This window comes from Ornithorhynchus anatinus, chromosome 1 (genome assembly GCF_004115215.2).
Source record: "Ornithorhynchus anatinus isolate Pmale09 chromosome 1, mOrnAna1.pri.v4, whole genome shotgun sequence".
Lineage (NCBI taxonomy): Eukaryota > Metazoa > Chordata > Mammalia > Monotremata > Ornithorhynchidae > Ornithorhynchus > Ornithorhynchus anatinus.
In genome coordinates this window covers 100,707,553-100,774,193 of record NC_041728.1, presented here as the reverse complement: position 1 = coordinate 100,774,193, position 66,641 = coordinate 100,707,553, and the positions used below count along the sequence as shown (strand labels likewise).

The following is a 66,641-nucleotide window of genomic DNA, read 5'->3' as shown; positions in this document are numbered from 1 at the left end:
TTTGCTTTTAGAAACCCCTAATTTATGGTCAGGTTAATACTAACATTATCTAAGTGATTCAGGCCCAAAATACATATCGTGGTTCAATTATCTAGAAATTTTAGATGAATGTGGGTATTTTTTGGCTTAAATGGTCTGGATAATTGCCTCAAACATACAATACACTTCCCCGTACAATCATGCATTGCAGCTTGTTTATCAGAATAGTGTTCTTCTACATTTCCTTTGCTTCTTGAATTTTTTTTTAAATGTAGTTTTTGTTAAGTTTAGAATGAAAGCTCCTTGAAAGCAGAATTCTATTTGTTTTGGATTCAGTCTCCCTGGCTCCTGGAATGACATTATTGACAGCCCAAGTCCACTTGACGTCGGTATGCGCTTGGCTGAAATCTGTACCCTCTCTGTCACGAGCCGTGCCCTCACTCGTTGCACTCTGGCCCCAGAGGGAACACGGCTGGCAGAGATAAGAATACACAAGTGGCCCTGAGTGGGGCTTAGAGTTCAGAGCCGGAGCCTGGGAGTCAGTAGGACCTGGGTTCTTATCCCAGCTTCTCCACATGTCTGCTTCGTGACCCTGGGCAAGTCACTGCACTTCAGTTACCACACCTGTCAAATGGGATCAAGACTGTGAGTCTCACATGGGACAAGGACTGTGTCCAACCTAATTTACCCCAACTAGCTTACTAACCAGACTAACAGACTAACTAACTGAGTACCTAGTTAGCTTACTAACCAGACTAACATACCCTGACTAGTTTAATCCAGAACTTGGAAGGACCTGCTCTATCTCCTACTTCGACTGTGAGCCCCCCATGGAACAGGGACTGCGTCTGCCCTGATGATCTTGTACCTACCCCAGCACTTAGTATCCCGGCTCCGTCACTCGTCAGCTGTGTGACTTGGGGTAAGTCACTTCATTTCTGTGGGCCTCAGTTACCTCATCTGTAAAATGGGGATTAAGACTGTGAACCCCACCTGGGACAACCTGATTTCCTTGTATCTACCCCACTGCTTAGAACAGTGCTTGGCACATAGTAGGCACTTAACAAATAACATCATCATCATCATTATTATTATTATGGTGTTTGGCATTCATTCATTCAATCATATTTATTGAGCGCTTACTGGATGCAGAGCATTGTATTAAGCTCTTGGGAAAGTATATTACAGCAATAAAGAGAGATAATCCCTGCCCGCAATGAGCTCAAAGTCTAGGAGGGCGGGAAACAGACACCAATTCAAGTAAACAGACATCAATATAAATAAAATTACAGATATATATACATAAGTGTTGTGGGCTTGGGGGGAGGGGGAGAGCAAAGGGAGCGAATCAGGTTGATGCAGAAGGAAGGGGGAGATGAGGAAAAGTGGGGCTTAGTCTGGGAAGGCCTCTTGGAGGAGTTGTGCCTTCAGTAAGGCTCTGAAGCGGGGGAGAGTAATTGCCTGGCAGACTTGAGTGGGGAGGGCGTTCCAGGCCAGAGTTAGGATGTGGGCCAGGGGTCGGGGGTGAGACAGGCGAGATCGAGGCACAGTGAGAACGTTAGCACCAGGGGAGCAAAGTTGGTGGGCTGGGTTGTAGAAGGAGAGAAGGGAGGTGAAGTTGGAGGAGGCAAGGTGATGGAGAGCTTTAAAGCCAATGCTGAGGAGTTTTTGTTGATACGGAGGTGGGTAGGTAACCACTGGAGACTTTTGAGGAGGGGGTTGACACCCTCTGAATGTTTCTGTAGAAAAATAATCTGGGCAGAGAGTGAAGTATGGACTGGAGTGGGGAAAGGCAGGAGGTTGGGAGGTCAGAAAGGAGGCTGGCACATAGTAAGTGACTAAAAATACCATTAAAACAAACAACAGTGCTTGGCACATATTAAGTGCTTAATAAGTCCCATAATTGTCATTATTATTATTATAGTCCTAGAATCAACTGTTCTGCCCAAGCTTCCAATCACCAATTCTTCACAACTTCACTGAGACTCTCCCACCAGTATTTTATTCCTTTCAAATTCCAGGATTGAGAACCCACCTCCTCAGTCTCTTCTGCTCTCTTACAGCCGACCTGGATCCATGAAGGAAGAGACTGAGAAGCTCTGACAGTTCTTACCCTGACCTCTCAGCCCCTAAGCACACCTTCTAACATATCTGAGCAAATTACTGCCCTCTCTGTCCAGTCCCTAAGAGAGCAAGGGATTATGTTATTTGGAGGAAAAAAACAAACCTGGCATCCTTCAGTAGTAAAGAAATAGTTCTTGATTTGTTCTTTAGGGGTCAAGTGGAGCAGCCTGGCCTAGAGGAAAGATGATGGGCCTGGGATTCAGAGGACCTGGATTCTAATCCAGGCTCTGCCACATGACTGCTGTGTGACCTTGGACAAGTTACTTCACTTCTCTGTTCCTCAGCTACCTCCTTTGTAAAATGGGAATTGAGACCGTGAGCGCCGTGTGGGACGGGGACTGTGTCTGACTCGATTACCTTGTATCTACCCCAGCAGTGCTTGGCACATAGTAAGCATTTTAAAAATACCACAATTATTATTATTAATAATAATAATAATAAAAGCCGAGCATGTCCTATCTAAGAGAGGCAGATTCAACAAGGCAGCTTGCCAGGCTCAGTTCTGTGATTTGTATTCTCCTAAGTGTCTTAGTACAGTACTCTGCACAGAGTAAGCACTCAATGAATAAGACTGATTGCTTGATTGTCAGGACCTCTTGGAAGCAACTGAACTTGATAACCCCCGTCTGTTTCTCCCCATTGCTTCACTCCCATTGGGAAGCAGCATGTGGAGTGGATAGAGCACGGGCCTGGGAATCAGAAGGTCATGGTTTCTAATCCCGGCTCTTCCACCTGTCTGCTGTGTGGCCTTGGGCAAGTCACTTCACTTCTCTGTGCCTCAGTTCCCTCTTCTGCAAAAAGGGGATTAAGACTGTAAGCCCCATGCAGGACAGGGGCTGTGTCCATCCGGATTCGCTTGCATCCATACCAAGGCTTAATACAGTGCTTGGCATGTAGTAAGTGCTTCCCAAACACCAAAATTATTATTATTGTTCATTTCTTCATGAACCTGCCCTTATAGGATCTCCCTTCTTCTCTTTAGGCCATTTCCCAACCCCAGACCCAATCCCTTTCCTCTATGACTACTCTTGGTCCTAGGTCTTTGGTAACCTTGCAATCAATAATAATAATAATAATGTTGGTATTTGTTAAGCGCTTACTATGTGCAGAGCACTGTTCTAAATACTGGGGTAGACGCAGGGGAATCAGCCATACGACCACCCTTTGGGGGACTTGGTTTCTCATTCTAGCTCCCCCACTTGTCTGCTGTGTGACTTTGGGCAAGTCACTTCACTTCTCTATCTCACTTAACCAGATGTAAAATGGGGATGAAGAATGTGAGCCCCATGTGGGACATGAACTGTGCCCAAACTGATTACTTTGTATCTACCCCGGTGCTTGGTAAGGTGCCTGGCATATAGTAAGGGCTTAACGAACAAAAACAATACTGAGTGAGGTTCCAGCGAGGACCTAGCTACCGGTAGTTGTTCTGTTCTCCTCCCACCTAGGAGAAGAAGCAAATAATAATAATGTTGGTATTTGTTAAGCGCTTACTATGTGCAGAGCACTGTTCTAAACGCTGGGGTAGATACAGGGTAATCAGGGTGTTCCACATGAGGCTCACGGTCTTAATCCCCATTTTACAGATGAGGTCACTGAGGCACAGAGAAGTGAAGCGACTTGCCCAAAGTCGCACAGCTGACAAGTGGCAGAGGCGGGATTCGAACCCATGACCTCCGACTCCCAAGCCCGTGCTCTCTCCACTGAGCCACGCTGCTTCTCTAATAGAAGGTGACAGTCTGGGTCTTGGATTTGCTGCCACCTGCCTTTACTTTGATGAGATTATGCCACAACCATAGGCTGATTGTTCTGTATTTCAGTAAACAGAATAGCTGTGGCCAGGAGACAAATTACCCACTGTCCCAAGCATGGGCCCAAGAGAATTGAGCACATCCACCGGAAACAGGAGTCCTTTGGAGAGCCTTTCAATTCTTTCTCTGAGAAAAAGTCAAGAATCCTAATAAGGTGAGCTCCATTGTTAGAGATGATGAAGGTCTGGATAGGGTTGGTTCAAAATGGAAAATAACGGGGGAGCTGAGGGCATAGGGCAAACAGTGAATTTCAGGATAAAGTTCTCCAGGGAAGCAAGAGGAATTTAGGGACTGTCCAACTGAGTTAATTGTGGGAAAGAGGAAAAGAGGATTGGGGAAGAATAATGGAGACCTGAATCCCAGGAAATAAAGAAAGGAAGCCAAAAACTGACCAAAATTAAACCAGAAGGACTGAGAATGGCAAGGGAAGAGACGGAATGGAAGACGTGGAGGAAGAGGTTAGCAAAGAACAATGAAAAGTTGTTTGGACTTGGTTAAGAGCTGCCTCACCCAAAAAAAGCAGAGTAGAGAGAAAAAGAGGTAGAAAAGTCATTAAATAGGAAGCCATAAGAACAAAATGTGACCCTTCAATCTGCCTACTCTAAGGAAATCACTATATTAGAATTCCTTATGGAATTGCTTCCTCAGGAAGCAACATGACTTAGTGGAAAGAACATGAACCTAGGAATCAGAGGATTTGGGTTCTAATTTCAGCTCTGCCGTTTGTCTGCTGTCTCACCTTAGGTAAATCACTTGAGCTCTCTGGGCCTCCATTTCCCTCTCTCTACATAGACCGTGAGCCCCATGTGGGACAGGGACAGGTCCAACCTCATTATCTTGAATCTACCTCAGTGTTTAATACTGAGGACTTAAATACAACTGGAAGAGACTCTGGATCCGTCCACTGTTTTTGTCAGAAAAATCACACTATTCAGTCATATTCATTGAACACTTACTGTGTACAGAGAATGTACTAAGTGCTTGGAAAGTACAATTTGGCAACACATAAAGACAATCCCTATCCAACAGCAGGCTCACAGTCTGCTCACAGACAGTGAGATTGTCTGGAATCTCTGGAGATTGTCTCAGAAGAAAAGAAGTACTTCGGTAAACTGAGGCAACTCACCGGCAATGCGTCAGAGGAATAGAATTTGTCATCTCCAAGTTTTGGCTCTGATTAATCACCTATTTCTCTGTCTACATATTGGTCTGGCCATCCATGAGACATCTGCATGTGTTTCTGACTGTATTGAATGTCAGCATGTATCACCTGATGGTTATTTTGTAATTCTTGTTTATCTCTGAGTTATTAAGTCAACCTTGATTTGAGCTAATGGAACCTGCCATGCATTGGGAAATCTATGCCCAGGAAATGGAGGGCTTGGCCCTGAATTTTAGAACACTGTAGACTACCAGCAGCATGGTGTAGTGGAAAGGGCAAGCCCAGCTCCGCCACCTGTCTGCCATGGGACCTTGGGCAAATCCCTTCACTTCTCTGGGCCTCAGTTACCTCATCTGTAAAATGGGGATTAAGACAGTGAGGCCCATGCGGGCAGGGACTGTGTCCAAACCAGTTTGCTTGGATCCACCCCGGGGCTTAGTATAGTGCTTGGCACACAGTCAGTATTTCACAAATATAACAATTATTATTATTTCAGAGTGAGCATAGGGCTGTGAGGAAAGTAGTTCTTCCAAAAACAATAGGAAATCCAAACAATCCCCACCTCCTTCTCAAACTCACATCCACTCTGAGTCATTTCCAATATTCATTCTAATTAGATATTTCCCATTTAACCCACTCCAGATCCTTATGTACTAAAAAGCACTGCCTCATTACTAAATATTCCCCTACTATATAGACTGTCTCTAGTGCTCATGGAGTCTGGTTGGTTCTTTCCCTACATGCTCTGTGCCCACCGTGCTTGGGATAATAATAATAATAATGATGGCATTTATTAAGTGCTTACTATGTGTGAAGCACTGTTCTTAGTGCTAGGATAGATACAAGGTAATCAGGTTGTCCCACATGGGGCTCACAGTCTTAATCCCCATTTTACAGATGCGGCAACCGAGGCAAAGAGATATAATCTGCTCCCGTGCCTCTCAGGCTTCTTTATCCCCACAGTTATTTTGAGCCTATTTTGTATATTTGTTTGTCTTGCGTTTTAATGTCTCATCATTCCTGATGTGTCTGTCTCCAATCCTTAAATTTTTTTTATGGTATTTGTTAAGCATTTACTATGGCCAGGCACTGTACTAAGCGCTAGGGTAGATACAAGCTAATCAGGTTGGACACAGCCCCTGTCCCACATGGGGCTCACAGTCTTAATCCCCATTTTACAGATGAGGGAAGTAAGGTCCAGAGAAATGAAGTGAGTTGTCCAAGGTCACACAGCAGACAAGTGGTGGAGTTTGGGTTAGAATCCAGGTCCTTCTGACTGCTAGGCCTGGGCTCTATCCACTAGGCAACACTGTTTCAATTCTTAGGTTTTGAGCTCCCCAGGGGACAGGGGCTGCATGGCCTAGTGGAAAGAGCATGGCCCTGGGAGTCAAAAGACCTGGGTTCTAATTCTGGCTCTACCACTTACCTAGTGAGTGACCTTGAGCAACTCACTTCACATCTCTGGACCTTACTTTCCTCATCTGCCAAATAGATATTCAATACCTATTCTTCCTCCTACTTAGACTGTGAGCCCCATGTGGGACCTGATTGTCTTATATCTACCCCAGCACTTAGTACGGTGCTTAGCGTAGAGTAAGCGCTTAACAAATACCACAGTTATTACTACTAATAATAATTATGGTATTTGTTAAGCGCTTACTATGCACCAAGCACCATTCAAAAGGCTGGGGTAGATACAAGGTAGTCAGGTGAACCCCACTTGGGGCTCATAATCTTAATCTCCATTTTACAGATGAGGTAACTGAGGCACAGAGAAGTTAAGTGGCTTGCTCACAGTCACACAGCAGAGATGTTCTCCCCTGATTAGAGCCTTCTCCCCCGATTAGACTGAAAGCCCGTCAAAGGGCAGGGACTGTCTCTGTCTCTTACCGATTTGTCCATTCCAAGCGCTTAGTACAGTACTCTGCACATAGTGAGCGCTTAATAAATACTATTGAATGAATGAAAGATGTTACAGAACCAGGATTAGAACCCATGACCTTCTGACTCCCAGGCCCGTGCTCTATCCACTACGCCAAGCTGCTTCTCTATTTAGTAATAGTATTTACTCTACTTAAGAGTGTCCCTAAATGCCATGGAAGTATGACTAAGAGTCATGGGGGAAGTTCCATCCAGCCCAGTGGAATGGGGCCCAGCTTCTGAAAGAGAGAAAAAGAGAGAGGGAGAGAGGGAGAGATTAGACAGAGCAAGGATTTTTCTGCCTCTGTGGCCTTTCCTATTCCCATAGCAGCAGAGGTCTCCTTGGTGATCCATGCAATTTGTGAAAGTGGTCAGGAGTTTCTCCAAAACTCCATCTCAGCTGCCTTCCCTCCCCACTGTGCCCACCCACCTTTTGCTGTTTGAGGAGGTAGGCAGGTGAGAAATCTGGTTATCTGGGGGAGACAGCTTCCCCATGTTGGCTTGGTTCATTCAGTCCAGTGCTGTGCACACAGTGGACCCCTCAATGAAAGAATTAAATAAATATTTATATTAATGTCTGTCTTCCCCTATAGACCTTGAGCTTGCTATCGGCAGGAACCATGGCTACCAGCTCTGTTGTATTGTACTCTCTCACGTGCTTCGTGCGGTGCTCTGATTTATATTAATGTCTTCCTCTCGCTCTAGACTACAAGCTTGCTGTGGGCAGGGAATGTATCTGTTATACTGTTATACGGTACTCTCCCGAGCACTTAGTACAGTGCTCTGAACACAGTAAACACTCGATAAATAGGACCGACCGATCGTTCACGGTGCTCAGTAAATGCCACTGATTGATTAATGGTTGAAAAGAATGAACGAATACTCCAAAACTGAATAGAGTGATTCAAAGAGGGAGAATGATCTAATCTTAGAACGGTTTCATAGATACCTTCAATTGCGGGTCTGAACAGCAGTTAAATCAGAAGAGTCAGAATGCAAAGAAAAACATTGGCATCCCAATGAATTGGGGAGTGTTATTATTTTCTCAGAATCACCAGTTTCCAACGTTTGTCATCTACAAACTGGAACACTTCCCAGTCTGAAAATGCAACTAATAGGTCCTTTTAATCACTGCTGAAATCTGCAGCATTAAGAGGACAATTTCAACCCAGTTTGCCCTTCAGGAGGTTGGCATTCCCACTGACGTGAGTGGCCTAGTGGCTACATGTAATAGAGAAAGAACAAGACCGGTGAGAAGACCCAAATGTCAGCTTGCTTGCTTAGGGAAGCTCTATTAGCTGTAACAAATTTCCTTTCCGCTCACAGAGAGTGAAACCAAATAGAAGCAGCCATCAGAGGAACTTTATATCCTACACTATTTCATCCAGAAAGTGACTAGAGAAGGGGCAGTATGGCACAGTGGATAGAGCACAGGCCTGAGAGTCAGAAGGACATGGATTCTAATCCTGCCTCGGCCACTTGTCTGCTGTGTGACTGGGCCTCAATTACCTCATCTGGAAAATGGGGATTGAGAGTGTGAGTCCCACGTGGGACAGGGACTGGGTCCAATCTAATTTGTTTGTATCCACCGCAGAGCTTAGCATAGTGCCTGGCACATACTAAGCACTTAAGAGATACCATTATTATTATTACTAAAAGGAGTGAAAGACTCAGAATAAATTCCGTAACTTCAGAGGGGGTGGAATAGATCTCACGGGGGAGCCGAATGATCTGGTCCGAGCTCATCTTGGGTTTCTCCAGACAGGTGTTCTGTTTTCAAAGGGAAAAACTGCTTGAAAATGCTCAAGGAAAGACTCCTAAAGCTTCCTGGGCACTAAATGGCTCAGCCGAGACACTGCTTCATTGAGTCAAGGGCAAATGAAGCAGGGTGGCCTAGTGGATAGAGCCTGGGCCTGGGCAACAGGAGGACCTGGGCTCTCATCCCGGCTCCGCCACGTCTCTGCTGTATTACCTTGGGAAAGCCACTTCACTTCTCTGTGCCTGAGTTCCCTCAACTGTAAAATGGGGATTAAGACTGTGAATCCCACGTCAGGCATAAACTCTGTCCATCCTGATTAGCTTGTATCCTACCCCCACTCTAAGTACAGTGTGTGGCTCATTGTAAGCCTTTAATAAATACCATTTTAAAAAAATAAGGAGGACCCTCTTACGAAATGCCAGGAGTTGAAAAAATTAGTGGAAAAAAATAATTTGAGGCAACTGGGCCTAGACATTAGCCCGAAACGTTTGCCGTTATTTTGCTCCATCAGGAGCCCCATTACAACCACATTTTCCCAGTGAGAGTAGTAGGGAAATGGGCAAGCAGAGTAGTGCTAATAATACTAATAATGCTGACACTATTCAAAATAATAATGATAATAATAATTGTAGTATTTGTTAAGCACTTATTATGTGCCAAGCACTGTACAAAGAGCTGGGGTAGGTACACGAGAAATAGGTCCCACATGGGGCTCACATTTGCAGATGAGGGAACTGAAGCCCAGAAAAGTGAAGTTCCTAAGGTCATAGAGCTGGTAAGTGGCGGACCCGGGATTAGAACACAGGTCCTCTGACTCCTAGGCCCGTGCTCTTTCCATTAGGCCAGCTGAACCTAGTAGGAGAGGCTTCATGAGTAAAGTAAGCACAAAAAGCAGAGGGAGCTGAATTCGGGCAAGCACACTAGACCATAAATCATAGCCTGTCTGTCAGATCAGTGATCCACCCAACCCAGTGTTTCCAACGGTAACGCCAAAAGATACTTGGAGGAAGTTGGCTACAGATGTGGTTTGAGTGGGGAAAATCTCACAGATCTTTGCAAAAAACTGCTTTCTACTGAGACTTAAAAGCCCAAGAGAGAAAGGCAGAAGGGAGCAGTCTTAGGATATTATTTTGACCATTCGGACTGAGTTTTGCTGAAATTTTTCCCATCTTCTACCCAAGGTGAACTGGGTATTCTAACCCCAAACTCACTTTTCAATCTGCTGTTCTAGAGTGGTTGCATGACAGATGGTTGAAAGTCAGACATCCCAAGCCAATCGTCAACAAATCTATCATCGACAATCCCATCATCAAGACACGCCATTAAACTTTGTCACTAACCATAACTCCAGTCCACTCACACTAAACTATCACCTTTATCCTAATATTAGCTCTTAGCTATTTCAACAGATGTAATTTTGGGAAATTCCAGCAATGGGATCTGGTTAACAAATGAATTTCAGGCATTTAATTTTAAGTAGGGGGCAGCTATTCCTTCTTAAATTCCCTGCTTGAGCTACTGAAATTCGTCAGTTTTGGGATAGTTTCTGTAGTAAGGACAAACTTCAAATACCAGTTTTTAATCAATCATGTAACAGTCAAAGGAGAAAAAAGGAGAGGCGAACTGATTATCACGATGAAATTCCATCATCTAGGAAACCTATTTGAGTTTAGTCTGAGAAGGAGGTTATCTATCATTCTTCAACCTGGAAAGACCCGGGGAGAGAGAGGACATGATTAAAACTTAAAATATCATGCAGCCTGTGGACTGGGCCAAACTTGTCGAGAAACAGACAAGGGATAGAGCATAGGCCTAGGAGTCAGAGGATCTGGGTTCTAATGCTGGTTCTGCCACAGTCTGCTGCGTGCCCTTGGAGCAAACAATAATAATAATAATGGTGGTATTTATTAAGCACTTACTATGTGCCAAGCACTATTCTAAGCGCTGGGGTAGATACAAGGTTATCAGGTTGTCCCATGTGGGGCTCACAGTTTTCATCCCCATTTTACAGATGAGGACACTGAGGCAAAGAGAAGTTAAATGACTTGCCCAAGGTCACACAGCAGACAAGAGTCCAAGACCGGGCTCTTTCCACTAAGCCATGCTGCTTCTTCTCTGTGTCTCAGTAATTTCATCTGTAAAATGGGGATTAAGACTGTGAGCCCCATGTGTGACATGGACTGTGTCTAACCTGATTTTCTCCACACTTAGTACAGTGCTTAGCCCATAGTGAATGTTCAATAAATACCATTAAAAAAAAAAAACTAAACAAAACAATCCAGAACTGTTCTTCATCAAATCCCACAATACCCAAGCGAGGGGGCACCCAGTACAGACTGAAAGCATCACATTCAAAACTAACAGAAGGAAAAGCTTTTACACTCTGAGGGTCACAAGTTATGGAATTTATTCACATAGGAAGTTGTGCACACTGGAAATATCAACAGATTCAAGAGGGCTTGGGACAAAATCATGGATACACATTCCTGGTTGGATCAATGAAAGGAAACATTAGAGATGGAGGGGGGAAAATCTGGGTGCTGGATGGTCCATCCCTAACCATAATAATTAATAATAATAATAGCATTTGTTAAGCACTTACTATGTGCTAGCCACTTTACTAAGCACTGGGGTGACTCCTTGAGTGAGTCTACTAAGCACAGGGGTGAGTCCTCGAGTGAGTCTTCTACACCTGCTTTCTCAAATTCCTCTCCTCCAATTCTCCCCTTGATCCCCTCCAATCTGGCTTGCGTCCACTTTGCTCCACAGAAACTGTCCGCTCTAAGGTCACCCTGACCTCCTTGCTGCCAAATCCAATGACCTCTAAGCCATCCTAATTTTTTTTTTGGTATTTGTTAAGCGCTTATAATAATAATAATAATGTTGGTATTTGTTAAGCGCTTACTATGTGCGCTTACTATGTGCAGAGCACTGTTCTAAGCACTGGGGTAGATACAGGGTAATCAGGTTGTCCCACCTGAGGCTCACAGTTAATCCTCATTTTACAGATGAGGTAACTGAGGCACCGAGAAGTTATCCTTCTGGACCACTCAGCTGCCTTCAACACTGTGGACCACCCTCTTCTCCTTGAAACATGGTATAACCTTGGCTTCTTGAGAAGCAGTGTGGCTCAGTGGAAAGAGCACAGGCTTTGGAGTCAGAGGTCAGGGGTTCGAATCCCGGCTCGGCCACTTGTCAGCTGTGTGACTTTGGGCAAGTCACTTAACTTCTCGGTGCATCAGTTACCTCATCTGTAAAATGGGGATTAAGACTGTGAGCCCCAAGTGGGTCAACCTAATTCCCCTGTGTCTACCCCAGCACTTAGAACGGTGCTGGGCACACAGTAAGCGCTTAACAAATACCAACATTATTATTATTATTATTCTCTTCTTATCTTCCTATCCCTTTGTCTGTTTCTTCTCAGTCTCTTTCGCAGGTTCCTCCTCTGCCTCCCACCCCGTGTGGAGGTTCCTCAAGGTTCGGTTCTGGATCCCTTTCTATTCTCCATCTAGACTCGGTCCTTTGGAGAACTCGTTTGCTCCCACTGTTTCAACTATATGGATGACTCCCAAATTTACAGCTTTCTACGGTCTCACATTTCCGCCGACCTTCAGGACATCTCTACTTGGTTGGCCGGCTGCCACCTCCAACTTATCATGTCCGGAACAGAACTCCTCATGTTCCCACCGAAAACCCATCCCCTCAGATATTCATTCATTCACTCAATCATATTTGTTGAGCGCTTACTGTGTGCAGAGCACTGTACCACACGCTTGGGAAAGTACAGTACAGCAATAAAGAGAGAGAACCCCTGCCCACAACAAGCTCACCATCTACAGATGGGGAGACAGACATCAGTACAAGTAAACAGGCAGCATGACATCAATACAAGTAAACAGGCATCAATATAAAAAATGAAATTAAAGATATTCATTCATTCAATTGTACTTATTGAGCGCTTACTGTGTGCAGAGCACTGTACTAAGCGCTTGGAAAGTACAAATCGGCAACAGAGACAATCCGTACCCAACAAAGGACTCACAGTCTAGAAGGGGGGAGACAGACAACAAGACAAAACAAAACAAGAAGACAGGCGTCAGTAGCATTAATATAAATAAATAGAATTATAAGATATATTCACATTATTAATAAAATGAATGAAATAATAATAAATTAACACCACTACGCTCCCTGTCTTACAGGCCTGTAACCTCAGCATTACCCTTGACTCCTCTCCCTCATTCAACCTACTTATTTAATGTCACCAAATCCTGTAAACTCTACCTTCAAAACACTGTTAAAACCTGCCCTTCCTCTCCATCTGAACTGCTACTATTCTGATCTAAGCAGGGAAGCAGCGTGGCTCAGTGGAAAGAGCACGGGCTTGGGAGTCAAAGGTCATGGGTTCGAATCCCGGCTCTGTCACTAGGCAGCTGTGTGACCTCGGGCAAGTCACTTAACTTCTCTGTGCCTCAGTTCCCTCATCTGTAAAATGGGGATGAAGACTGTGAGCCTCACGTGGGACAACCTGATGACCCTGTATCTACCCCATCACTTAGAACAGTGCTCTGCACATAGTTAGTGCTTAACAAATACCAACATTATTATCATTATTATTATTAAGCACTTAGCCTAGCCCACCTTTTTTTTTTTTTTGGTACTTAAGCGCTTACTATGTGCCGAGCACTGTTTTAAGCGCTGGGGGAGATACAAGGGAATCAGGTTACCCCACGTGGGGCTCACAGTTTTAATCCCCATTTTACAGATGAAGTAACTGAGGTACCACAAAGTTAAATGACTTGCCCAAAGTCACACAGCTGACAGGTGGCGGAGCCGGGATTCGAACCCATGACCTCTGACTCCTAAGCTCATGCTCTTTCCACTGAGCCACACTGCTTCTCTGTTGACTACTGCCTCGATCCCCTCGCTGACCTCCCTACCCTCTGTTTCTCCCTACTCCAGTCCCTACTTCACTCTGCCGCCTGGATCATTTTTCCATAAAAAGTTCAGTCCATGTCTCCCCACTCCTCAAAAAACCTCCAGTTTCTGCCCATCCCTTCCCACATCAAACAGAAACTCCTTACCCCAGGCTTTAAATGTTGGTGTTTTGTTCTAAGCGCTGGGGTAGATACAGGGTAATCAGATTGTCCCATGTGAGGCTCCCAGTCTTCATCCCCATTTTCCAGATGAGGTCACTGAGGCACAGAGAAGTGAAGTGACTTGCCCCCAGTCACACAGCTGGCAAGTGGCAGAGGTGGGATTCGAACCCATGACCCCTGACTCCCAAGCCTGGGCTCTTTCCACTGAGCCACACTTAAAGCACTCGGTCAACTTGCCCCTTCCCCTCTAACCTCTCTGATTCCCTGCTACAACCCAGGTTACACATCTGACTCCTCTAATGCCAACCTACTCACTGTACCTCAACCTTTTCTATATTCACTGCCAACCCCTTGCCCACATGTTCTTCAAGAAGCCTTGCCCAATTAAACCCTCGTTTCCTCTACTCCCTCTCCCTTGTGTGTCATCCTTGAATTTGGATTTGTACCCTTTAAGCCCTTGCTACTCTCTCCATCCTCAGCCCACAGCACTCATGTACAGATCAGTAATTTTATTGTCTGTCTTCCCCTCTAGACTGTAAGCTTCTTGTAGGCAGGGAATGTGTCTACCAACTCTGTTGAATTATACTCTCCTAAGTGCTTAGTACAGAATAAGTGCTCAATAAATACCATTGATTGATTGATTAATAGACCATGGGTCTGGCCCAGTAATGATAGAAGACAGATTGAGTGGGCGGAGGACAGAAAATCCATTAAACATCCTCAGAGCCCTGAAAGTTTCTAAAGGAAGACAACACTCAGTAGGGAACTTTTATTTTTTTTAAGTATTTGCTAAGTGGTTACTATGTGCCAGGCACTGTACTAAGTGCTGAGAGTAGATACAGGCTAATCGGGTTGGATACAGTCCCTGTCGCACAGAAGGCTCGTGGTCTTGCAACACCACGGTTCTCAAGAAGCAAGACCTCAAATACTTGGATGGCTAGTGTCGTGGTGTTAAATTCTCGGTTTAAAAGGAAAATAAATGGAGCAATAGATTGATGTTTCAAAGGGGAACAGAAGCATCACAGTACCTGTGTTGTGAGCCTTTGACATCATGCTACAGACTCAAAAATAGGGTGAAGATAGAGACATTTTTCTAAGTAATCATGGAAGCCACAAACATTTCACCATGTGGCTCCTTGGAAAAAGGACGCAGGTTTGCTCATGTGATTATCATTTCTTGTTCGAATGACCAAGTTCTCCTGTTCTTAGATAATTGAATCGATGTCAGGATGCATGAATGGGAATGTTGAGTAGAATAAAGCTGTATATGTGAGTTGGAAAATCGCCTTTGGGGAAGGGGAAGTAGAAAAAACATGGACTTGGGAGTCAGAGGACATGGATTCTAATTCTGGCTCTGCCACTTGTCTGCTGTGTGACTTTGGGCAAGCCACTTAACTTTTCTGTGCCTCAGTTACCTCGTCTGTAAAATGGGGATTAAGACTGTGAGTACCCCATGGGACACCTGATTACCTTGTATCTACCCAAGTGCTTAGAACAGTGCTCAGCCCATAGTAATGCTTAACAGATATCATAATTATTATTACATTTTGTGTTGGTTATAGGAATATCAAAATCATGATTATTCTCTTCTACAGTTAGCCCTATGAGGGACAGCAACTGTTTTTGATCTGATTATCCTGCATCTATTATTATTATGGTATTAGTTAAACGCTTACTGTGTTCTAAACACTGCTCTAAGCCCTGGGGTAGGTACGAGTTAATCAGGCTGGGCACAATCCCTCTCCCACATGAGGCTCAAAGTCGAAGCATCTACCCCAGAGCTTAGCACATACTTACTGTTTTTGTATCCACCTAATAAACACCATCACTAGTATTATTATTATTTATCAATCGATCATATTTATTGAACACTTGCTGTGTGCAGAGCACTGTACTAAGAGTTTAGTAGAGTACAAGATAACAGTTAATTGAAATAATTGAAATAAGTAATTGAAATAAGTAAATAGTATTATTATTATAATGATTATCGCTGCAAGACTGCATCTTACTCTTTCATAAGCAATTGAGTATGTTTCTCTGATTATCACCTTCATCGCTTCTGTTTTGCCTCCTCAAGAGAAAATTGCTGTGCCGGTTCAGAGGGGTGGGCCTAATGGATTTGTTAGCTGAAAATAGTATCCTATTTGCATTTGTTCCCAGGCATGCTTTGACTCGTACATTTAGGTCTTCACGTTTTGTCACATACGCAGCTAAAATCAAAGCATTTTTGTTCAGTAATTTCATATTACTGATTTCTTGGTAATCCGTTTTGGAGGGTTTTTATTAGGTGACCTTCTTTCCCCCGGCTAACTTAAATAGAGCGGGGAACATCGATATCGCGGCACCTTTGACTGACTTAAGTTGGGCCATCGACTCACTAAACCTCTGAAGATTGTTGGTACAAAAATGAGACACTCGCCTATTAATGGCCTATCTAATAAGTTTCATTAAACAAATACTTTTAACACATTCATCAAGAAGCAGTAGCACTGTTTGGATAATTCCTCGTTTGGATGACAAGCACACTGCAAAAGATAAAGATGCCAGGAAGAGTCAGATTTAATTCCATGAAGAAAATGGTTGGACTGTTAAGCACTCAAGAATATACTGAGGTCGGTTAAAAAAAGAGTGAATTGCTAGACTGTAAGCTCCTGGAGGGCAGGGATCTTGTCTACTAATTCTAATAATAACAATTGAAAATTGTGGTATTTATTAAGCGCTTACTATGTCCCAGGCACTGTACTAAGCACTGGGGTGGACACAAGCAAATCAGGTTGGACAAAGTCCCTGCCCCACATAGGACTTACAGTCTCAATCCCCATTTTATAGATGAGGTAGCTGAGGCCCAGAGAAGTGAAGTGACTTACCCAAGGTCACACAACAGACAAATGGCAGAGCTGGGATTAGAGCCCATGACCTTCTGACTCCTAGGCCCGTGCTCTCTCCACTACGCCTTGCTGCTCCTCGTTATTGAACTCTACTACGTGCTTAGTATAGTGCTCTGCACAAGCAGGGAATGTGTCTGTTTATTATTATAGCATACTTTCCCAAGCGTTTAGTACAGTGAGAAGCGCTGAGAAGCAGCGGGGCTCAGTGGAAAGAGCCCGGGCTTTGGAGTCAGAAGTCATGGGTTCGAATCCCGGCTCGGCCACTTGTCGGCTGTGCGACTTTGGGCAAGTCACTTCACTTCTCGGTGCCTCAGTTCCCTCATCTGTAAAATGGGGATTAAGACCGTGAGCCCCACGTGGGACAACCTGATTACCCTGTATTTCCCCAGCGCTTAGAACAGTGCTCGGCACATAGTAAGCGCTTAACAAATACCAACATTATTATTATTATTATTACAGTGCTTTGTACATAGTAAGCATTCAATAAATATGATTAAAGTTAAAAGCTCAATAAATGCTACGGATTGACTGAATTCTACTGCAGGGTTCACTTTTGACATAATGTGCTTTTTTTTCCCCACAGAGAGAACAGATTTGAGGATCCTCAGCTCAGTTAGAGCACTGAGTTTTCCTTTTGGCTCTAACACATTTATCTGACAAGTATCTTTTCCTCTTCCAGGAATTAACGACTAGAAAGAAAGTTTAGCCATTGAGCTGCATTCCAACTGCTATACAGTTTCCCAAAGACAAGAACTAGAGCTTTTCATCTGTCAGAGTAGGACAGAGGAACCCGGCTTTTTGAAGAGATCTCCGGCCCCCAAAATGCAGGACAGGTAAATACTCAGGTATGATTTATTGGGGCTGGGTTCCCCGACTGGGAAAGAGGCCAGCTGAATGCAGTTGGGCGGGTCAGGGTGGAAGGTAGCTGATGTGCTCCTGGTGTTCATGAAAGACAGAGGTCTCAGTAAGCAAATGGAGAAGGAGCATAGTATAATGGCTAGACCACGGGCCTGGGAGTCAGAAGGTTATGGGTTCTAATCCCAGCTCCGCCACTTGTCTGATGTGTGACCTTGGGCGAGTCGCTCCACTTCTCTGGACCTCAGTTACCTCATCGGTAAAATGGGGGTTGAGACTGTGAGCCCCATGTGGGACAGAGACCGTGTCCAACCCAATTTGCTGGTATCCACCCCAGTGCTTAGTACGGTGCCTGGCACATAGTAAGTGCTTAACAAATAGCACAATTTCACCCACGTAAGTTTCGGTTTCAGAAGAAGCCCCACACATTCATGTGGCCCTGGTGGACAGTCACCGCCCCATGTCCTTTCCTCCTACAGGACTTCACGGGAAGCCCCACCTCCCTCTTGCCTGACCCCGGCCCCTGCTTGAAAGATCTGGTGACCTAGTAATTTCAACTAATGGGTGATCAATCAGCAGCCATTATAAACCTCTCATTTGTCATATTATCTTGAAAGATTCATCTCATTAACATTTCGCAATGCAAACTGCACCAACTTGTGGAACCTGTGGGATTGGCTTAAATATCAAAGTACTTAGGGAATACATACCCAAAATGCATAGATTTTGGGTTTTTTTTTATGGTATTTGTTATGTGTTTACTACATTCCAGGCACTGTACTAAGCCCTAGGGAAGGGTCAAACTAATCAGGATGGACGGAGTCCATGTCCCATGTGGGGTTCACAGTCTTAATCCTCATTTTGCAGATGAAGTAACTGAGGCATGGAGAATAATAATAATAATAATGGCATCCGTTAAGTGCTTACTATGTGCCGGGCACAGTACTAAGCACCGGGTTGGATATAAACAAATTGGGTCGGACACAGTCCCTGACCCAAGTGGGGCTCACAGTCTCAATCACCATTTTACAGATGAGGTAACTGAGGCATACAGAAGTGAAGTCATTTGTCCAAGGTCACACAGCAGACAAGTGGCCGAGCCAGGATTAGAACCTCTGACTCCCAAGCCTAGGCTCTTTCCAATGGGTCATGGAGAAGGGAGAGAGAATAGGGTGGAGAGATGAGAGGTTAGTCAGGGAAGGCTTCCTGGAGGAGATATGATTTTAGTAGGGCTTTGAATAATAGACAGCATGATGATCTGTCGTAAAGGAAAGGAGAGGAAGTTCCGGGCAGAGGGGAGGATGTGAACAGGGGGTCCATGGTAACAGAGACAAGTTCAAGGACAAATAAGTAGGTTTGATGTTAAAGGAGCAAAGTGAGAGGAGAGGAGTGAGGTTAGGTAGGAGGGGGTGATTTGATTCAATGCCTGAAAGCCAATTTTGAGGAATTTCTTTTGATGAGGATATGAATGGGCCACTATTGGAGGTTTATAAGGAGTGGGGAGACTTGCACGGACTATTTTTTTAGAAACTGTATTCAACCAGCAGAGCAAAGTGTGGTCTGGAGAGAGGAGAGGCTGGAGGCAGGGAGGTCAGAAAGGAGGCTGATACAGTAATCAAGGAAAGATAATCATCAGTGGTATTTATTGATCACAATGTGTACCGAGCACTCTACTAAGCACTTGTCTTGTGCTGCTTAACTCCTTAACTCCCATTCTCTCCTAGACCCCCTCCAATCTGGCTTCCGTCCCCCCCACTCTACCGAGACTGCTCTCTCTAAGGTCACCCGTGACCTCCTTCTTGCCAAATCCAATGGCTCCTACTCCATTCTGATCCTCCTCGACCTCTCTGCTGCCTTTGACACTGTCGACCATCCCCTCCTCCTCCATACCTTATCTCACCTTGGCTTCACGGACTCCGTCCTCTCCTGGTTCTCCTCTCACCTCTCTGGCCGGTCATTCTTGGTCTCCTTCACTGGCGCCTCCCCCCCCCGCCCCCATCCTTTAACTGTTGGAGTTCCTCAGGGGTCAGTTCTTGGCCCTCTTCTGTTCTCCATTTACACTCACTCCCTCGGTGAACTCATTCGCTCTCACGGCTCCGACTACCATCTCTACGCAGATGACACGCAGATCTACATCTCCGCCCCTGTCCTCTCCCCCTCCCTTCAGGCTCGCATCTACTCCCGCCTCCGGGACGTCTCCACCTGGATGTCGGTCCACCGCCTAAAACTCAACGTGAGCGAGACTGAGCTCCTCATCTTCCCTCCCAAACCCGGTCCTCTCCCAGACTTCTCTATCACCGTGGATGGCACGACCATCCTTCCCGTCTCTCGGGCCCGCGATCTCGGTGTCGTCCTTGACTCGTCTCTCTCGTTCACCCCACGCATCCTATCCGTTACCGAGACCTGCCGGTTTCACCTCTACGATATCGCCAAGATCCGCCCTTTCCTCTCCACCCAAACGGCTACTTTACTGTTACGGGCTCTCGTTGTATCCCGGCTAGACTACCGTGTCGGCCTTCTCTCTGACCTCCCTTCCTCTTCTCTCGCCCCGCTCCGGTCTATTCTTCACTCCGCCGCCCGGTTCATCTTCCTGCAGAAATGCTCTGGGCGTGTCACTCCCCTTCTTAAACAACTCCAGTGGTTGCCTATCGACCTCCGCTCCAAACAAAAACTCCTCACTCTAGGCTTCGAGGCTCTCCATCCCCTTGCCCCCTCCTACCTCTCCTCCCTTCTCTCTTTCTACCGCCCACCCCGCACGCTCCGCTCCTCTGCCGCCCACCTCCTCGCCGTCCCTCGGTCTCGCCCGTCCCGCCGTTGACCCCCGGGCCGTGTCCTCCCGCGGTCCCGGAACGCCCTCCCTCCTCACCTCCGCCAAACTGATTCTCTTCCCCTCTTCGAAACCTTACTTAAAACTCACCTCCTCCGAGAGGCCTTCCCAGACTGAGCTCCTCTTCTCCCTCTACTCCCTCTGCCTCCCCCCCCTTTTACCTCTCCGCAGCTAAACCCTCTTTTTCCCCTTTTCCCTCTGCTCCTCCACCTCTCCCTTCCCATCCCCACAGCACTGTACTCGTCCGCTCAACTGTATATGTTTCCGTTACCCTATTTATTTTGTTAATGAGATGTACATCGCCTCGATTCTATTTAGTTGCCATCGGTTTTTACGAGATGTTCTTCCCCTTGACTCTATTTATTGCCATCGTTCTTGTCTGTCCGTCTCCCCCGATTAGACTGTAAGCCCATCAAACGGCAGGGACTGTCTCTATCTGTTGCCGACTTGTTCATCCCAAGCGCTTAGTACAGTGCTCTGCACAAAGTAAGCGCTCAATAAATACTATTGAATAAATACTATTGCTGAATTATTTCTGACTCCATGGCAACTCCATGGATTCATCTCTCCCAGAATGTCCCCCCCCATATTGGCAGTCATTCTGGTAGCGTATCCATAGTTTTCTTGGTAAAAATATGGAAGTGGTTTACCATTGGCTTCTTCCATGCGGTAAGCTTGAGTCTCCACCCTCGACTCTCTCCGATTCCACTCCTGCCCAGCACAGGTGAGTTTTGACTTGTCGCAGATTGCCTTCCACTCGCTAACCACTGCCCCAGCTAGGAATGGAACGGGAAGGCCTCTGCTTGACTCTTCCTCCTCCCTCCTCTAGCCAAGTCTGGTAGAGTATTGGAAACTCTCCAGGTGCAATCCTGAGAGGGGACTAAGCATTTAAGAGAGTACAAAGAGTACAATTCAACAGAGTCGATAGACACATTCCCTGCCCATGACGAGCTTCCAGCTTACAGATATGGTAAGTACTTGGACCAGAATGGTATCAGCTTGGAAGGAGAAAAAGCGGTGGATTCTAGAGACGAGGTGGATGTAAAACCGACAGGATTTGGTGACTGACTGAATATGCAGATTGAAAGGGTAATGCCAGTATCGTGGGCCTCCGAGATGGAGGGTGGTGGTATTGTCAGCAGTGATGGTACAGTTGGCGGGCGGAGAACAGTGTTTGGGTGAGAAGATGAGGAGTTCTGGTTTGAGCATGTTAAGATTGAGGTTTTGGTTGGGATATCCAGGTCAAGATTTGCCGAAGGAAAGAGGAAACGCAAAGACTATAGTGAAGTAGGAAGGGCAGGGCTGGGGAGGGAGATTTGGGAGTCCTCTATATGGAATTGGTAGTTGAAGCAGTGAGAGCGAAAGAGTTCTTCAAGGGAGAGGATGTAAATGAGAATAGAAGGGGACCCAAATCTGACCCTTGAGGATCCCCCATAATTAGAAGGTGGAAGGCAGAGGAGGAGCCTGTAAAAGAGACTGAGAGGAAGCAGTCAGAGAGATAGGAGAATGAGGAGAGGACACTGTCCGTGAAGCCCAATTTAGATGATGTTTCCAGATCGGGGTGGTTCACAGTGTCCAAGGTAGCTGAGATTCTGTGGAGGATTTTAGTGGAGTAGAGGTTTTTTATGGTTTGTTAAATGCTTACTATGTGCCAGACACTGTACTAAGCACTGGGGTAGTTACAAGGTAATCAGGTTGGACATAATCTCTGTTCCATGTGGGGCTCACAGTCTTAATCCCCATTTTCCAGATAAGGTAACTGAGGCACAGAGAAGTGAAGTGACTTCCCATGGTCACAGAGCAGACACATGAAGGAGCTGGGATTAGAACCCAGGTCCTTTGACTCCCAAGCCCATACTCTAACCACTAGACCACAGTGCTGCTCCATTGGATTTAGCAAGAAGGAGGTCCTTGGTGGCCTGAAGAAGGCATTTCTGTGGAGCAAAAGGAAAAGAAGCTAGATTGCAGGGGTGCAAGAGAGACCTGGAGCAGAGGAAGTGGAGACAGAGGGTGAAAACACCTGGCTCAGTGAGTTTGGAGAGGAAATAATTGTAGGCAGGAGGTGCAGGGAGAGCTGGAGGGTGCTCTAGAATCAAGGGAGGGGTTTTTTTTAAAGATAGGGGATTCATGGCATGTTTGAAAACTTTGGGTAAGGAGCCATCAGAAAGTGAGCGATTGAAAAATACAGTGGGGGAGGGAAGAAGGGAAGAGGAAAGTCCTTTAATAGGGTATGAAGGGATGGGGTCAGAGGCACAGGTGGAAAGGGTAGATTTCAGAAGGAGGTGGGAGTTCTCCTCTTGAGTTACTGCTGGGAATCAATCTATCAGTCAATTAGTCATTAACTCAATGGCATTTATTGAGTGCAGGAAGTAATAATAATAATAATAATGTTGGTATTTGTTAAGCGCTTACTATGTGCAGAGCACTGTTCTAAGCGCTGGGGTAGATACAGGGGAATCAGGTTGTCCCACGCGGGGCTCACAGTCTTAATCTCCATTTTACAGATGAGGGAACTGAGGCACAGAGAAGTTAAGTGACTTGCCCACAGTCACACAGCTGCCAAGTGGCAGAGCAGGATTCGAACTCATGACCTCTGACTCCCAACCCCGTGCTCTTTCCACTGAGCCAGGCTGCTTCTCGTACTGTACTAAGTACTGTACTAAGCCCCTCGGTGAGTACAACACAACAGAATTGCTAGATACATTACGAGAAGCAACCTGGCATAGCAGATAGAGCACCAGCCTGGGAGTCAGAAGGTCATGGGTTCCAATTTTGGCTCCGCCGCTTGCCTGCACTGTGACCTTGGGCGAGTCACTTCACTTCTCTGTGCCTCAGTTACCTTATCTGTAAAGTGGGGATTGATACTGTGAACCCCCAGGGGGACAGGGACTATGTCCAACACGATTTGCTTGTGTTCACTCCAGCACTTAGTAAAGTGCCTGGCACATGGCAAGTGCTTAACAAACACCACCGTTTTTATTATTATCACTAAGCCCCTCAGAGATTACAACAGAGGTGATAGATAAATTCCCTCCCCACGACACACTTACAGTCTAGAGGGGGAGACAGACAGTATAAACAAATAAATTATGACTATATCCATAAGTGCAGCGGGGCTGAGGGAGGGGTGAATATGAAGTGCCCAGCCGATCATGGTGCTGGTTAAGGTTTTTGAATGTTCCCCTCCGTCTCCCAATCCTTCCAAAGCCTCTGGCCCAGGAGATCCCCTCCCCGGAAATGAGATGAGGTAAGAGGCCCAAATAATGACGGAGGAGGTCATGGGGGCTGGCATGAGACTGGATGGTTGGGCCACGAGTTTGGCCCTCATCTGTAATGGCTGTCGACAATCCTGCTCTACCTGCCAGCTGGCAACTCTGGGAGGTTGGCAGCTGCCCAAACGCCTTGGGCCCCCAGTTATGGGAGGAGTGGATGGTAACTGGTCTGGACCTCCGCCAGTCATTAAGAAAGAAGGAAATATCTGCTCGTGCTCTTCCTTATGATGATGGCTGTGCACTCTAGATAATGAATGGTTTCCTCCCGGTTTCGTGTCACATCCAGGCTGCTTCACTGCAGTTTTTGTGAATGAAAGATCACTCGACGGTATTTCAGTCAATGGTATTTACTGAGTGCTGACAGAGCACTGTACTAAGCGCTCGGGAACGTACAGTGCAACAGAGTCGGCAGATTTCCTGCCCACAGCAAGCTTGCAGTTGAGAGGGAAAGATAAGCTGCTCCTTCCAGGAAACGGCAAGTTAAAGTCGAGGGAAGACAAAATTCTACGGAGAGGCAAACTAGACTGCTATGGGAAGTGCGGTATGTTATTGACTTTTCCTTGGGCCAAGCATTTTATGAAACGCGCACTGCTTCTATGTAGGCATAAAGGAATCTTTTTATGTTTCTGAGTAAAAATAATATATGGAGGTTAAAAGTCATCAATCTGCCTACTCCCCAGAAATCCTGTAGGTTTATGTATGGTATTTGCGTAGGGTTAAAAGTACAGTAAGTTCCGCTATCGCATGTTTTCTTTATGTATTTTGGCTAGAACGCTAGTTCAGAATTAGGGAACGTTCTTACAACACATGTTGGACGACAACGTTCTTGTGAAAACAAGCACGCGGTGTGGTGGAGAAGCAGTGTGGACTAGAGGAAAGAGCCCAGGCCTGGGAGTCAGAAGGACCTGGGTTCTGAATAGAGAAGCAGCGTGGCTCGGCGGAAAGAGTCCGGGCTTGGGAGTCAGAGGTCATGGGTTCGAATCCCCGCTCTGCCACTTGTCAGCTGGGTGACTGTGGGCAAGTCACTTCACTTCTCTGTGCCTCAGTTACCTCATCTGGAAAACGGGGATTAACTGTGAGCCCCACGTGGGACAACCTGATGACCCTGTATCTACCCCAGCGCTCAGAACAGTGCTCTGCACATAATAAGCGCTTAACAAATACCAACATTATTATTATTATTATCCCTGCTCTGCCACTTGTCTGTTGTGTGACCTGGGGCAAGTAAGTCACTTCACTTCTCTGGGCCTAGTTACCTCATCTGTAAAATGAAGATTAAGACTGTGAGCCCCACAAGGGACATGGACTGTGTTCAACCTTATTAGCTTGGATCTAGCCCAGCATTTAGTATAGTGTCTGGCATTTAGTAAACGTTTAACAAATACTGTTTAAAAAATGCCGGGTCAGAGGTCTTGGGTTGTGTTCAACATGGTATAAGCACTACAATCCAGTTTCTCCTTAACACAAAGGTTATTTAAGAAAACAGCCTCCATGGCATAGGAGAACTAATTATATTCACTGAAAGATATCCTAGCATTTTCTGTCCAGCGTGGCTCAGTGGAAAGAGCCCGGGCTTGGGAGTCAGAAGTCATAGGTTCGAATCCCGGCTCTGCCACTTGTCAGCTGTGTAACTCTGGGCAAGTCACTTCACTTCTCTGTGCCTCAGTTACCTCATCTGTAAAATGGGGATTAACTGTGAGCCTCACATGGGACAACCTGATGACCCTGGATCTACCCCAGCGCTTAGAACAGTGCTCTGCACATAGTAAGCGCTTAACAAATACCAACATTGTTATTATTATAAGATGGTAAACTCCTCCAGGGCAGGGACCATGATTTATGGTCTCTCTAGACTGTAAGTTCGTTGTAGGCAGGGAATATGTCTGTGATATTGTTATAGTGTACTCTCCCAAGAGCTTAGTAGTAATAATAATTATGGCATTTGTTAAGCGCTTACTATGTGCCAGGCACTATACTGAGCTCTGGGGTAGATACAAGCAAATGGGGTTGGGAACAGTCCCTGTCCCATGTGGGGCTCATAGTCTCAACTCCCCCTTTCCAGATGAGGTAACTGAGGCCCAGAGAAGTGAAGTGACTTGCCCAAGGTCACACAGCAGACAAGCGGTGGAGTCAGGATTAGAACCCATAGCCTTCTGACTCCCTGGCTCGAGCTCTATCCACTACTCCATGCTGCTCTGCATGCAGTAAGCGCCCGCTAACTATAAGGGATGATGATTTTGGTACTTGTTAAATGTTTACTATGTGTCAAGCACTGTTCTAAGCGCTGGGGTAGACACAGGGGAATCAGGTTGTCCCACGTGGGGCTCACAGTCTTAATCCCCATTTTACAGATGAGGTCACTGAGGCACAGAGAAGTGAAGTGACTTGCCCACAGTCACACAGCTGACAAGTGGCAGAGCTGGGATTGGAACTCATCTACTATATGCTCCCGAATGCCTAGCACAGTGCTCTGCTCACAGTAGACACTCGACAAATACGGACGACGATGATGGTAACAGACTCCTTTTGGGTAAGATCCGGCAGTTATCACTGGTCGATCAGAAGTAGTGGGGAACAATGTGAACTATTAAGGAATTGGTTTCTATACGTCATTCAGTGGAGCCTGCCCTGTCCCTCATTACTATGAATGCTCAAGAGGGAGCCTTACCCAGTGAATGAATGCTCTTCTAATCTGCAAAAATCTCAGATGGTATGGCCTCCTCCCGGCCATACCTTCCAACATAGTCATCTGCATTCCTCACCCTTTCTTTCCGGTGACATGTTGTTCACCGTTCAATTCAGGTTCTGCACATTCTCAAGTTTATTCACATGATTGGAAACTGTGCCCTGAAATACAACCCAGCAACTCCCATGGGCAGTCAAGCACTTAGTACAGGGCTTTGCACACAGTGAGTGCTCAATAAATGTGATTGAGTGAATGAATGAATGAAGTAAAGGCAGCCAGGTTGACATTGCGGAGGGAGAGATGTGGACTCAGTCTTTCTTGGAGTCAGAAAGATTTTTTTGTTTTAATTTTCTGGTGACTGTTGAATCTACACAATAATAATAATAAAATAATGGCACTTTTAAGTGCTCACTACTTACTTATAAGTGCTGGGGTAGATACAAGCTAATCAGGTTGGACACAGTCCCTGTCCCACATGATTCTCTCAGTCTTAATCCCCATTTTCCAGATGAGGTAACTGAGGCAAAGAGAAGTGAACTGACTTGCCCAAGATCGCACAGCAGACATGTAGCAGGACTAGGATTACAACCCAGGTCCTTCTGACTCCCAGAACTATGCTATTTCCACTAGGCCACAGTACTTCCCATGGTTTGTCCAAAGTCTCATATCAGATAAGTGGCAGAGCCAGGATTAGAACCCATGACCTTCTGACTCCCAAGCCTGTGCTCGAGCTACTACACCATGCTGCTTCTCATGAAGTAGTTACCTGTTATTCAGGTAAATAGATTCAGCCCAGGCGCCTCCCTACCTGATATTGAGGGTAGCGATAGCCATCTACCTAAACTATGCTGGTTGAACTGCCAGATAGAGTCCGGAATCCCGGCTGGGAACACCTAATTGTGGTATTTGTTAAGTACTTACTATGTGCCAGGCACTGTACTAGATACAAGGTGATGGGTTTGACACAGTCCTTCTCCCTCAGTCTTAATCCCCATTTTCCAGATGAGGTAACTGAGACTCAAAGAAGTGAAGCGACTTGTTCAAAGTCACCCAACAGACAAGTGGCAGAGTCAGGATTAGAACCCAGATCCTTTTGACTTCCAGGCCCGTGCTCCATCCACTATGCCAGGATGCTTCCTGTTGTGTATCCACAGCAGCCAGACAGGGCTGGAGTGGAAAATTCCAGCTTTCCCGGGATACAGGTAAGTGGTCTTCTTCACAGTGGGAGGGTAGAGGGTTTGGTCCCTGCAACACCCGGGACGCGGGCAAGAAGCATTCACAGCAAGGGTAGGGGAAGGTAGCCCTGAGTCTGGGATACTAGCGGGAGAGAGGGCCGGCTCGCTCGCTACATGGAGAGGTTGGAGTTGCCCCTGTTGATAATAACAATTGTGGCATTTGTTAAGCGTTTACTATGCACCAGACATTAATAATAATAATGTTGGTATTTGTTGAGCGCTTACTATGTGCAGAGCACTGTTCTAAGCGCTGGGGTAGACATAGGGGAATCAGGTTGTCCCACGTGGGGCTCACAGTCTTAATCCCCATTTTACAGTTGAGGGAACTGAGGCCCAGAGAAGTTAAGTGACTTGCCCACAGTCACACAGCTGACAAGTGGCAGAGCTGGGTTTCGAACTCATGAGCCCTGACTCCAAAGCCCGTGCTCTTTCCACTGCGCCACGCTGCTTCTCAAGCCCTGGGGAGGATACAAGCAAATTGGGTTGGACACAGTCCCTGTCCCGCATCTGACTCACAGTCTCAATCCCCATTTTGCAGATGAGATAACAGAGACCTAACAAAGTGATGTGCCCAAGGCCACACAGGAGACAAATGGCAGAGCCAGGATGGAAATCTATGACCTTCTGAAGCCCAGGCACATGCTCTATCCACTCTGCCATGCTGTTGCAGGGCTGGCATCCCTTGCCCGCTCTGTCTGGAGATCGGTGTCCTGGTTCCCTGCCCCATGTGACCTGGGGCGGGTGGAGAGGTGGGCAGATCCCGACTCGATCCTTCCCTCCCGGGCCCCGGGGCTCAGCCCCACGGCATTGGGGACCCGGGATCCAACCCCCTGCGCTCCGGATTCCGACGGGGGGGTCCCACCTCACCACTGCACCTCCCCCCAGCATTCAAGCGCCGGCCCCCGGCCGCGTGAAGGCAGCAGACCCAGGATGACGGGGCCCGTGTGACCCACCGGAAGAAGCAGGCCGTGATGGTGGTGAAAGTTGACTGGCTAAGGGAACCTACTGACAACCAACCAACCATTGGAAGGCCAAAGTGGATTTGATCTGGTATGACAATTTGAGGGGAGGGAATAGGTAAATGGCCAAAGCAATAACAGACCACATTTGTTGCCAACATATGCTCAGCGTCTAGATCTATGGACGTGCTGGGACCTCCCAGGAGGGAGTGGGAACAAAAACGCCTGGACTGTAATGAACTGCTGTTCAGGCATTTTTTTGCTACCCTCCTCCCGGGAGTGCTAGCATCATCTCTAGTATGTTGCGACACGGCGATTCTGGAACACTGTGTCATTCTGCCATCGTGTTTGCCTAGGGCGGACTGGCCCATAGAACCACAGGACTAAAAGAATAAAGAGCCAGAAGAAATTTCTGGAAGTGACCGGTGTCCTCCCCTGGCGTTTTCCGGCTTCACCTAAGTCTGTTTTACAAATAACTCTAACTGCGGTACTTGTTAAATGCTCACTACATGTCAGGCACAGTATTAAGCACTGGGGTTGTTACAAGATAAATAGGTTGGACACAGTCCCTGGCCCATATTAATCAATCAGTGGTATTCATTGAGTGCTTACTTTATGCAGGGCACTGTACTAAGCGCTTGGGAAAGTACAATATAATCAAGTTGGTAGACACAACCCCTAAGCACAAGGATCTTCCAGTCCAGAGTAGGAGACAGATATTAAAATAAATTACAAATAGGAGAAATCCTGTCGGTTTCCCCTTCACAACATCGCTAAAATCCGGCATTTCCTCTCCAGTGAATCTGCTCCTATGTTGATCCAAGCACTTATCAAATCTCACTTGGACTACTGTATCAGCCTCCTCTCTGACCTCCCAGTTTCCTGTCTCTCCCCACTCCAGTCCAAACTTCACTCTGCTCTCTGGATCGTTTATCGAAAAAATGTTCACCTTATGTCTTCCCACTCCTCAAGAACCTCCAGTAGTTTCCCATCCTTCTCCACATCATTTTTCAGAGCACTCATCAGCTCACCCCTTCCCATCTTACTTATCTAGCTGATTTACAACTACCTCGCAGTCAGCCCACTTGAGTTAACAGGAACTTCCTCACTGTATGTCAATCTCACCTACATCCTTACCGACCCTTTGCCCATGGCCTTCCTTTGCCCCAGAACTTCCTGCTCCTTCACGTACGACAGACCAACACCCCCTGCCCCTCCAAAATGCTATTAAAATCACATCACCAAGAAGCCTTCCCAACGTCCTCACTTCCTCTGTCAAATGATCGATCGATCAATCACATTTACTGAGCACTTAACTGTGTGCAGAGTACTGTACTGAGCACCTAGGAGAGTACACATTCCCTTCCGACAGCGAGCTAACGGTCTACGGTGTATTCCCTCTCCCATCTGTACCACCTATTCACTTGGATCTGTATCCTTTAAGCACTTGATATTCACCCCATCCTCAGCCCCAAAGCACTATTTTATGGAATTTGTTAAGTACTATGTGCTAGGGACTTTATTCAATGCTGGGGTAGATACAAGTTAATCAGGTCGGACACAGCCCTTGCTCTACATGTGGTTCACAGTCTTAACTCATTTTGCAAGTGAGGTAACTGAGGCACAGAAAAGTTAAGTGACTTGCCCAAGGTCACAAAGAAGACAGGTGGTGAAGCTGGGTTTAGGACCCAGATTATTCTTACTCCCAGACCTTGTTCTAGCTGCTAGGCAACACTGCTACTTTTGTACATATATGGACACTTGTGTACTGACTCGTAATTTCTTTTAATGTCTGTCTCCCTTCTAGAATGTAAGCTCCTTGTGGGAGGGAACATGTCTACCAACTCCACTGTATTGTACGCACTCTTCCAAGTGCTTCGTACAATTCATTGCACACAGCGAGTGTTCAATAAATATGATTGATTGATGATGGATTGGAAATGGCAGAGGGTAGGGATATGTACATAAATGCACTGGGGATGCGGATAGGGTGAATATAAAGGGCTATCTCAATCTAAATTTTTCTTAAACTCTTCTGATTATCCTGGCTTCCAGCTTCCTGAGAGCCTCAACATTGACCAGCCAGGTAAGATTCTGAGGGCACATAGTCTAAGTAGGAGGGTTCCCATTTTGCTGATGAGGAAACTGAGGCACAGAGAAATGAAATGACTTGTCCCAGATCACACAGCAGAAAAGTGGCAGAGGCAGGATTAGACCCCAGGTTCTCTGACTCCTAGGGCTGTGCTCTTTCGACCAGGCCACACTGGCCCTGTTTTCTCCAACTAGGGTTCAGCCTCTAGGTCCTCAGCAAGACATGGGGAAGATTTGGGCCGAAGTGAAAAGGGCTGTGAGAGCCTTCCCTCCCGTTCGCATCTGTCCTTCAACTGCCCTCTTGGGATTTTCCATTGCAACCAGTCACTGTGAGGTTCTTTTGCATGTCCATTTTGAATGGTTTCCATTTAAACTAAGCGGATTATTTATTTGGATCCTAAACTAGATTTTCCACAACCTATTTATCAGTCTATTTCCAGAGACTATATCCCTGATACTGAAGTGCAGATAAGGGGAAATGAGACATGCAGCAATTACTTTAACACTTTACCTGACCCTTAGAACCATTCTGAATTTAACCGAAATGCATTACTTCTCCATAGAGGGGAAATGGGAATGGGTCACGGTTCAGCCCATTTTTGAGTTCAGTAAAAACACAAAAGGGGAAAACTTGATGCTAAGAGCCTGCCATCATTCGTATCACGGGACAATATCATCTGGTTTTAATTCTGGCTCTGCCATTTTATGTTGTGGGGTTTGGGAACTAATCATAATTATGGTATTTGTTCAGTGCTTACTATGTGCCAAATACCGTTCTAAGCATTTGGGGAGATACAAGATAATCAGGTTGGACACAGTCTCGGTCTCACGTGGGGCTCACAGTCTTAATCTCCAGTTTACAGATGACATAACTGAGGCCCAGGGAAGTGAAGTGACTTGCCCAGGGTCCCTCAGCAGACAAATGGCAGTCAGGATTAGAACCCAGATTCTTCTGACTCTTAAGCCTGTGCTCTATCAACCAAGCCACACTGCTTTCTCTCTTAGGAAATGCCTAAGGGATGGAGACCTGCACGGACATTCCAGTCACAAATTATGAAAAATGTTTGGAAAACGTGGGGAAAGCCAACGCCACCAGTCTTGTTGGGGCTTCTTGAAGAAGTTGCCTAGTAAATTTCTTAAGGACAGCTATTGCGTCTACTGACTCTATCGTTCTCTCCCAAGAACTCACACAGAGTAAAAACTCCATAAATAATAATAATTATGATGGTATCTGTTAAGCGCTTACTATGTGCCAAGTACTGTTCTAAGCCCTGGGGGAGATACAAAGTAAACGGGTTGTTCTGGGGCGCACAGTCTTAATCCCCATTTTACAGTTGAGGTAACTGAGGCCAGAGAAGTTAAGTGACTCACCCAAAGTCACACAGCAGACAAGTGGAGGAGTTTCCACTGATGGACTGATCGATTGCCTCGGGGTGTGTCCAGAGGACATATGATTGCCACAAACTCGGCCATCACTCTCAACCTCTGGACCGAAAAAGTCCGAGACCCTCGTTTCTGGTTTCTCTCCGAGGGCACATACCCCTACCGATAACCTCCTCCCAACTAACTCCTGTATCTCAGGGAAACATCGACATCCTACGTCCGATCTGTAACTTATCCTTTCTCCAAGTGATCTGAAGATGAAGCCTAGATAATCTAACCCAAGTGCCTGTGAGTCACCCCAGAGCCATGAATCATTCTGGCAGATGTGACAAACCTTCCCCTGAATTACCGCTCGGAGGAACCCCTTGCGTGACAGGTAGAGCACTGAAGGCTTGCCACCTTCTGATTTAGTGATTTTTCATGCCTTGCATGCTACTAAAAATGGTCTGAGGAGCAGCCACTTCCAATTCGCTTCTACAGAGAAGAGGTGCGTTTAGCCATAAGTAAATGGCATCTGCCTCACCTTGCACTTGGATTTTTGCCTTTATGCACCACACCCTCAGGCCCACAGCACTCAAGTGCATATCTGAAATTCATTTTAATGAATTTCACCTCCTCCGAGAGGCCTTCCCAGACTGAGCTTCCCCTTTTCCCTCTGCTCCCTCTGCTGCCCCTCTACCCCTCCCTTCACCTCCCCTCAGCTAACCCTCAGCTCCCCTCAGAGAAGCAGCGTGGCTCAGTGGAAAGAGCACGGGCTTTGGAGTCAGAGGTCATGAGTTCGAATCCCAGCTCTGCCACTTGTCAGCTGTGTGACTGTGGGCAAGTCACTTAACTTCTCTGTGCCTCAGTTACCTCATCTGTAAAAGGGGGATTAAGAGTGTGAGCCCCACGTGGGACATCCTGATTCCCCTGTGTCTACCCCAGCGCTTAGAACAGTGCTCGGCACATAGTAAGCGCTTAACAAATACCAACATTAAGCCCCTTTCCCCCGCCTTTCCCTCTACTCCTCCCCCTCTCCCTAGCCCTCCCCTCAGCACTGTGCTTGCCTACTCAATTGTATATATTTTTTATTACCCTATTTATTTTGTTAATGAGATGTACATCACCTTGATTCTATTTTTTGCTATTGTTTTTTCCATCTGTCTCCCACGATTAGACTGTAAGCCCGTCAATGGGCAGGGACTGTCTCTACCTGTTGCTGATTTGTACATTCCAAGCGCTTAGTACAGTGCTCTGCACATAGTAAGTGCTCAATAAATACTATTGAATGAATTTTAATGTCTGCTTCCCCTCTAGACTGTAAGCTTGTTGAGGGCAGAGAATATAGCTACCCGCTCTGTTCTATTGTACTCCCAAGCACTAAGTAGAGTGCTCTGCACACAGTACGTGCTCCATATATGCGATTGATTGATTGATCGATTGATTGAGATTGATGCTAAGGGTAAGGCGAGGTACATCGGGGTGGACAGTTACTGTGAGAAAGTGTGGTCAGACCTGTGATATTTCCTTAGAGATGTCTGTATTTCAAGACAGCGTAGCCTCATTCACGGTGACATGGAATTAAAGCATCCTCTTAGGGTGCAAACGTGTCTGCCTTACAACAATCTAGCTCATGGTGAAGGAAGAGGCTTCTCCCACTGAATACCCCTGATTCAGGAAGCTGAATAAGGAGGTGGTCAGTGGAAGTTTAATGTATGGTGTATTTTGAAATTGGAGAGGGGGCTAGAGAGGAATGTTTTTAAATTTTTCTCGTGCTTAATAATAACTATGATACTTAAGTGCTTACTATTTGCCAAACCCTGTTTTAAATGCTGGGGTAGATACAAGTAAATCAGGTTGGACACAGTCCCTGGCCCACATGGGGCTCACAGTCTTAATCCCCATTTTACAGATGAGGTAAATGAGGCCCAGAGAAGTGAACTGACTTATCCTAGGTCACCCAGCAGACATGTGGGAGGGCCAGGATTACAACCCAGGTCCTTCTGACTCCCAGGCCCGTGCTGTAGCCACTAAGCCATACTTCTCCCTCCTCAGGATCCCCGGGCTAGGCCTCTTGGTCAGAAACAGAACAGCATTGTTCTTAGGAGTAATAACCTTTTGCATGCTTTCCAAGGTCAGAATAATTATGGCATTAAAACTGGAAACTCCTTGGTTTGGTCACAGAGTATCTGGGGCAGACTCAGCCAGCCAGTGGCTGACCAGACATGCCCAGGGAAAGAGGGAAGAATTCGGGTCCCCTCCCTAGCAAAACTCCTAGAGGGAAAGACTGCAGGTTTATAGAGAACCTACTGATTGATCTTCTTGGTCAAAAAAAAAATGTTCACTTTGGTTCTTTCATTGAGGTAGGGTATTTCACTGGTTCTTCCAGCTGTCTCCTCCCATTATGTATGTTGAAGTTACTCATCTTTTTTTTTTCTTTTAAATGATGTCTGTTAAACCCTTACTGCCCTCTCAGGGTCACACCTGGAGAGTTTCCAGTACCTTAACAGTCTCGGCTACGGGAGGGAGTGTCAAGCAGAGGCCCGTCCATTCCACTCCCAGCTCGGGCAGTGGCTAGCGAGCGGAAGACCATCTGCTACAAGTCAAAACTCACCCGTGCTGGGCAAGACGGGAGAGAGTCGAGGGCAGAGACTCGAGTTTACTGTGTGGAAGGCTACAGTGGTAAACCGTTTCCGTATTTTTACCAAGAAAACTCGCTGGATCCACTACCCGAACGATTGCAGATGCAGAGCGGAGCGTTCTGGGAAAGATGCGTCCGTGGTGACGCTATCGGTCGGAAGCGACTCGACGGCGTAAGGCAAGACAAAAAGCCCTTACTATGTGCCAGGCACTGTAGCAGATACCAGATAATCAGGTTAGACACAGTCCCGGTCCCACATAGGACTCACAGTCTTAATCCCCATTTTACAGATGAGGTAACTGAGTCAAAGAGAAGTTAAGTGACTTGCTCAAGGTCACATAGCAGACAAGTGGCAGAACCAGGATTAGAACCCAGGTCATCTGACTCCCAGATCTATGCCCTTTCCAAGAGGTCATGCTGCTTTTCTTACCATCAACATAATTAACAGTGTGAATAGGTCGAATCACGTCAGATGAATTAAAGGGGATGTCTTTTAGTTTTATTCCCTCGATCCGTATTCTGTGGTGGAGAAACCAATGTTATTTGTCTTAATAGCTGTCATGAGCCATTACCCGCGTTGGAACGAAACCTATGTGCAAATACGGTACATTTTTTCACGTTACAAATGAAATCCTGCTATTGAAAATCTAGATCAGATGACTTTGGAAAGATTGCTATTTCTAACTGAAAAGCCCGTTTCAGTAGACTCTTTCCATGCCCCCACCCTAGTAAGTGAAATCACCTTTTTAAATCTTCCCCTGGAGAGATCAAAAATGACATAACCAATTTAATGTATTTTAGTATTTTGGAGTCCACTGCAGTGAGCTTTAAAGTGAATCATGGCTCTGCTTTAGAAGGATGAGATAATGTATATTAATGTCTCTATCCTTGGTAGAACAATGCTTACCCAATAGCTGCTTCTAGAATGCTGCTGCTTATTCATTAGGCCCTGCTGTTTCCATTTGGGTAGGTAAAAAAATTTTTGAAAATAAGAACTTACTAGCATTTTAAGGTGGTAATGCACTCCTGTGCTTTCTGTCTCCGAGGTCAATGTGGCAAAGAAACCGACTGAAGAAGAGGTCGATATTACATTAGTCAAACAATCAATCAGTGGTATTTATTGAGTGCTTACCATGTTCAGGACACTATATTAAGCACTTGGGAGAGTACAATACAACAGAATTAGCAGAAATATTCCCTGCCCTAGTCCTTCCAAGAGTTCAATAGTGTGGGTGGAAATTAAGTAGAGATCAGAAATGAGTTTGATTTATAGCCCAATAGAGATTCAGCATTACAGGTTGGTTCATGACCCACTGATGTATAAAAAGATCAGGTGACAAATGGATTATATATATATCTATAGATATATAGATATCTATAGATATATAGATATATATAGATAGATCTATATAGATATATGGATCTATAGATCTATCTATATCTCTATATATAGATCTATATAGGTATAGGTATATAGGTATATAGGTATAGGTATATAGATCAAGATCTATCTATATAGATACCTATATAGATCTCTCTATATATACGTACATACATATATATATGTCTATATTCATTCAATAGTATTTATTGAGCGCTTACTATGTGCAGAGCACTGTACTAAGCGCTTGGGATGAACAAGTCGGCAACAGATAGAGACAGTCCCTGCCGTTTGACGGGCTTACGGTCTAATCGGGGGAGACGGACAGACAAGAACAATGGCACTAAACAGCGTCAAGGGAAAGAACATCTCGTGTCTATAGATTCTCTGTACCTATAATTAGACAACAGATAATGAGATATATAGATATTTGATACCAATATATTGCTACCTATAGATTACATATTATAAATTATATATATATATATATCTAATGATGTCTGTCTCCCCATCTAGAATATAGGTATGTTGTGCTCAGGGAACGTTTTTACCAACTCTGTTGGATTTTACTCCCCCAAGCGCTTAGTACAGTGCTCTACAAACAGTAAGCGCTCAATGAATGCTTTTGACTGGATGATAATGGAAGAAATTATAAATGAAATGATAAACTTGCAAGTTTTAAAAATTTAGGTAGAAAACGAATGGGTTAAGCCAAAAAAAAAGCTTTAACTGTTAGAGCAGTTTGGATCTGGTTCAATCCCTGTCGTGAAGACAGGTGTCTATGAGAGTAACCGTCACACAGCTCCTTTGAATGTCCTGATGCCACGGTTGAAGACAGAATTCTGGGCTGGGTGGAGTGTAAGCTCCTTGTGGTCAAGAAGTGTGTGACTTTTTTTGTTGTTGTTGGTATTTATTAAGCGCTTACTATGTGCAGAGCACTATTCTAAGCGCTGGGGTAGATACAGGGTAATCAGTTTGTCCCCTGTGAGGCTCACAGTTAATCCCCATTTGACAGATGAGGTAACAAGCACAGAGAAGTGAAGTGACTTGCCCACAGTCACACAGCTGCCAAGCGGCAGAGCAGGGATTCGAACCCATGACCTCTGACTCCCAAGCCCAGGCTCTTTCCAGCTGAGCCACGCTGACTTCTTTATTCTCTCCTTCCATAGCTCCATACCAAGAGGCTGCTCAGTAATCATTACTACTAACAACTACTACTAATAATAATGATGGTATTTGTTAAGCGCTTACTATGTGCCAAGCACTGTTCTAAGCGCTGGGGGAGATACAAGGTAATCAGGTCGTCCCACACAGTGCTCACAGTCTTAATCCCCCTTTGACAGATGAGGCAACTGAAACACAGAGAAGTTAAGTGACTTGCCCAAAGTCACACACCTGACAGGTGGAGCCGGGATTAGAACCCATGACCTCTGACTTCCAAGCCCAGGCTCTTTCCACTGAGCCACGCTGCTTCTCTATTATTACCACTACTTCTCCCAAGCGGACTCTGTTTAGCGTTGCTCATGATCATATGTTTTGATATTTTTCGAGAAGCAGTGTTGCCTAATGGATAGAGCATGGGCCTGGGAGTCAAAAAGACCAGGGTTTTAATTCTGGATCCGCCACATGTCTGCTGTGTGACCTTGGGAAATTCACTTCACTTCTCTGTGCCTCAGTTACCTTATCTCTAAAATAGGGATTAAGACTGTGAGCCCCATTTGAGACAGGGACTGCGTCCAACCCAATTTTCTTGTACCCACCCCAGTGCTCTAATACAGTGCCTGATCCAGAGCAAGTGTCTAAACAAATACTACAGTTATCATTATTATTATTATTATTAGACTCTTAATCCAGCTCTCCAGTGGCATGCCTCTCCCTAAGGTATTAAGTATTTACCGATTGGTTACCTGTTTGTTAATTTGTTAATTATTCTGTTACCGATTTGTACATTCCAAGCGCTTAGTACAGTGCTCCGCACATAGTAAGCGCTCAATAAATACTATTGACTGACTGAATGAATATTTACCCGCAAACCCAGAATCCATCAATCAAGTGTTTAACTCGATTATCTTTTTTCTCCCATGGGACTTAATTCAGAGCCTGGTACATAGTAAACGCTTAAGAAATACCATTTAAAAAAACCAGTATTTATTGAGTTGCACTGTGCCCAGAGCACTAACCTTGGGCAGCATAGCCTAGTGGATAGAGCAAGAGCCTCAGAGTCAGAGGTCATAGGTTCTAATCCCCGCTCTGCTACTTGTCCTCTGTGTGACCTTGGGCAAGTCACTTCACTTCTCTGTGCCTCAGTTACCTCATCTGTAAAATGTGAATGAAGACTGTGAGCCCCACGGAGGAGAGGGACTGTGTCCAATCCTATTTGCTGGCATCCACACCAGCGTTTAGTACAATGCCTGGCACAGAGTAAGTGCTTAAAAATGGCACAGTTATTATAATAATTATTATTATGATGATATAAGAGAGCTGGTAGATGTGATTCCTGCCTACAAGAAGCTTACAGAACATTTAAGAGGAGAGAAATACCTTCTCCTTACCCCTTTCTCTGATGCAAAACCCAATGAGCGATTCAAGTAAACATTTAAGATTAGATTTTCGAGCTCTCTGGTGCCAATTTTGATCGGAAAAATATGTTTTTCCTTTGCTCCTTGACCAGCGGTCCTCCATCTCTCCAGCCGTCTTCTCATCCTCCCCTGAAAATCCCATCTCAACTTTACAAATAGCCACTCACTACCAGCTGGAGCATCTTTCTAAGAACCACTTATCTGTGAAGAGGAAGGCTTAGCGTTTATTCCATAACAACCACAATATGGTGTCATACATGGTGGGAGTAGATGAGGGGAAGGTTCAAGTCATAAACTGAGAGGGGTCATTTCTGTCTATGTGATATAGAGGGTCACTCATGAGTTGGACGAAATGCTTTGTAGGTTAGTCTTGATTTCTCTGAATAATAGGTTGTCTGCCCCATTTATGTGTCCGGCCTGCACCACTCACACTGAATGATGTACTCCTTCGTGTCTCGTCATTTAATTTTACAATGTGACTTCATCCCAATTATCTATTACCCATGCCTGCCGAGGAAAAGCACGCAGATTTAGACACAGCATCTGCTGGGCTTTTTTGCCGTTGATCGGAAGGCGAGGGGACTGCTATTCACCATTTGTCTGTTGTGAGGCCTTGGGCAAGTCACTTCACTTCTCTGTGCCTCAGTTACCTCATCTGTAAAATGGGGATTAAGATTGTAAGCTCTATATGGTGCAAAGACTGTATGCAATCCTATTTTTTTGTATCCACCCTAGTGCTTAGTACAGTGACTGCTACATAATAATAATAATGATAATAATAATTATGGTATTTGTTAAGTGCTTATAATAACAATAATAATATTAATATTGGTATTTGTTAAGCGCTTACTATGTGCAGAGCACTGTTCTAAGCGCTGGGGGAGATACAGGGTCATCATGTCGTCCCACGTGAGGCTCACAGTTAATCCCCATTTTACAGATGAGGGAACTGGGGCACAGAGAAGTGAAGTGACTTGCCCACAGTCACAGAGCTGACAAGTGGCAGGGCTGGGAGTCGAACCCATGACCTCTGACTCCGAAGCCCAGGCTCTTTCCACTGAGCCACGCTGCTTCCCTGTGCCAAACACTGTTCTAAGCACTGGGGGTAGATGCAAAGTCATCAGATTGTCCCAAGTAGGGCTCACAGTCTTAATCCCCATTTTACAGATGATGTCACCGAGGCACAGAGAAGTTAAGTGGCTTGTCCAAAGTCACACAGTAGAAGAGTGGCAGAGCTGGGGTTAGAGCCACATCCTCTGACTCCCAAACCTGTGCTCTTTCTGCTAAGCCATGTTGAAATGCTTAACCAATACCATTATTATTATTATTCTTTGTCAGTTACATGACCCTCCCCCATGCCTGAGCATTAAAACACCTCTCCTCCCTCTAGACTATAAGCTTGCTGTGGGCAGGGAGCGTGTCTACCTACTAGATTATTATTGTACTCTCCCAACCCCTTAGCACAGTGCTCTGCACACAGTAAATGCTCAATAAATCCGACTGATTGATTGATTCCTCAAGAGGCCTTCCTTAACTAAGTCCTCATTATCTCTTTTCCCCCTCCCTTTTGAGAAGCAGCATGGCTCAGTGGCAGGAGCCCAGGCTTGGGAGTCAGAGGTCATGGGTTCGAATCCCAGCTCTGCCACCTGTCAGCTGGGTAACTGTGGGCAAGTCACTTAACTTCTCTGTGCCTCAGTGACCTCATCTGGAAAATGGGGATTAACTGTGAGAGTCACGTGGTACAACCTGATTTCCCTGTATCTACCCCAGTGCTTGGAACAGTGCTCTGCACATAGTAAGCGCTTAACAAATACCAACATTATTATTATTATTATTCTGCGTCACCCTTGCAGTGGGATTTGCACCCCTCCCTCAGCCCCACAGCACTTACGACCATACCTATAATTTATTTATTTATTTATATTAATGTCTGTCTAACCCTCTAGCCTGTAAACATGTTGTGAGCCGGGAACATGTCTACCAACTCTGCTATACTGAATCCTCCCAAGCACTTAGTACAGTGCTCTGCACACAGTGAGTGCTCAATAAATACAATTGATCGATTAACTGATTAGTCAGTAATAATAATGATAATGATGATATTTGTTAAGTGCTTACTAGGGAAGATGGGAAGAGGGGAAAGTCAGGGGTGTTGGATGATCCAAGCTGGGTCACTGGAGGACAGTCAGGGAGAAGCAGCGCGGCTCCGTGGAAAGAGCCCGGGCTTGGGAGTCAGGGGTCATGGGTTCGAATCCTGCCTCTGCCACTTGTCAGCTGTGTGACTGTGGGCAAGTCACTTCACTTCTCCGTGCCTCAGTGACCACATCTGTAAAATGGGGATTAACTGTGAGCCTCACGTGGGACAACCTGATTACCCTGTATCTCCCCAGGGCTCAGAACAGTGCTCTGCACATAGTAAGCGCTTAACAAATACCAACATTATTATTATGGAAAAGGGAGAGTGAGGGACGTTGGGTGGTCTACGCTGGGTCACTGGAGGGAAAGAAGAGGGCAGAGTCAGCGGTGTTAGATGGACCATTTCTAACCATGCAGGTGGGTATCAAAGAGGGCAACCAGTACCCAGTTCTTACAAGAGGGCTGGGGTGACTGTCCGAGGCCTAGGGTGGACATCGTGCTGGCCCTGGCGGGGAGAGGGGGAGGGAGTTCCGAGCTAGAGGGAGGATGTGGGCAAGCGTCAGGATGTGGGCAAGTTGTCAGCTGTGTGACTGTGGGCAAGTCACTTAACTTCTCTGTGCCTCATTTACCTCATCTGTAAAATGAGGATGAAGACTGTGAGCCCCACGTGGGACAACCTGATTCCCCTGTGTCTACCCCAGCGCTTAGAACAGTGCTCCGCACATAGTAAGCGCTTAACAAATACCAACATTATTATTATTATTAAGCGTCGGTGGTGAGGTAGATGGGATTGAGGTACAGTGAGTATGTTGGCATTGGAGGAGCAAAGCGTGAAGTCTGGGTTGTAGGAAATCAGCAAGGAAAAATATGAGAGGGCTAGACGATTTAGCGCTTTAAAGCCAGTGGTAAGGAGTTTCTGTTTCAAGTCCATAAAAGTCAGCGGTCACAACTGGAGGGCAAACACCTCGGGGAGGAAAAGAACGATGGAAGATAGAAGCTTTGTAAAGAATCATCTAGACTGTAAGCTCCTTGTGGTCAGGGATTGTGTCTACGCACGCTGTTGTACTGTACTCTTACAAGCGCTTAGTACAGTGCTCTGCACACAGTAAGTGGTCTATAAATACCTTGATTGATTGGTAATCTTTCTGTCACAGCCACCACCTTGGTGGTGGCTTACTAGAGACCCCCAGTCTGTCACCCAGAATCACTATCATTGAGGAGCTTTACCTCTCAATTTCCCATCTTACAACCAGGCTCAGACCTGGAAGTCAACTTTTGACATCTATTTTAGATAGAAATAATGCAATGTCCCTGCATGTGTCATCGCTGTATGCCCTCCTTTTGTTTCTTCCAGAGATCTTCAGTGCAATTTATATCCACCCACTGCTCAAGAACCTCTGCTGTCTGGGAGTCAGGAGGTTATGGATTCTAATCCTACCTCGGCCGCTTGTCTGCTGTGTGACTTTAGGCAAATCACTTCACTTCTCTGGGTCTCGGTTACCTCATCTGTAAAATGGGGATTGAGAGTGTGAGCTCCACTTGGGACAGGGATTATGTTCAACCCGATCTGCTTGTACCCACTCCAGCACTTAATACAGTACTTGGCACACGGCTAAGCGTTTAACAAATACCATTATTATTATTCTTTTTACACTCTCTCAAGTGTTTCGATTAGTGCTCTGCACACAGCTCTCAATAAATACCATTTACCTATACACAGAACATAAGGCCCAAAGAGGAATATCTCAGTTCTACACCTCCACTTATCATGAGGACACCTGTCATCTGACTCCTACTCCGTTTCTGCCTCAATCAGTGGTGTTTATTAACCGTTCACTCTCTGCAGAGCACTGGACTAAGCGCTTGGGAGAAGAAATCAGATGTCCCTATCAGCTGGAAGACAGGCACTAAAATGAATTACAGGTAAGGGGAAGCAATGGATTATATCGTTATGCTCTTATGTACAATGGCCAGGGTCATCAGGAGAGATTATCCAAGAGTTTAGGTGATGTGAAAGTGCTTTGGAGACAGTAAAGGGTGAGCAAGGGTGGGGAGATGAAAGAATCATCAGGGAAGATATGATTTCAGAGGGCCTTGAAGATGGGGAAAGCAGTGATCCTTTTCCTCTTCCCTTTCCTTGTCTCTCCAGGAAAGCAAAATCACTTTTAACCCCCGGACAAAGAACCCTTGGAGAGCTCTTTCCTTTGAAACCAGCGGATGAGCTCGGAGCAGAAAACCGGTAACATTTGACAACATTTTGAAGAAAATTTCAGGCATTTCAAAAAAAAATCAGAGTTTACATGATTAGGGCAGATCTCCCCGCAAACTCTTTCCTACCACATTCCCTGGTTAAATCTTGAAGTGGAACAGAACCCCGGAAAGGGGGATTTTACTGAAAAGACCAGGTTTCTCCCATCTCCGGGTCTCCCAGCAGAATTGAGCCAAGCGTGTTTTTCTGCCATAGAGTTTGTTGCTGACGGGAATCTGCAAGTTCCTCTCTCTGTGTCTCGTGTCAACCCCCTGCTCTACTCTCCTCCCTGGCCTGGCCAGCACATAGCCCTTTCATCAGGAATGGAGCAACGGGGAATCTGTCCGTTTATTGTTATATTGTACTCTCCCAAGTGCTCAGTACAATGTTCTGCACCCAGTAAACGCTCAATAAATACGGTTGAAAATGAAAAGGAAATCCAACCTGAGCAACAAACAGCAGGTTTTCCACAACTCAGGAAATCAGGATCCCCTCGGGAAGGGTCATGGGAAATCTATCTTTGGCTGGCCTGGGAGATGGAGAGGAAGAGGAAAGGGTGCAGAGGTACTTTCAGTACTTTGGGTAAAAAGTTCTGCCTTTGAAATCTCTCACGGTTCTTCTCCAGGCGACAGAGTCCTGTAACTGAAACAAGTCTCCCCGTTGGAGCTGCTGAGCTCCTCACTGGGGGAGCAATCGAACAACTACTTATTTTGTCCCGGATCCGGATCCGGATGAGAGGCGACCGAGGCTCTAACAAAGAGGCTCTGATGCCAAAACCTCCGCTGGAGCCCGTAGTCGACACGAAACAAAGCCGATTCCCTGCGTCGCAGTAAAGGGACAGGGCCGTCGCCCGTGGTAGGCCCCAGTGCTAATGAACCGAAGAGAGTCTCCCACAGACTCCTTCATCTTAAAATTAGAGTCGTGAAAATAGATTAAACTTAGCATCATGAAAATAGATTAAAATTAGAGTCCCCAAAATAGATTAAGATGAATGGGGAAAGACGTGCCTTGGCTTCCAGGACCACTTTCCTGCCCTTTCATGGGTAGAACGTACTTCCCTGAGGCACTGTGGTTTATAAATTCTTCGCAATCCTGCCATTGCTAATGGTCAGTTCAAGTCAAGGCACATTCCACCCAATCAGCTGTCTGCAGTCTTCCAATTCATTTTGAGGAACCAACACTGGGCCGGAAGAGGAGCTGTGGACAGATGCCCCTTCCCCCCTTACCTCGAAGGGCCCAGCCCAGCCTGGGGCGAAGTTGGAAAGCCCCGTTCTGGTTTCCCCAGATCCGGAGACCAGATTAGTGCTGAACATTTCTGGACACTTGATCCGACCCAAAGGCAGATCCAAAAGGACTTACCTCTTTCCCCACCTTTTCTTGGACCTGAACAGATCCAGATTCCTGGGGGAACTCGAAAATCAAGATATTGTAATTTGGGGGCTCAAAGATTGTTCGAAAAGCGCTTAGAGGAGCTTAGAGGGGATGGGGCTCTCAGGGACACCCATACACATAACTGCAGAGACAAGCACCCCTATAATCACACAACATACACACACACACACACACACACGTGCGTAGTGGATGGAGCACAGGCCTAGGAGTTAGAAGGTCATGGGTTCTAATCCCGGCTCCATCACTTGTCTGCTGTGTGACCTTGGGCAAGTCACTTTGTTTCTTTGTGCCTCAGTTACCTCATCTGTAAATGGGCATTGAGACTGTGAGCCCTTGCAGGACAGGGGCTGTGTCCAACCTGATTTGCTTTTATCCACCTCAGCACTTAGTACAGTTCTGGCACGTAGGAAGTACTTCACAAATACCGTAATATACACACACAAACAAATGTTTGCAAAGACCTAAACATACACACACTGCCATATAATGAGAAGCAGCGTGGCTTAGTGGAAAGAGCCTGGGCTTGGGAGCCAGAGGCCGTGGGTCCTATTCCCGGCTCTGTCAGTGATCAGCTGTGTGACTTTGGGCGTCACTTCACTTCTCTGTGCCTCAGTTATCTCATCTGTAAAATGGGGAATGAGACTGTGAGCCCCACATGGGACAACCTGATTACCTGGTATCTATCCCAGCGCTTAGAACAGTCCTCGGCACATAGTAAGTGCTTAACAAATGCCATTATTATTATTATGACATAATTATGATGATATTCGTTAAGCATTTACTCCATGTTAAATTTACTGGACTAAGTGCTGTACTAGATCCAAGATAATCAGGTCATTCATTCATTCAGTAGTATTTATGGAGCAATTACTATGTGCAGAGCACTGTACTAAGCGCTTGGAATGGATAATTCGGCAACAGATAGAGACAATCCCCGCCCGCTGACGGGCTTACAGTCTAATCGGGGGAGAAGTGGTCCCTATCCCACACTGGGCTCATATATGTACATATTCACTGACACAAGCCCTGACCAGGATTAAACCTGGAGAGTTTCCAGTACCCTCCCAGTCTCAATGATGGGAAGGAGAGTCAAGCAGAGGCCCACCCATTCCATTCCTAACTTGGCCAGTGGCTAGTGAATGGAAGGCAACCTGCTACAAGTCAAAACTCACCTGTTCTGGGCAGCAGCGAAATGGGAGAGAGTCGAAGTCAGAGGCTCGAGTTTACTGAGTAGAAGACAATGGCAAACCACTTCCATATTTTGACCAAGAAAATTCTACGGATCCACTACCGGAATGATTGCAGATGGAGGTGAGGCGTCCTGGGAGAGATGTCGTCGTTATGGGTCGGAGATGACGACAGCATAAAACAAGACAAGTCAGGCCCCGGACACTGCCCAGACCTCTCGCCCAAACTTTGCTTTTGTCACCAACACTGGAACCCTAGCAGTGTGGGCTGGGACCCCAGAGATGCTGGGGTGACTAGAAACACGCCACAGTGGCCACCCTGGAAACCACCGGAAATCCTCCCAGGAATCGTCAGTTTGGCTATGGAGATGCCCTTAGTGACATCCAGAGAGGAGAAGGAAGCAGCATGGCTTAATGGCAAGAACATAGGTCTGGGAGTCAAAAGATGTGGGTTCTAATCCTGGCTCTACCACTTGTCTGATGTGTGATGCTGGGCAAGTCAATTCACTTCTGTAGGACTCAGTTATCTCATCTCTAAAATGGGGATTAAGACTGTGAACCCCATGTGGGACAGGGACCGCGTCCAGCCTGATTAACCTATATCTATCCCGGCACTCGGAACAGTACTGAGCACATAGCAAGCACATAACAGGTACCATAATTAATATTATTATCCTCTGTGCCTCAGTTCCCTCAGCTGTAAAATAGGGATTAAGAGTGTGAGCCCCACGTGGGACAGGGACTGTGTCCAACCCGATTAACTTGTAACTACCCCAGAGTTTAGAACAGTGCTTGGTACGTAGTAAGGACTTAACAAATACCACAATTATCAATTATTATTACTATTACCTGGACAGCTTCTTCACACCACCTAGCCCTACCGGGCCACTGTCTCTGCCTCAGGCTCTCATGCCTGTTTTGTTATTACAGCGTAAAGGCAGCCCGCACTTTTGGTGTGGCGCGATTCAACCCCTAAAATCCACGACTGTCACGTCTAGTGTGAATCCACTAGGGTGGGCGGACATTCCTCGGGACCAACCATTCACTTGACCACCCAGAAAACTCCCTGCCGTCGGCCGGAACATCATTTTCAGCCCGGTGGGTGCCTGCTGACCTGGCTCCAAGAAGCCTCCATTACCTCATGGCCCTGTAGAGCGATTGGTTCTGGAAAACACACTTTTGTCTATCAGTCCCAAGTGTATAGTGTTCCAGTTTTGGATGTCTTTCTGCAGTTGGCTGCCAAACCCAATATAAATATCCGCTCAAACACATTTAAAAGAAACATGGAAATTCCAAATGGAAAAAGCGTTCACTCATACTATGCCACAGCTGTTCTGATTCAGAGTAAGTACTTAATAAGAACTCCTTTAAAACCTCACTGAGAAACTCAGATCATTTCAAAAAAAAAACCCACCCAAATCTGCCAGGATTATAAAATTCAGGCACTTTCCAAATGGAATATAGAGACTTTGAAGGGATCACGTTGATCTGGGGCTTTCTGGTAAAGCCAGGGAGCCACAGAGTTCTAATGGACCCCAGTGGATTTTTCAGTGGGCAAGTCACTTAATTTGAGAAGAAGCATGGCCTAGTGGTTAGAACATGGGCCTGGGAGTCAGAAGGCATGGGTGCTAATCCCTGCTCCACCGCTTGTCTGCCGTGTGACCTTGGATAAATCACTTCACCTCTCTGTGCCTCAGGGACCTCATCTGTAAAATGATTCCCCCGATTAGATTGTAAGCCCGTCAAAGGGCAGGGACTGTCTCTATCTGCTACCGATTTGTACACTCCAAGCGCTTAGTACAGTGCTCTGCACATAGTAAGCGCTCAATAAATACTATTGAATGAATGAATAAAATAAGGATTGAGAATGTGAGTCCCGCATGGGACAGAGACTGTGTCCAAACCAATTTGCTCGGATTCACCCCAGCGCTTAGTACGGTGCCTGGCACATAGTAAGCGCTTAACAGATACCGCAATTATTAACTTCTCTGTGCCTCTGTTTCCCCATCTGTAAAATGGGGATTAAGGTTGTGAACCCCACCTGGGACGGAGACTCTGTCCACACCTATTAGCATATATCTGCCCCAGCGCTTAGTACGGTGCCTGTCACATAATAAGCACTTAACAAATACCATCAAAAAGTGGTTTACAAACACGGAAGAGTGGAACAGCTCTCGAACCACTGAGGACTTATCTGGTGACTATCCTGAGGCGTTTTGTTTCATATATTTTTCACTACTGGCAGGAACGCACTTTCATTTCCCATGGCAGTCATACAAAGCGAAGGGTGTGAAAATGTCGATTGGGATTTCCGACCACCCTTGGAGATCTCACCCGCAGCGGCCCTGGAACTAGAGCTTCATTAACGTCTGTCTCCACCTCTAGACTGTGAGCTCGCTGTGGGCAGGAATGTGTCTGCTTGTTGGTTTATTGTACTCTCCCAAGTGCTTAGTACACCGTAAGCTCTCAATAAATACGATTGAATGAATGAATGGACAAATTGCAGAGGTTGCAGCCTTTTCTTAAATGGAGAGTCATCATGGGCAACTGGGAAGGAAGGCACGTAAAACGTTTTCTCCAACGCACCCATGGGACAGATAGCAGAAGACACATCGAAAAACTCCCCAAGAAGCTCCTGTGAGCCGTGGGCCGGAACGGAAGGCCCTCCCCGCCCCGCCACCAGCTACATTAGGCTGTGGGCCTCCTCCCGGGCTTCTGACTGGGAATCCATTTGGTCTGGGAATCCATTTCATCGACCCTCTTGGTCCATAACTTCCCCAGCGAGCCTTCGTCCATCAAACCCACGTACCAAACGATGAATAAAAAGGGGGACAGGGACCTGAGCCAACAGCAATTTAGAAAGCTGTTTAAACAGATGTTTATCATATTTAGTCACCTGAGAGTTCTCCGAAGAAAAAACATTTGATTTTCCTGCCCCACAGGAACCTGTTTCTATATTTAAGAAAAAAATTGCTTCACAGGGTGGGTTAACTCTGTTCTCTTTCTGACCACTCCTTCTCAGGTTCTTTTGCTCGCTCCTCCTCTGCCTCACTCCCTAAACATAGGTGTCCCTCAAGGCTCTGATCTTGTTCCCTTCTCTTCTCACTTTACACTTACTCCCTCAGGGACCACATCCATTCCCATAGCTTTAATCACTATCACTTTGCAGATAATTCCCCAATCTACTCTGGTAGCACTGATCTCCCTAACCCCTGCTACATACTTGCATTTCCTCTTGTGCCCAAGGAGGAAGGAAGTACCAAGAGGTCAGGAGCGGGACAGTAGAAAGTAAGGAACAGAAATAAGTGAATAAGTGAGCTTAAGATGAATGAAGAGTGTGAGCTGGGGTATATTGGGAGAAGAGAAGGTAAAAGTAGCTGGGAGATGCTGACTGGGAGAAGCAGCATGGTGCAGTGGATAGAGCACAGGACTGGGAGTCAGAAGGTTATGGGTTCTAAATCAGCTCTACCATTTGTCTGCTGTGTGACCTTGGGCAAGCTACTTTACTTCTCTGTGCCTCAGTTACCTCCTCTGTTAAATGGGGATTAAAACTGTACGCCCCACATAGGACAGGGACTGTGTCCAACTCAATTTCCCTGTATCTACCTCAACGCCTAGTATTGTGCCTGGAACATAGTAAACGCTTAACAAATGCCATCATTTAAGCTAATGGTAGATGTTTCTTTCTGACATGAAGAGGAATTCATTCATTCAATAGTATTTATTGAGCGCTTACTATGTGCAGAGCACTGTACTACGTGCTTGGAATGTACAAATTGGTAACAGATAGAGACAGTCCCTGCCCTTTGACGGGCTTACAATCTAATCAGGGGAATGAGTAGGAATGAATGAGGCTTTAGAAAGATGATCCGAGTAGCAGGGTGACGTTGAGATTGGAGAGGGGAGGGTTTGGAGACAGCGAACCAGGGAAGAATCTGATACACAGGTCAAGCTGGAATATGAACAGTGACTGGAACAAGGTGGTGGCCATTTAAGTAAAGAGAAAGGGCAGGTTTGAAGAGAAGAAACAATAATATATGATGGCAGATCGGAAGAGCAAGGTTGTGAGCTTTGGAAACAGAGAGATGAGTAGAATTGTTGACTATACTGGGAAATCAATCAATCAGTTAATCAATCAATCATATTTATTGTGTATTTACCGCGTGTAGAACACCATACTAAGTACTCGGGAGAGTACAGTAAAACAGAGTCGGTAGACGACTTCCCTGTCCACAACGAACTAACGGTCTAGTGGAGGAGATAGGCATTAATAAAAATAAATAAATTATGGGCATATACAAAAGTGCACTGAGGCTGAGGTTGGGGAATAAAGGATGCGAATCCAAGTGGATGGGTGGTGCAGAAGCGAGTGGGAGGAGAGGAAATGAGGGCCTAGTCAGGAAAGGCCTCTATGGGAGATGTCAATAGGGCCTCGAAGGTGAAGAGAGCAAACGTCTGTCGGATATAAAGAGGGAGGTGTTACAGGCCAGAGGCAGGATGTGGGCGAGGTGTCACCAGAGAGATAGACGAGATCGTGGTACAGCGAGTAGGTTGGCATTAGAGGAGCAAAGTGTGCTGTCTGGATTGTAGTAGGAAAGCACAAGTGTTAGAGCCTTTGGTAAGGAGTTTCTGTTTGACGAGGAGTAGATGGGCAACCCCTGGAGGTTCTTGAGCAGTGGGGAAACATGGTCTAAACTAAACAGAGAGCTTAAGCGGAAGAGGGGATTTGGGAGGGAAGGCAAGGAGTTTAGTTTTAGACCCACTGACCTAAAGGTGCCAGCAGAACAGCCCCGTGAAGGTGTCATGGAAGCCGGAGGAAATGTGAAGTTGCGGAGAAGAAGGGAGGAGAGGGCTAGCAAGATAGTTTGGGGAGGTTAAACTCTCCCCTCTACCCACAGGGTTAACAAAAGGCAAGCCTGCTCCACTTCCTCTCTTCTCTTGTTTTTCTCCCAACATCATCCCGTGAATCTCTCCGGATGGAATCCCTCCCCCAGTGCAAACACTGAGCTCCCAGCGTCGGAGGGGGGATAAAGTCTTCAGCTCCATCTCCCGCCGGAAAGCCACTTAGAAGGATTTACTCTGTTTTAACAACCTATCGTCTCCCAGGAATCTGGACGCGCCGAGCCGTTAACTTGGCAACAAGTTCAAAGGCATCGGTGACTCCCTCAGAACGGGCCGGGGAATTAAACCTGTGGCCGGCACGAGGAGCCTTTTGATTATACCTTGGTAGCCTCTTCCCAAGGCAGATTTCTTTAGCCCAACCCCATTCTATCAAACTGTCAGAGGGCCAGCTTTTGACCTCATCTACCACATTCTTTCCCATCAAGTCACACTGGGGCGGGGAGGCAGAGCGGTGAAGAGGGGGGAGGGAGAGAGGCAGGGAGGAAGAACGAACCGGATAGGCAGCTTTCCCAGGATTGATCAAGCATCACGCCGTCTGGATCCTTCCCTGCCTTGCATAAATTGGATCCTGACGAGGCACCTGCGGTGGCTTGGGGATTTCACCACAGGCTCCCGGCGATAGGGCCACCAATCGTAAGTCCTCAGGTGCGCCGTCTCTCTGAGGTGGTTACCTCATTCCTCGGGAGGTTTCAAAACCTTTACCCGGGCACGTACTGTACTCTCCCGCTCTGGGATTTACCGAAAAAAAAAAAGAAAGAAAGACGAGGCGCTGAGAGATGTTATCGGGCCCAATTGAGGTTCTTGATAAACCTCTCAGAGGCCTAAAGCACAGCTCGGTCTGGGGTTTGGATCAGGAAGGACAGGGATGTAACCAGGTGAGGCTCGGGGGCCGTGGTAGGTCGGCTTCTGAAGGGGCCGCTGGGATAGTTGGGGAAAGCAACTAACATTTCCAGTTTCCCATGCAGACCGTCGATCACCCGGGAGTCAGAAGGACCTGCGCTCTAGTCCCGACTCCTTGTCTGCTGTGTGACCTTGCGCAAATCACTTCACTTCTCTGGGCCTCAGTTCCCTCATCCGTAAAATGGGATTAAGACTGTGAGCCCCATGTGGGACAGGGACTGTGTCCAATCTGATCACCTTGTAACCATCCCAGCACTTAGAAGAGTGCCTGGCACATAGTAAGTGCTTAATAAATCCCATTTAAAAAAAAATCAAACAAACCCACATTCCCCTAGAGGGATTTCCCATTGGTCTGGTGTGCAAAGGAAAGGAGATCGCCACTCCCAAACACACACACACAGAGCACACAAAAACACATGCACACACACAAACACATATGTGTACACGCTTAGACTATGAGACCTTGTTCAACTTATTCAACCTCAGATCTTAGTACGGTGCTTGGCACAGGAAAAACCCCGGGGCCTGGAAGCCAGAAGACAGGATTCCAAATCTCAGCTCTGCCCGTTGCTTGCTGTGTGAGCTTGGGCAGGTCACTTAACTTCTCTGTGCCTCAGTTTCCTCAACTGTAAAACAGAAATTCAATACTTCTTAATAATAATGATGGTATTGGTTAAGCACTTATTATGTGCAGAGCACTGTTCTAAGCTCTGGGGTAGATACAGGGTGATCGGGTTGTCCCACGTGGGGCTCACAGTCTTAATCCCCATTTTCCAGATGAGGTAACTGAGGCACAGTGAAGTTAAGTGACTTGCCTACAGTCACACAGCTGACAAATGGCGGAGCGGAATTCGAACCCATGACCTCCGACTCTCAAGCCCGTGCTCTTTCCACTGAGCCACGCTGCTTCTCTCCCTTGTACTTAAACTGTGAGCCCCTTGTAGACAGGGACTCTATCCAACCTGATTAACTTGTATCTACCCCAGTGCTTAGAACAGTGGTTGACACACAGTAAGCGCTTTTGTCATATTATAGGAAGTGGTTAACAAATACCGCAATGATAATAATAATGCTTATTGTTATCATTGAACCTTATACTTTAAAAAATGTGAATTTTCATTTACCCAGGCAATCTCATATTGGGCCCTCGGGGGAGGGAGGAGGGAGGAGCTGCCTATAATCAAATCTGATGGTTTGGGGGTATGGTTGGTCCCTAATTTGTAGGGGTCTGTCCCCCCTCTACTCCTGTCCCCTAGCTGGGCTGGAAAGGTGTCACCCTCCACCCGGAACATGAAGACCCCCAATAGTAGCTGTAGAAGTAATAGTAGTAGTATTCATTCATTCAGTGATATTTATTGAGTGCTTACTAGATGCAGAGCACTGCACTAATCGCTTCAAATGTACAATTCGGCAACAGATAGAGACAATCCCTGCCCAACGACGGGCTCACAGTCAAAAAGGGGGATGGGGGTGGAAAAGCCCGGGCTTGGGAGTCAGAGGTCATGGGTTCTAATCCCGGCTCCGCCACTTGTCAGCTGTGGGACTTTGGGCAAGTCCCTTCGCTTCTCTGGGCCTCAGTTACCTCATCTGGAAAATGGGGATTAAGACCGTGAGCCCCACAGGGGACACCTGATTACCTTGTAACTACCCCAGGGCTAGAACAGAGCTTGGCACATAGCAAACGCTTAACAAATATCATCATTCAGTTCAAGTAATATCTATTAAGCACCCCTGGGTGCAAGGTTCGAACTAAGTGCTTGGGCTGAACAAAGCAAGCAAGTGACACATCTCCTGACCACGAGGAGCTTCCACTCTTACGTGACAAATAAACACGAGTAACTCCTCCCCTACACAAACCTATCCACAGAAGCTACTTTGAGAACAAGATGACAAAACTTCAGTCCCAGCAGATAGCAGGACCCGGCCTAGGCCACATGTTGGCTTCACTCATCAGCCATGAGAAGCAGAGTGACCTACCGGATAGATCTGGGGCCCGGGAGTCAGAAGGACCTGGGTTCTAATCCTGACTCCGCCACTTGCCTGCTCTGTGACCTTGGGCCAGTCGCTTCACTTCTCTTCGTCTCAGTTCCCTCATCTGTAAAATGGGGATTAAGAGTGTGAGTCCCATGTGGGACAGGGACTGTGTCCAACCTGATTAACTTGTATCTACAGGGAAGCAGCCTGGTATGGTGGGTAGAGCACGGGCCTGGGAGTCAGAAGAGCATGGGTTCTAATCCCAGCTCTGCCACTTGTCTGCTGTGTGACCTTGGGTAAGTCACTTCACTTCTCTAGGCCTCAGTTACCTCATCTGTAAAAGGGGGATTAAGACTGTGAGCTCCATGTGGGACAGGGACCGTGTCCAACCCGATTTGTTTGTATCTACCCCAGCGCTTAGTACAGTGCCTGGCACGTAGTGCACTTAACAAATACCATAAAAAGTAATAATCCTCTTGCCTTACTACATCCCCAAGATACACTGATTTCTCCTTCCCTCCACCCCTCTCTGCTGCGTTACCTTGGACCTTGGGCAAGTCCTTTCACTTCTCTGTGCCTCAATTACCTCATCTGTAAAGTGGGGATTAAGATCGTGAGCCCCACGTGGGACAGGGACTGCGTCCAACTCGATCACTTTGTATCTACCCCAGAGCTTAGTGCAGTGTCTGGCACATAGTAGGCAATTAAGAAATTCCATTATTACCCCTGACCCTCCCCTCCCCTCAGGCCTGCACACTCCCACAAAACTTTGTGGTTGGTTTAAAGCTTGTCGGTTTGAACATGTTCTCTAAGGCCAGAAGCCTGTTTTATGAGGCCTAATTTAGAGTCTGCTCTGGACGGGGTCAGAATAAGGAACGTGGTTTGGAGGAAGGGGAGTCAGAGAACATCGAAATTCTTGGGATTTTCATGATTTCTCCCTCATGCAGAGGTACTTACTCTGTGTCCAACACTGTTCTAAGCACTGGAGTAAATGCAAGTTAACTTACTGGGAGTGGGACTGGTTAGAGAAGCAGCTCAGTGGAAAGAGCAAGGGCTTGGGAGTCAGAGGTCATGAATTCGAATCCTGCATCTGCCACTTGTCAGCTGTGTGACTGTAGGCAAGTCACTTCACTTCTCTGTGCCTCAATTACCTCATCTGTAAAATGAGGATTAACTGTGAGCCTCACGTGGGACAACCTGATTACCCTGTATCTACCCCAGCGCTCAGAACGGTGCTCTGCACATAGTAAGCGCTTAACAAATACCAACATTATTAGTAGTAGGAAGACTTTGGGAGGATGTGGAAAAGATAAACCTGAGCAGAACCTTTCAGAAGTTTCTGGGGTGAGTTTATCATGTCACAGTGGAGGCACCAGGGTCTGAAGGAAATAATAATTGTGGTATTTGTTAAGCACTTACTATGTACCAGGCACTGTACTAAGCGCTAGGGTGAATATAAGCAAATCAGATTGGACACAGTCCCTGTCCGATGTGGGGCTCAGAGACTAAGGAGGAGGGAGAACATTTTAAAGATGAGGAACTGAGGTACAGACAAGTTAAGGGACTTGCTCAAGATAACGCAGCAGGAAAGGAGTGAAGGCAGGATTAATAATGTTGGTATTTGTTAAGTGCTTATTTTGTGCAGAGCACTGTTCTAAGTGCTGGGGGAGAACCAGAGTAATCAGGTTGTCCCACGTGAGGGTCACAGTTAATCCCCATTTTACGGATGAGCTGAGGCACAGAGAAGTTAAGTGACTTGCCCACAGTCACACAGCTGACAAGTGGCAGAGCCAGGCATCGAACTCATGACCTCTGACTCCGAAGCCCAGGCTCTTTCCACTGAGCCACGCTGCTTCAGAACATCTATCCTCTGACTTCCAGCCCACGCTCTCTCTCCACCTGGCCGCACCGCTTCCCATTAGGCCACACTCCTTCAGCCATGCTCTGGAGCAGAGTCCTCAATCCATCATTCAATAAGTGGTATCTACCGAGCGATTGCGATTTGCACAGCACTGTCCTAAGCACTTAGGAGAGTAAATTACATCAGAATCAGCAGATGCATTCCCTGCTTTTAACGATTTCTACATTAATGCAGCCCAGCTGTCAGTCCCATCTACAATCAATCAGTCAATCATTAGTAACTATTGAGAACTTACTGTGTTCAGAGCACTGTACTAAGCACTTGGGAGAGTTCAGTATAATGGAGTTAGTAGACACGCTCCCTGCCCACCATCAATCATATTTACTGAGCACTTACTGTGTGCAGAGCACTGTGCTACGAGCTTGGGAGAGTCCAACACAGTATTATAACAGACACATTCCCTGCCCACAGTGAGCTCACCTGTTACCAGTCCCAGGCTGGGCACCAGGTCTAGGATGGCCTTCGGTGCAGCTACAAGAGGGTGTTGATGGCAGGTCTGCGCTGAGGCTGGCGTGGGGTTAGGGGTTGGGGGGTGGCGATCTGTGCCACTGGAGTCTTTAAAACCAGCCAGGCACCATGGCACTTAATAATAATGATAGTTATTATTATTATTATGGTATTGGTTAAGTACTTACTATGTGCCAGGCACCGTACTAAGCACTGGAATGGATACAAGAAAATCAGGTTGGACACAGTCCCTATCCCAAGTAGGGTTCACAGTTTCAATCCCCATGTTACAGATGAGGCAACTGAGGCACAGAGAAGAGACGTGGTTTGCTCAAGATCACACAGCAAACAAGTGACAGAGCCAGGATCAGAACCCATGTCCAGAAGGCCCGTGTTCTATCAACTTTGTGCTTCATTATTCCCCTTCATTATTCCCCTCCTCTCTGACTTCTGTCTTCTGGCCCCCACCTGGGTGACCCATCCATGCGTCCTTTACTCCTTCCTCTGGACTGTAAGCAGGGGACTGTATATTCATTCAATAGTATTTATTGAGCGCTTACTATGTGCAGAGCACTGGACTAAGCGCTTGGAATGAACAAGTCGGCAACAGATAGAGACGGTCCCTGCCGTTTGACGGGCTTACGGTCTAATCGGGGGAGACGGACGGACGAGAACGATGGCGATAAATAGAGTCGAGGGGAAGAACATCTCGTAAAAACCGATGGCGACTAAATAGAATCGAGGCGATGTACAATTCATTAACAAAATAAATAGGGTAATGAAAATATATACAGTTGAGCGGACGAGTACAGTGCTGAGGGGATGGGAAGGGAGAGGGGGAGGAGCAGAGGGAAATGAGGGGAAAAAGAGGGTTAAGCTGCGGAGAGGTGAAGGGGGGCGGTAGAGGGAGTAGAGGGAGAAGGGGAGCTCAGTCTGGGAAGGCCTCTTGGAGGAGGTGAGTTTTAAGTAGGGTTTTGAAGAGGGGAAGAGAATCAGTTTGGTGGAGGTGAGGAGGGAGGCTATACTGTCCTCTCCCAAGCACTTAGCACAGTGTTCTGCACTATGGCCTACTAGATAGAGCACGGGCCTAGAAGTCATTTTTGCCTTGAACCCGAAGCACCTTTTGATTCAGGTCTACTATTAAGGTCTACTATTAATGCAAGGTTTGTGGCCTGGAGCTGGAGTCCTTGCTCAAAGTCATCTTTATCTGATGAGACGGGGAAAACCACAGGGGCCTAGTGAGTAGAATATGGGCCTGGGAGGCAGAAGGACCTGGGTTCTAATCCAGTCTCTGCCAGTTGACTGCTGTGGCACCTTGGGTAAGTTACTTATCTTCTCTGTGCCTCAGTTAACTAATCTGAAAAAAAGGGATTAAGATTGTGAGACCTTGTGGGACATGGACTGTATTCAACCTGATAAACTCATATCTACTCCAGCATTCACTCATTCATTCATTCAGTCATATTTGTTGAGCACTTACTGCGTGCAGAATACTGTACTGAGCACTTGGGAGAGTACAATACAACAATAAACAGACACATTCCCTGCCCGCAACAAGCTTACAGTCCAGAGTGGGGGAGACAGATTTAATACAACTAAATACAGTGACAGATATGTAGATAAGTGCCTCAGGGCCGGGACAGGGAAAGGGCAAATGGAACAAGTCAGGACGACGCAGAAGAGAGTGGGAGATGAGGAAAGGTGGGGCTTAGTCTGGGAAGGCCTCTTGGAGGAGATGGGCCTTCAGTAAGGCTTTGAAGGCCGGGAGAGTAATTGCCTGTAAGATTTGAGGAGGGAGGGCGTTTCAGGCCAGAGGCAGGATGTGGGCCAGGGGTAGATGGTGAGACAGAGGCACAGTGAGAAAGTTAGCACTTGAAGAGCCAAGTGTGCAGGCTGGGTTGTGGAAGGAGAGAAGGTAGGTGAGGTAGGAGGGGGCAAGGTGGTGGAGCGCTTTAATACCAATGGTGTGGAGTGGGTTTTTTTTTTGCTGGGGAGGTGGTTGGGCAACAAATGGAGTTTTTTGAGAAGAGGGGTGACGTATCCTGACCATTTTTGTAGAAAAATGTTCCGGGCCGCAGAGTGAAGTATAGGCTGGAGTGGGGAGAGACAGGATGAACTTACTGTGGTACCTGATACATAGTAAGCACTAAATATATATCATAAAAAATTTAAAAAAATCCTCTGGAGCATAGTCACCTGGATCTTCTATGGAACTTTGTGGGCTTGGAAAGTGGGGATGGAGAGAGCCATGACAGGCCACCGGCTAGAGAAGTGTCATCAAAATATTCTCCATGCCTCCCAGAAAAATCGTTATTGTAGTTCACGCTTTCCCTGGAGGTGAGGTCACTGTGGGCAGGAAATACAGACTCTAATGTATTGCCCTCTCCAAAGAGCTTAATCGATTAATCGATCAATCAATGGTATATATTGAACATTTACTGTTTGCTGAGCACTGCGCTAATGTGCTTGGGAGAGTACAATATAACAGAGCTGGTAGCCACATCCCTGCCCACAGTGAGCTTAGGAGAGTGCTCAGCACACAGTAAGCGCTTGATAAATATCACACCGATGATGACTGAGGTAGGCACATTCAACAGTTTTTAAAACTTGCGTGTTGTAAACCGGGATTATGTTTATGTTCTCTTTAAAAGATTCTTAGCAGAGACTGTAGGGAATACCAAGCAACTTAAAGGATGTATAATATATGTGGTTGTCAAAGGAATCTGAAGACAATTATAGGGTTTGTGAGTCATATTCTATAGGCATAAAACAGTATGTATTTCTTTCTTTTTTTCTAAGGATTCCTGTTTACTCAGTCTAGTCACTACATCTTGGGTAGAGAGTTGAGATCCCTTTTAGATGACTGACACTGCAGCTTCTCTTTGGGAGAGAAATAAAAGACTCCCCATCCAGGTTTCGTGGTCCAGGGGCAACAGGGACACAGAAGATGGTTAGTTTATACACCTGTATCTGGTGACTCCCCCTCTCAGGATCTCACCTGGAGAGTTTCCAGTCCTCTACCAGTCTCAGCTACGGAAGGGAGAGTCAAACAGAGGCCTGTCCATTCGCTTCCCAGCTTGGGCAGTGGCTAGTGAGCAGAAGGCAATCTGCTACAAGTCAAAACTCCCCCGTGCTGGGCAGCAGCGGCACGGGAGAGAGTCGAGGGCGGAGACTTGAGTTTACTGCGTGGAAGGCGGCCATGGTAAACCACTTCCACATTTTTACCAAGAAAACTCTCTGCATCTGCTTCCAGAACAATTGCAGGTGGAGAGCAGAACGTTCTGGGAGAGATGTGTCCCTGGTGTCGCTATGGGAAGGAAACGACTCGATGACATAAGATGAGACAAGACCCGGTGACTCAAAGTCCTGGCACGAGGTCTCCAGAGGAGTCCGGGAGAAGGACAGCCAGCCTTTAACCCTGTTAGAGCTTTTCCAGTGATCCTATTTCAGTAATGTTCAATAAATGGATTGGATTGCAAGTTCCTCATGGCCACAGGCCCAGTCTTCTGTTTTTATTGATCCTCCTGGGAGACTAGTCCAGGGATCTGCCCACCCTAGGTGCCTAATACTATGTGCAGAACACTCTACTAGGCACCTATTAGGTATTAAGTACCTAGTACAGTGCTCTGCTCAGTCAGTGCCAGCTGAAGTGCTCTGCCTAGGGCAAGCCCCCAGCACAGTGCTTTGCACACAGAAAGTATTTAATAAATACTAGATGATGATGATGACGATGACGACGATGACGATTAGAAATTTAAGAGAACGGAAGTCAACAACTGCCATTCCATTAGCCGGGGTAAAAGCAGTGTGGATTTCATCCGTCAAATTTCAAAATGAAGCTTATCCCTAGCTGGTTTGAATTATTTGGAGTCTTTAGCTACGCCAGGAGTTCTTACATGCACACACACACCTGGTTGCTGCCAAGAGGCCGGTCTGTCACGAAGAGAGCAGCGTGCCTCAGTGGAAAGAGCCCAGGCTTGGGGAGTCAGAGGTCGTGGGTTCTAATCCCAGCTCTGCCACTTGTCAGCTGTGTGACTCTGGGCAAGTCACTTCACTTCTCTGTGCCTCAGTTACGTCATCTGGAAAATGGGGATTAAGACTGCGAGCCCCACCTGGGACAACCTGATAACCCTGTCTTTACCCCAGTGCTTAGAACAGGGCTTGGCACACAGTAAGTGCTTATCAAATACCATCATTATCCCTCCTAGACTATGAGCCCGTTGTTGAGCAGGGTTTGTCTCTATGTGTTGCTGAACTGTACTTTCCAAGTGTTTAGTACAGTGCTCTGCACACAGTGAGCTCTCAATAAATACAATTGAATGAATGAATGAATGAAGAAAGCACATTTCTTCACATCGATATGACTAAAGCTGTGTTAGGAGGATGGATGAGAATGAAAATCACTACCCTGTAAGCTTCCAATTCCAGAAGAAGCTGCTCAAACTCTAGGCGCAAACTGAGACGGTCTAGGATTTATGGGATGGAGGTCTTAGAGGTGGCACAGGGTGTTTTTTCTGAAGTTTGAGTTCAGAAGAGTCCATGGTGGTTTGGGATCACCTGAGTTCACACTCCCTAGAGTTTTTCTTCCAGGGTCTGCATAAGCCAGGCTCATACGCCCCTTGCAAACCGCCGAGTATAGTCCGATGTGGATTTAAAAACGGCACAAAGCAGCTGCGTGTCTCCGACCCTGCCATGAACAGACCACGGTTCACACGAACAGCCACTGGCGGCAAAAGAAATTTGCAAACTTCGGTCAACCTTGCGGAGAATCTGGCTTGCATCCTGCTTTGGGAGGAAATCAAAAATGGGCAGGCCGGCTGTCTTTGGTGTCAGGTTCCAATCCAACACATTTTGCATAGCTCCTTGGAGGAGAGATTGAGGCTTGTCCACATTCTCCTTTAAAGCTTTGGTCCTGTCCCTTGCAGGGTCAAGATGTCTCCCTGGTTATTGCTGATTCATTCTGTAAAAATGCAGCTTGGAAAGGAACTCTACCGAACTGGCATTTATTGCTCAGGGCTGGACCATAAAGTCAGATCTTTCAGAAGATTTCTCTTCTCTGGAGCTCGAATGGCAGCACGTCTCGAGAGCATCCTGCATCGGGGCTGATTTACGGATGAGCTTTACGTTAGCGAAATTTAAATATCCTCTCCTCCTCTCGCCCCTGAACTCCCAAAGACACCCTGTTACTCAGCGCTGCTTGTGGTGACACTAAAACGCCTGAGGGAACCAAACATAAATGAGAGATGACCAAATGGAGCCGGGCCGTTTCTTCTTTCCAGAGCTGTAAAGCCCAACTCAAAGGGAGGAACGGATTCTGAGGGATGTCTTGTTTTTTTTTAAATCTAGTTCTTTTGACTGCCTTCAAGGGAGAGCAGGAGAAGACATTTTCCCAGGACTTCTGAAGAGCCCTGTATGATGCCCCCCCCCGCTTTCTGAAACCCTGAAATCTGTCCCCCTCTTTCTGAAGCTCTTTGAAAATGACCCCTAAATGGCTAAAATGGAGTGGTCTGCACATCATACTCTCTCCGCTCTTATTTCTGCAGTTTCTTTTCTTGGTGTCTCATGAGGAGGAATCAATCAGTGGTATTCACTGAGTGCATAATACCAATAATAATAATAATGGCATTTGTTAAGTGCTTACTATGTGCCAAGCGCTGTTCTAAGTGCTGGGATAGTTACAAGGTAATCAGGTTGGACACAGTCCCTGTCCGACATGGAGCTCAGAGTCTTAACCTTCATTTTACAGATGAGGTCACTGAGGCCCAGAGAAGCAAAGTGACTTGAGCCAAGGTCACACAGCAGACAAGTGGTGGAGTCGGGATTAGAACGCAGGTCCTTCTGCCTCCCAGGCCCGTGAGCTACCTACTAGGCCACTGAGGTTTCCCCCAGTCTCATCAGATGAAGATGACTTTGGGCAAGGACTCCAGCAGCGGGCCTCACATCTTGCATTAGTCGAGCAGCTGAATCAAAAGCTGTTTCAAGTTCAAGGCAAAAATGACTGTTTCTTTTCTTAGCCTACAGTCTCAAGGGAGAACCCCATGAATTTTCATCAGGTTTTTCAGAGGGTGTGAGCTTCTCCCTCGGGCTTCCTGCTTGGAAGTTTGGTCTAAGCCTCCTGGGAATGGCCCCTTTGCTACCCCTCAGCAGTCATGGGGATGACGTGGGAGGCCAGGAGTGCTCCCAGTGCCAGCAGAGAAGGATGGGCAGGACTTATCAACCCTCCCAGGATTTCCTACCCTGGACAGCCCCAGGCAGGGCCTTAGGCAGGGGCTGTGAATGTTACTGGGCCTTGTTACCCTGACCGTGGGTTTGCTTCACAAGGTATTTATTAAAAATAATAATAATAATAATAATAATGGTATTTGTTAAGTACTTACTATGGATTCTAATGGGTTCGAATCCCAGCTCCATCACCTGTCTGCCGTGTGACCTTGGGCAAGTCACTTCACTTCTCCGGGCCTCGGTTACCTCATCTCTCAAACGGAGATTGAGATTGTGAACCCCACCTGGGACAGGGACTGTGTCCAACTCAATTTTCTTGTATAATAATAACAATAATAATGTTGGTATTTTCTAAGCACTTACTATGTGTCGAACACTGTTCTAAGCACTGGGGTAGATACAGGGTCATCAGGTTGTCCCATGTGAGGATCACAGTCTTCATCCCCATTTTACAGATGAGGTAACTGTGGCAACGAGAAGTTAAGTGACTTGCCCAAAGTCACGCAGCTGACAGGTGGAGGAGCTGGGATTAGAACCCACGACCTCTGACTACTAAGCCCGTGCTCTTTCCCCGAGTCACACTGCTTCTCCAACCCAGTGTTTAATACAGTGCACACAATCAGCACTTAACAAATACCATCATTATTATTATTATTATTATTATTATTACTGGCCAATTCCCCAGTGTTCCAAGTACTGGGGTAGATACAAGGTAATCAGAGCAGACACAGTCCCTGACCCACAAGAGACTCACGGTTTCAATCCCCATTTGACAGATGAGGTAACTGAGGCCCAGAGAAGTGAAGTGACTTGCCCAAGGTCATACAGCAGTCACGTGGCAGAGCCGAGATTAGAACCCACATCCTCTGACTTCCAGGCCCATGCTCTTTCCACTAGGCCACACTGCTTCTGCATTTGGCCACATGAGCAGATGGGTTGTACGGACAATACCTTGCCTCTGCCAGGCCCTTTCAGGACCAGTGTCCAAGAATTAGCACTGGAGTTCTTCATTTATTTTTTAGGGTATCTGTTAAGCACTTACTACATGCCAGGCACTGTACTAAGCATTGGGATAGATTCAAAGTAATCAGGTCAGACACAGTGCCTGACGCACAAGAGGCTCACAGTTATTTTTTATTTTTTCTTAATTTTTTTTTGAGGGGGGGGTGGGTATTTGTTAGGCACTTACTATGTGCCAGGCACTGTACTAAGTGCTGGGGCAGGTACAAGATAATCTATCTTGACACAGTCCCTGTCCCACATGGGGCTCGCAATCTTAATCCACACTTTACAGATCAGTTAACTGAGTACAGAGAAGTTAAGTGATTTGCCCAAGTTCACACAGCGGAGAAGTGGTGGAGCCGGGATTACAACCCAGGGCCTTCTGACTCCCAGGCCCGGGCTCTTTCCACCGGGCCAGGCTGTGGGAGTTGGGTTTGGAAAAGAAAACGGTGACCTGGATTCACAGCATTTCAAAATCAGTCGGATTTAGACAGTCAAACTTAACTTCTCTGTGCCTCAGTTACCTCATCTGTAAAATGGGGATTAAGACTGTGAGCCCCACGTGGGACAACCTAATTCCCCTGTGTCTATCCCAGCACTTCGAACACTGCTCTGCACATAGTAAGCGTTTAACAAATGCCAACATTATTATTATTATTATTAATCAATCAACTGTATGTACTGAATGCCTACTCTATGCAGAGCACTGTATTGAGCACTTGGGAGAGTACAGTAGAGTTAGTAGACATGATCCCTGTCCTCAAAGCCCTTATAGTAAGGGAGACGGACTCTTAAATCAATCAATCAACCAATCGGTGACATTTATTGAGGACATATAGCAAGTCTGTCGTTGGGTAGGGATTGCCTCTGTTACCGAATTGTACTTTCCAAGCTCTTAGTAGAGTGCTCTGCACACAGTAAGCGCTCAATAAATTCGATTGAATGAATATAGTGTCCAGAACACTCTACTAAACACTTGGGAAAGTGTAATAGAATCAGTAGCTATAGATCACTGTCCTCAAGAAGCTTACAATCTAGCTGGGGAAGCAAAGACTAAAATAGATTATAGGCAGGAGGAAGCAGTGGAGTATCGAGATATCGGAATTGTCATTTTATCACATGACATTAGCTGTGTTCACATTTGAGGGATTTCTTTCAGGTTGTCACAATTTTCCATTAAATTAAAAACAAAACAAAACAAAGAGTTCATTCATTCAATAGTATTTATTGAGCGTTTACTATGTGCAGAGCACTGTACTAAGCGCTTGGAATGGGCAATTTGAGTTCTGAGTAACTGAGAAACTGTTCTTTCCATCCTCTTCTGAGGTGCCATTCAGTCTGAACTCCCTAGTGGGCAAATACAATCGATTAGACCGATTACTCAGATGAGCTTGCTGAGGGCAGGGAATGTGTCTACTGAGTCTGCTGTATTGTACTCTCCCAAACACCTAGTACAGTACCTTGACTCTATTTATTGCCATTGTTCCTGTCTGCCCGTCTCCCCCAATTAGACTGTAAACCCGTCAAAGGGCAGGGACTGTCTCTATCTGTTGCCGACTTGTACATTCCAAGCGCTGAGTACAGTGCTCTGCACATAGTAAGCGCTCAATAAATACTATTGAATGAATGAATGAATACTGTTCGCACGGTAGGTACTCAATAAGTACCTTTGACCGATCCATAAAGGCAAAGACTACTCTTGTAGTCTTTCCTCTGAAAGGACTCAGAGAAGCAGCATGGCCGAGTGGATAGATTATGGCCCTGGGAGTCAGAGGACCTGGGTTCTAATCTTACCTCCGCCATTTGTCTGCTGTGTGACCTTGGACAAGTAACTCAACTTCTCTGTGCCTCAGTCACCTCATCTGTAAATTGGGGATTAAGACTGTGAGCCCCACATGGGACGGGGACTGTATCTAACCTGATTAGTTTGTACCCGGCACATAGTAAGCGCTTTACAAATACCATTAAAAGAAAAAGTCAGCCACGGAATAATGACTCCTTTCCTTCCTTTCTTTCTTCCTTCCCGGATTAAAAATCTCAGCTTCTTGTACTTTCTTACCGGCATTAATGTATCAGAGGATTGGCATTCATTATTGTAAATGAACTCACCCTCATAGTCAGCAAAAAAAAAAAAGAAGAAAAAAAAAGAGATTGGCCCTTTCCAACTCTGGCACTGCAGAGATTGTTTTAAGCTTCTTTCTCTTACTGCCAACAGAACAGCACTAGATCAGCTCTGGATATGTCGCCCTGTACTTTGGAGAAGAAATATGACTGAGATGCTGAAAGACTTCTGAGCCAGTGGAAAACGAATACGGACGAATTATTTGGCTGCAACCAAGGCGTCACAGAAGAACCGATGAAGAATGGCCCGCCGATGCTGAGTGGTCTTGGACAAGTCACTTCGTTCTCTGGGCCACAGTTCCCTCATCTGTAAAATGGGGAGTAAGACTGTGAGCCCCATGTGGGACAGGACTGTTCCTAACCCGATTAGCTTGTATCCACCCTAGTGCTTAGTACAGTGCATGGCACATAGTAAGTGCTTAAAAAAATCACAGTTATTATTAGTAGTAGTAGTAATAATAGTAATAATTATAATAAAATAACAACATGAGCAATGCCCTCTTGGGTCAGGTTGAGAAGCAGCATGGCTCAGTGGGAAGAGCACGGACTTGGGAGTCAGAGGACATGGGTTCTAATCCCGGCTCTGCCGCTTGTCTGCTGGGTGGCCTTGGGCAAGCCACTTCACTTCTCTGGGCCTTAGTGTCCTCATCTGGAAAATGGGGATAAAGACTGTGAGTCCCACGTGGGACAACCTGATTACCTCGTATCTACCCCAGCGCTTAGAACAGTGCTTGGCACATAGTAAGTGCTTAACAAATGCCATCATTATTATTACTCTCCTCAAAAATCTCCAGTGGTTGACTATCAACCTCTGTATCAAACAAAAACTTCTCACTCTTGGCTTCAAAGCTCTCCATCCCTTTGCCCCTTCTTACGTCACCTTCCTTCTCTCCTTCTACATCTCAGCCCGCACACTCCGCTCCTCTGCCGCCACTAACCTCCTCACTGGGCCTCGTTCTCGCTTGTCCCACCATCGACCCCTGGCCCACGTCCTACCTCTGGCCTGGAATGCCTTCCTTCCTCACATCCTCCAAACTAGCTCACTTCCTCTCTTCAAAGCCCTACTGAAGGTTCTCCTCCTCCAAGAGACCTTCCCAGACTAAGCCCCCCTTTTCTTCAGCTCCGTCCCCCCTCCGTGTCACCCTGACTCTCTTTGCTCTACCCCCTAACCCACAGCATTTGTGTGTATTTGGTTAGAGAGGCAGCGTGGCTCGGTGGAAAGAGCCCGGGCTTGGGAGTCAGAGGTCATGGCTTCAAATCCCTGCTCTGCCACCTGTCAGCTGTGTGACTGTGGGCAAGTCACTTAACTTCTCTGTGCCTCAGTTATCTCCTCAGTAAAATGGGGATTAAGACTGTGAGCCCCACGTGGGACAACCTGATGACTCTGTATCTACCCCAGCGCTTAGAACAGTGCTCTGCACATAGTAAGCGCTTAACAAATACCAACATTATTCTATCTATAATTCTATTTATTTATATTGATGCCTGTTTACTTCTTTTGATGTGTATATATCTATAATTCTATTCATTCATATTGATGCCTGTTTACCTGTTTTGTT

The 66,641-nt window shown here is 46.3% G+C and overlaps 1 pseudogene; it reads right to left on the bottom strand.

Annotated features, from left to right (window-relative positions):
• Window positions 1-21,158: 21,158 nt before the first annotated feature.
• LOC114815977 lies at window positions 21,159-21,303 on the bottom strand (annotated as a pseudogene).
• Window positions 21,304-66,641: the final 45,338 nt, after the last annotated feature.